At 38.2% G+C, this 63158-nt stretch overlaps 1 protein-coding gene across 1 annotated transcript; it reads right to left on the bottom strand.

The window, feature by feature from the left end:
* Positions 1-42806: 42806 nt before the first annotated feature.
* Positions 42807-43849, bottom strand: LOC141651411 (protein FAR-RED IMPAIRED RESPONSE 1-like). Its single transcript, XM_074459126.1, has 2 exons — positions 43477-43849; positions 42807-43168 (listed from the first exon to the last, which is right to left on the bottom strand). Exons 1-2 carry the CDS (start codon positions 43847-43849, stop codon positions 42807-42809), a joined length of 735 nt encoding a protein of 244 aa, XP_074315227.1.
* Positions 43850-63158: the final 19309 nt, after the last annotated feature.

Raw genomic sequence — 63158 nt, 5'->3', positions numbered from 1 at the left:
AAGAGAAAATCGAAATTGAGGCGCTGTTTGGTAAACAGCATATTGGCCAAATTTTAGCATATTCAAGGCTTTTAGCATGTTTGACCAATCAATATGCTAATTTTAGTGTTTGGTAAACAGCATATTGAAACAACATATTTGGGGTCAATATCTTTGTTTTACAATATGTCTTTACCCCAAAGATATTGGTTAGATATTGTAAAATAGGAAATTTTTCTCCATTTTACAAAGAAAACTAACAATCTACTAATCGTAATCTGCCAATTACCAAACACTCAAATCAATTCTGCTAATTATAATATGCTAGTCAAACCTTCTGATAAAATCTGCCATTTATAATCTGCTTTTGCAATCTGCTTATGCTGAAATTAATCCGCTGTTTACCAAACAGGGCCTGAATGTGTACTTATGAATAGTTTAGAAAATGGAAATAGGTAGAGTGGAGTTGAATGGAGGAAGTATTATTTTAGTAGCAATAATAGTTTAGATCACATGCAATATATGCACGCTATTTATAAAATTTTACTTTTTAGTGTACTCTGTATTGTTTATAGATTTTAAATTGATAATTTACTTATATTTTATGTTTCTCATCATTTTATTTTTATTTGAACAATAAAAATTAAAATTGTAAAAAGTCATGAAATGAGTATTTTAATGAAAGTTTTCTTTTTACCTTGAAATTAATGATGTTATTTTTAGAATATTTTTACTATTAACATTTTTTTGTGCAACTTCTTATCATTAAAAGTCAGTGAATTTTCATCATACAATTATTTTTTTTTTTAAAAAGTGTACAATTTTTTTTTATCATATAATAATGGAGATAAATTTATGTAGATTGTGAAATGATATAAAATGTTTTAAATATTACATTTATTAAAAGATTGTGTCATTAATCACCTACCATACCTATAATATATGCTAAAAATACTACGCTTTATTTTAGGAAATATGGTTTAGGTGGAAAAAATGAGAGTTTCACCTATTATTTTAGTAAATATGGGATGTTTGAGGGTAGACATGTAAAAATTAGTACAAACTTAATAAGTATATTCAAAATTACATAAACTCCAAAGCTTTAGGATCACAAGTTCACAACTTTCAAGTTGATAAAAAATTAACCCAAACTTGATCGGGATTTAAATCGACCAATCCTAAAACTGCACATTTTAAAATTGTGTAATTTAAATAACCCGTAATCACTTATAATAATGAATAAATTTAGTATTCTCTTCTCTAAGATAAACTAGTTTTGAAACCTATGAAAAATCACGGGTCCTAACAAATTTCCTTTTCTTGTTAATAATACTTGTATATAACAGATTTTGATTTGGATACATTACAGACGATAAAATAGGATGGAAATTATGAGATTGAACATAATAACACGGTAATATAAACAATAATAATAATATGAGATTAGTGGGGAATAGAGGCACTGTATTTGTCGTTAAAATGTGGGTCTTTGTAAGAGATACAAAAAAAAAATCTAATCTAGTAACTCTTCTTCTCCTCCTCTATTAACAACCTAGTAAATTAATGGGATTTAGGCATTTAATAAAGAGTTTTTTTTAATGTATATGCTGAACGGATGACGTTGCTCATGCTCTGATAATTCATGATTTATGTTAACTCGTAAATTTAGTAATGATTTGCATTCTCAATTCATCATACTCGAATTAAATAGTCTAATTACATATATATAGACATAAGTTGTTTATATAGAAATCAATGATTAATACTTATACATGGGTTATGTATTATGTAACTTCAAGATATTGGTGCTCCGAAGATTGATGACTTTCTTAACCACCAATTTACCAAAGGCGGTCTAGTTTTTCCCCTTCAATAGGTAAAAGAAAAATAGCCTAACAAAGTGAATGAAGTAAGACTAATATAGTAATTGAATACAATGAATACGTGTGTCTTCATTTCAAATTTAATTATCATTTAATGGTTTTTGTTTTCTCTTGTAAGAATTATCTGTCAATGTTGTGTCGATACTATCACTACAACTAAAAGGCCAAGAATAACTAATAGGCTAAAACCCTTAGCATAATTATTGGAACAAAAATAGATAGGCTAATATCAATTAAAATGATCAAGGGCATAAAAATCCATCCTTAATAGGGTGATTACTCCATTCAAGAGCTTCATATTTGATCATCCATATGGACACATCCTCCAACATCAAATATCGCATTAACTGATATTGAACTAATATATGAAATAAAAAAATGATAATTCTTAAATTGTATTTTGTACTCACCGATTGTCATGTAGTAATAATTAAAATAGAAAATCTCCCAAAAAAAGAAATTCCAAAAAACAACCTCTTAAAAAATCCACATACTTGTCGATTGTCATTTGCACGTATTGATCTCCAAGTGTGCCATGCTCCTAAAAATTCAGTCAATTTGTACAAATTAGTATTATGCCAAAATCAATTGTACACGAAATACAAGATTGCATAAGATATACCAAGTATATGTGAAACATTATCAATTGTGTTTTGTATTAATAATTAAAATAGAAAATCTCCCAAAAAAAGAAATTCCTAGAAAAAAAATGATAAACATCATGCTACCTCTTAAAAAATCCACATACTTGTCGATTGTCATTTGCACGTATTGATATCCAAGTATGTCATGCTCCTGAAAATTCAATCAATTGTACAAATTAGTATTATGCTAAAATCAATTGTACACGAAATATAAAATTGCATAGATATACCGAGTATATTTAAAATATTATTAAATGAGTTTGACCAATATAGTAAAATCTTATAATGGAAAAGAGAACATGAGAAAACCAAATGAACTGTAGGCTGATAAAAATTTATAATAAAAATGCATGTCTATTGTTGTGCTCATGGAATAACCATTATCATCTCAAGAAAAAAAAAAAGTAGTAATTAAGAAGTCATAATATCATCAAAAGTTTCAAGGTAAACTAAAAATAATATGAATCATTATAAAGAAACTTGAGAAATGAGATATGGAGAAAGAAGATGAAAAGTATGGTTAAATGCTTGTGGTGAATTGAATAAAGTATTGAAGTGGAAGAAGATAAAAAGTTTATTGTCTTCTTTAATTTTTTCTAATATTGTAATTGTAAGAATAAATTTTAGGGGAGATAAAATAAAATAATTATGATATAATGGGACTTGTAATATGGCTTCTTGAAATCATGTGGTTATATCACATGTCATTTAAAAATGTACTCAATGTTAGCCTTTTATATTATTATTATTATTATTATATAGATTTTAAAGAAATAAATAAATGTATACTTTAATTTTACAAGTTGTGTTAATATGAAAAATTTTAACCGATTCACTAATATTTATGTTCACTTCCAAAAATTTCAATTAAAATGTGAAATATAATTGTAAATTATGAAACTTTTATGTGAATTTTGGTAAGTTACATCTTTTTTTTTTTTTAGTTTTTTAGCTCATCAAATCTTTAATATATACATTTAATTTAAGAATATTAATGATGTCTTTTGATTTTCTTTATTTGTATGTTACACAATATGTAATGACATATTTGTAAGCACTTTTAGTAATCATTTTTTTTAAGAATTATATGAAATAACCAATAATCTAATAATAATTGATAAATAATAATTAAATAATCAATAAAAATGAATAGAAATTAATGGGGTATAAAATATCATGTGGACTTAAATTAAATGTTAATGCCATGTGGAATTAAATTAAATGCTTTAATATAGCCTTTTAACTATATTGTACTCAATGTTAGGTTTTTATACTATTATTATTATATAGATTTTAAAGAAATAAATAAATGTATACTTTAATTTTACGAGTTGTATTAATATGAAAAATTTTAACCGATTCACTAATATCTATGTTCTCTTCCAAAAATTTCAATTAAAATGTGAAAATAATTGTAAATTATGAAACTTTTATGTGAATTTTGGTAAGTTACATCTTTTTTTAGTTTTTTTTAGCTCATCAAATCATTAATATATACATTTAATTTAAGAATATTAATGATGTATTTTGATTTTCTTTATTTGTATGTTACACAATATGGAATGACATATTTGTAAGCACTTTTAGTAATCATTCTTATTTTTTTAAGAATTATATCAAATAACCAATAATCTAATAATAATTAATAATTAATAATTAAATAATCAATAAAAATGAATAGAAATTAATGGGCTATAAAATATCATGTGGAATTAAATTAAATGCTAATGCCATGTGGAATTAAATTAAATGCTTTAATCTAGCCTTTTAACTATACTAGTTGTTCCACCGCGCCCGATCGGTGCCCCAATTTGGTGAAATGCTAGACGAAATTGAGTCGAGATTAAGCGCGTATTGATTGTAAACAATTAATGTACGACCGACTTAGGCACGAGCCTCTTGAAAATAAACATGCTTTGAATTAATAGAATACTTGTAATTAAATCAAACAGTGTAAAAGTACAAGGCAAAACGACATTGCTAATAATGTGTAATAAAAGTGCAAATTCATGCCACACGTTTCACATTATAGTGTTGGGAATGTAACACACAAGTAGTCACGATGAATCATAGGGAAAAGCAAAACGCTTAAGTGTAACAACCCGGATCATAAAACAAAGGAAAAACTTATATAAAGTAAATATCAGAGTACGATACTGATAAAAGGGTCAAGGTGGCGGAAACACCTGACCAATCCGGTTCGCTACTAAAACCAAAACAACTAATATATTATTCAAAGGTTCTTAAAACATCAAAACAAACTCCTAATTTATTATTCATCTCGCCGCACAGCACTTCCCCAACAAGATATCGTCCAAACAACAAACATCTGAACAACCTGAGAATGGGGGTCGACAATCAGTCGGGAGTAACTAGATGCTCTCCCAGTCATGTTTACAACAATTGAATATAACTAACAATCATTAACAATTGAAATGCAGAACTAGTAAACATATGAGACTATCTATACTCATGAAAACCCACTGTAAACTTATCATTAAACGAAAACATATTTAGACAATCCTTTCAAGATGATATCTCCAATGAAAACACATATTACGAGACACAAACGTTACCCATCAACAATAGCAACATAAGGCATAAAGCTAGCAACAAAGCGTAGCGAATAGGGTGAACACCACACGTCATACCAATTAGAGTATGTAATCAATACTTCCACACAATACGCATAGGGTATAAAACGAACACCGGCTCGAGCGTATAACTGACACTCTAACCTGTCATAGCATATAACTGATACTCTGACTGACGGATCGTATAACTGACTCCCCGTCGGTGTGAAGTATATAACTGATACTCCACGGTACTAAGTATAGCGTATCACCACTGCCTATGTGCCTAAGACCTGACCAGACCTCTCGATGCAATAACTGTACACCGAACGACACTCGGGACCCAGAACGTATAATCGACGAATTAATCTGCCACCCCGAACATAGACCAAATAAATCCCATAATGGGTGGCGTTAGTTCATTCCGTTTGGTATATAACTGATACCGCACGTCATCTATACCACTAGCCAACAAATAAATGCACAGTATAACTGACTGTATCAACATGCGTGAACAACATCACGACTCAACTCATGGGATAGTATAACTGACTACCCTATTTATCATATGAATAAGAGCAACCAAAGACATAAGCAAACACAAGGACATAACACGTTGAGCACGATACAACATATGAAACAAATATAAGTAACCAATGTTATAGTAACTTCAGCTATAACTTTAACAATGACCATTCAATGTTATAGTAACCCTAACCACAACATGGATTCTGGATGCGAGGTTATAGTAACCTCGACTATAACTTCAACGTATACGACTTGAAGTTATACTTACCTCAACTATAACCTTGACACGAAACTCAAAGTTATAATAGTTCCAACCATAACCTTGAGCCATAAATCTCAGGGTATGTTAGTTCCAGCTATAACCTTAACTCATACTTCAATGTTATAGTAGCTCCAGCCATAACTAGAGTAACTAACCAAAGTTGTACTAACTTTAGCCATAACACATGAATCATCATCAAGGTTATACTAGCTTTAGCTATAACTTTGGAGAGAACTCTTGGCCGCCTATCATGCCGCCACTAGGGTTTGATTCGGAAACCCTAATTACGCTCATGACACCCATAATAAACATATAAGCAACATACGACATATAATTAATGAATTAAAACATATACAAACATGAGAAAACATATTTAACATGATAATAAACAATCAAACATGTACTAATCATGCAAAACATTCATTAAATCATATTAATTACATCAATTGGCATAAACACAATTAAAAGAAAACACCTAGTTACCTTATTAAGCAAATAAACCCTAGAGATTGTCTTCAACGATATAAACGTCTTCTCCAGGTGCAACTTCCACGCCTTTATTAAAATCATCCACGTGCCAAAGATAACGAAACTAATAAATATACTAACTATATATATAAAAACTATAAAAACTATAAAACTATGCGAAAACATAAAACTTACGAAGAAGATAGATAAATCCAAGAAGTAGGATCGATCTAAGCACGAGAGATGATGAAGGGAGGAGGAAGGAGGCACACGAAAACCCTAAAATAGGGTAGGGCGTGCGGCACCAAGAGAGGAAGGAGGAGGGGAGAAATTAGGTTTAGGGTTTTGTGAGAATTATGAGAAAAGAAAAGTAAGGGTTTGGTTTCCCCTTATATTTATAGAGAAGCTCATGGGTTTATTCTAGGTTTAGGCCCAAAACTCACCCATCTACACCAAAAACACGTGAGACCCAAAGAAGGAGCGGGTCTTCATCGTTTTGCGAGCCCAACGAGCCCAAAAGACAAGAGACGGATATTTTCCCGGAAAATAAAATATGAAAAATGGGAAAATAAAATTATAGAATTATATTACGGAAATTAGGGGGTGTTACAATCCAACCCCCTAAAAAGAAGTTTCGTCCTCGAAACTTGATAAGAGAACTACCTCACTCGAAAAGATGTGGATGCTTCTCTCGCATAGACGCTTCGGTTTCCCAAGTCTCTTGCTCAAACTTCTGACTCCTCCATAGAACCCGAACTAAAGGTACAACCTTATTCCTTAACCTCTTCTCCTGACGTTCCAAAATGCGAACATGACGTTCCTCATAAGTCAGGTTAGGCTCAACCTCGATAACATTAGCCAGAAGAACATGGGAAGGATCACTACGATAACGACGCAACTGCGACACATGGAAAACATCGTGAACCTTCGACAGATTCGGAGGTAAAGCCAACCTATAGGCTACCTCGCCAACTCTCTCGAGCACCTCATACGGTCCAATGTACTTAGGACTAAGCTTGACCTTAAGCCCAAATATCTTAACACCTTTCATTGGCGAAACCTTAAGAAAAACTTTATCGCCAACCTCAAACTCGATCGGCCTACGCCGCAAGTCTGCATACGTCTTCTGTCGATCCTGGGCTGCCTTAAGCTTCTCGCGGATCAACCTCACTTGCTCAATCGATTCTTGAACCAACTCTGGGCTAAGAACGACAGCCTCACTTGAATCGTCCCAACACAAAGGACTACGACACTTCCTTCCATAAAGTGCCTCAAACGGAGCCATCTGAATACTAGCTTGGTAACTGTTGTTGTAGGAGAACTCCACAAGCGGTAAACTCTTCTCCCAACTAACTTGGAACTCTAAAGCACAAGCTCGCAACATATCCTCAAGCGTCTGGATCGTACGCTCAGTCTGACCATCAGTTGCAGCATGAAAAGCCGTACTCATCTTAAGCTCACTACCCAAAGCCAACTGAAGCTTCTTCCAAAACTGAGAACAAAACCTCGGATCACGGTCAGAGATGATATCCTTAGGAACTCCATGAAGACGAATGATCTTACGCTGATAAGCATTCGCTAGTTCCTCGAGACTCCAAGTCTCCTTTATTGGAATGAAATGCGCGACCTTAGTCAAACGATCAACCACGACCCAAATCGCATTCATTCCCCTCGGCGACCTCGGCAAACCCATAACAAAGTCCATCGAAATCGAATCCCATTTCCATGTGGGAATCTCCAAAGGTTGCAGTAGATCACCAGGTCTCTGATGTTCGAACTTAACCTTCTGACAAACCAAGCAACGACTTACAAACTCGGCGATCTCTTTCTTCATACCCGGCCACCAAAACCTTAGCTTCAGATCCTTATACATCTTATCACCACCAGGATGAACCGAATAGGGAGTACTATGAGCCTCCTTGAGAATCTTATATTTTAAGACCACACAGCTAGGCACACACCAACGATCATGGAATCGTAGACCATCATCAGGTCCAACGTAGAAGTCTTTGGCACGTCCTTCGCTTATGGCGACTTGAACTCCTTCTAAGTATTCATCCTCTCTTTGCTTAACTCGGATCTCATGAAGGATCTCGGGTTCAACAACCATCGCACTCAAATCTAAAGTACCAGGAAGAACTACCTCAAGGCTCATCTTCTAGAACTCTCGACTCAAGTCATCAGGTAACACCAACACAGATCTCATACCATGGCACACCTTGCGACTCAAAGCATCGGCAACCACGTTTGCCTTACCCTCATGGTACTGCAGCTTAATCTTGTAGTCGTTAAGCAACTCTAACCAACCTCTCTGCCTCATGTTAAGATCTCTCTGAGTGAAGATATACTTCAAGCTCTTATGATCCGTATAAAAGTGGCAAGAGACTCTATACAAGTAGTGTCGCCACAACTTAAGTGCAAACACCACTGCTTCTAACTCAAGATCGTGAGTCGGGTAGTTCATCTCGTGAACTTTCAACTGTCGGGAAGCATAAGCCACAACTTTACCCTTCTGCATCAAGACACAGCCCAACCCAAACTTTGACGCATCGCAGAAAACATCGAACTCAACGCCTTCTTCTGGTAGAGTCAACACAGGAGCGGTAGTCAACCTTTTCTTCAACTCCTGGAAGGCAGCTTCACAAGCCTCAGTCCAAATAAACTTGGATTCCTTCTTCATTAACTGAGTCATCGGTCTTGCGATCTTAGAGAAATCATGTAGAAACCGACGATAATACCCAGCTAGACCAAGGAAACTCCGAACCTCGTTCACGTTCTTCGGACTTTCCCACTCAACCACAGCTCGGATCTTCGATGGATCAACCATAACTCCATCGCCGGATATCACATGACCCAAGAAGGTAACTTCCTTTAACCAAAACTCGCACTTTGAGAATTTAGCATACCACTTCTACTTACGCAGAGTCTCCAAGATAACACGAAGGTGACTCTCGTGTTCAGCCTCGTCTCTCGAGTAAATCAGTATGTCGTCTATGAACACCATGACACACTTATCCAAATACTCGCTGAAAGTGCGGTTCATCTGATCCATGAAAACGGCAGGTGCATTCGTCAAACCAAACGGCATTACCACGAACTCATAATGGCCATACCTTGAACGAAACGCAGTCTTAGGAATATCCTCATTCCTAACTGGAATCTGATGGTAACCAGACCTCAGGTCGATCTTCGAGAACACACTCGCACCACGGAGCTGATCAAACAAATCCTCAATCCTCGGCAAAGGATACTTATTCTTGATAGTAACCTTGTTTAGCTCACGGTAGTCAATGCACAACCGCATACTACCATCCTTCGTCTTGACGAACAAAACAGGAGCACCCCACGGCGAAGCACTCGGTCGGATAAAAACCTTATCGATCATCTCCTCAAGTTGCTTTTTAAGTTCCTGTAACTCAGCTGGTGCCATAAGATAAAGAGCTTTCAAAATGGGGCCAGTTCCAGGTAGCAACTCAATTGAGAACTCTACATCTCGCTCAGGGGAAATACCAGGTAGATCCTCAGGAAAGACATCGGGAAACTCCCTAACCACAGGGATATCCTCTAACTTAGGCTCAACTGAAACACCATGAACACTGCACATATAGATCTGATGACCCTTTCTACCCATGTTAACCATCTTCATAGCAGAAACCTACTTGACCGTAGGTGTAACCCTAACACCCTGATAAGAAACCCTCGAACCTGTAGTACTCTTAAGAACAATCTTCTAATCACGACAAAGGAACCTAGCGTCATAGCGAGATAACCAATCCATACCCAAAATCACATCAAACTCTCCGAGTTTGAATTGGACGAGATCGGCAGGAAGGATCGCCCCTGCAATACTGACAGGTACGTCCTTGAAAATAACGGAGCAAGAAACAATCTCACCCGTAGGAGGGGATATAGAGGTATGAACGGATGAAGGAGAAGAGAGTCCAGCACGGACGGAAAAGGATTCAGATACGAAAGATATCGATGCACCCGTATCAAAAAGAAAAAAAGCAGATAAAGAGTGAACGAGAAAGGTACCCGTAACCACATCTAGATTAGCATCTGCCTCAACACGACTCATAACGAACACTCGACCAGTCTTCGGAGCATCAGCCTTAGGAACATCAAACTTTGGCTTCTGGGGGCAATCGATAGCCTTGTGTCCCGGAGCTTTGCAGGTGAAACATGTGACCGGATTACCAGTGTCACAATACTTACCTGGATGGTAAGCCTTTCCACACTTGAAGCAAACCATATCCTTCTTAGCTTGACTCTGATCACGCGGAGCATACGGACGAGCTTCGAACTTCTGCTTCTTTTGAGAGGAACTAGGCGCGACATAAGGCCTCTTTATGAACTTACTCTTTGCACTCTCCTCAGCCTCGGTAGCAAGAACTGAATCATAAATGCTAAGAGCACGATCGTAAGCTTGCTGGAAAGAAGTTGAAGGAATACCAGACATAGCAGTCCGGAATTTAGGAGCTAGATTCTTCTCATAGCGACGAGTCCTCGAAACCTCGTCCATAGCTACAGAAGTAACGAAACGTGACAGCTTCACGAACTTGTTGGTGTACTCCTCAACAGTCATGGAACCTTGCTGTAGACGAAGGAACTCCTGCTCCTTCTGCCAGCGCATCTCTTCAGGATAAAACCTCTTCTTCAGCGCTTCAGAGAAAACAGCCCAACCATAACCTGGTTGAACTTCCAGACCAGCTCTTGCAAGAGCCCACCAGTTGTCGGCCTCATCCTTCAGATAATAGGTGGCGATATCCACCATCTGATCCTCAGGACATCCAGTAGGAAAGAACAACTTCTCGATCTCTCAAATCCAGGCCTCCAAAGCAGTAGGATCATTCGCACCATCATAAGTCGAAGGACGGTGACGAGCAAAGCGATCAAACACAGTCGGTTGCGAATGGTTGTTGTTGTTGTTATTGTTGTTGTTGTTGAGGTGATTAGTGAAACCCTCGGCCATAGATGCCAAAGCGGCCTCAAGTATCCTGATGCGATCTGCATCAGACTCACCATTTCCGTTGCGCACCATCTGCAAGAATGAAATCTCGTTATAAGTGGTAGAACCTAAGTACCACTCCAAACAACTACTCATACACTTTTCAAACATAAGAAAACCAACAAATCCTATTGGTTTCTACCCCATTTACTCTCACTCATTAACTAGGTCATTTATTTTAGTCATCAACTAAGCGAGAGTTGGGAGCGTGTTCACTCTGATACCAACTGTAACAACCCGAATCATAAAACAAAGGAAAAACTTATATAAAGTAAATATCAGAGTACGATACTGATAAAAGGGTCAAGGTGGCGGAAACACCTGACCAATCCGGTTCGCTACTAAAACCAAACAACTAATACATTATTCAAAGGTTCTTAAAACATCAAAACAAACTCCTAATTTATTATTCATCTCGCCGCACAGCACTTCCCCAGCAAGATATCGTCCAAACAGCAAACATCTGAACAACCTGAGAATGGGGGTCGACAATCAGTCGGGAGTAACTAGATGCTCTCCCAGTCATGTTTACAACAATTGAATATAACCAACAATCATTAACAATTGAAATGCAGAACTAGTAAGCATGTGAGACTATCTATACTCATGAAAACCCACTGTAAACTTATCATTAAACGAAAACATATTTAGACAATCCTTTCAAGATGATATCTCCAATGAAAACACATATTACGAGACATAAATGTTACCCATCAACAATTGCAACATAAGGCATAAAGCTAGCAACAAAGCGTAGCGAATAGGGTGAACACCACACGTCACACCAATTAGAGTATGTAACCAATACTTCCACACAATACGCATAGGGTATAAAACGAACACCGGCTCGAGCGTATAACTGACACTTTAACCTGTCATAGCATATAACTGATACTCTGACTGACGGATCGTATAACTGACTCCCCGTCGATATGAAGTATATAACTGATACTCCACGGTACTATGTATAGCGTATCACCACTGCCTATGTGCCTAAGACCTGGCCAGACCTCTCGATGCAATAACTGTACACCGAACGACACTCGGGACCCAGAACGTATAATCGACTTTAATCTGGCCACCCCCGAACATAGACCAAATAAATCCTATAATGGGTGGCGTTAGTTCATTCCGTTTGGTATATAACTGATACCGCACGTCATCTATACCACTAGCCAACAAACAAATGCATAGTATAACTGACTGTATCAACATGCGTGAACAACATCACGACTGAACTCATGGGATAGTATAACTGACTACCCTACTTATCATATGAATAAGAGAAACCAAAGACATAAGCAAACACAAGGACATAACACGTTGAGCACGATACAACATATGAAACAAATATAAGTAACCAATGTTATAGTAACTTCAGCTATAACTTTAACAATGACCATTCAATGTTATAGTAACCCTAACCACAACATGGACTCTGGATGCGAGGTTATAGTAACCTCGACTATAACTTCAACGTATACGACTTGAAGTTATACTTACCTCAACTATAACCTTGACACGAAACTCAAAGTTATACTAGTTCCAACCATAACCTTGAGCCATAAATCTCAGGGTATGTTAGTTCCAGCTATAACCTTAACTCGTACTTCAATGTTATAGTAGCTCCAGCCATAACTAGAGTAACTACCTAAAGTTGTACTAACTTTAGCCATAACACATGAATCATCATCAAGGTTATACTAGCTTTAGCTATAACTTTGGAGAGAACTCTTGGCCGCCTATCATGCCGCCACTAGGGTTTGATTCGGAAACCCTAATTACGCTCATGACACCCATAATAAACATATAAGCAATATACGACATATAATTAATAAATTGAAACATATACAAACATGAGAAAATATATTTAACATGATAATAAACAATCAAACATGTACTAATCATGCAAAACATTCATTAAATTATATTAATTACATCAATTGGCATAAACACAATTAAAAGAAAACACCTAGTTACCTTATTAAGCAAATAAACCCTAGGGATTGTCTTCAACGATATAAACGTCTTCTCCAGGTGCAACTTCCACGCCTTTATTAAAATCATCCACGTGCCAAAGATAACGAAACTAATAAATATACTAACTATATATATAAAAACTATAAAAACTATAAAACTATGCGAAAACATAAAACTTACGAAGAAGATAGATAAATCCAAGAAGTAGGATCGATCTAAGCACGAGAGATGATGAAGGGAGGAGGAAGGAGGCACACGAAAACCCTAAAAGAGGGTAGGGCGTGCGGCACCAAGAGAGGAAGGAGGAGGGGAGAAATTAGGTTTAGGGTTTTGTGAGAATTATGAGAAAAGAAAAGCAAGGGTTTGGTTTCCCCTTATATTTATAGAGAAGCTCATGGATTTATTCTAGGTTTAGGCCCAAAACTCACCCATCTACACCAAAAACACGTGAGACCCAAAGAAGGAGCGGGTCTTCATCGTTTTGTGAGCCCAAAGAGCCCAAAAGACAAGAGACGGATATTTTCCCGGAAAATAAAATATGAAAAATGGGAAAATAAAATTATAGAATTATATTACGGAAATTAGGGGTGTTACATTAAGTATTTAGACAGATACGAGCACACACTTAAGAACTGAAACTCTCATCTGTAAATATATCCTAGGAAAAGTTGTTACTAAAACGAGCAGGACTACATACAAAGCTTGTAACATTTTGTTGATATAGGCCATGATCATATACGTGCTTTCTTGAAAGGGGCTCCCTTGCTTTCTCTTCACAAGCTTCGTATGAAAAATGTTATGACGAACTTTGAGAAGAATGACAAGAACTTGCTTGCCTGGTACCCAAGACACGCAGGTTATTTTTACTATAAATGGAACTCATACAAATCAGGAGTTGCTTGAGAACCTAAAGTTCTCATTAAAAGGGAATTGTACTCACTGCATATTCTTTTTACGCTCACCAATTTATAATATATCATTATGTATAGTATGGTAGCTCAAATTCATTCACCCTACAAAAAAAACAAGTTACACCAAAACGAACCTATTATAGGTGGAATGTAACTTCACCACAAGTTTGAGGTGATGTTTAAAAGCACTACCAAGTTCAAATTTATCTGCCAACTCCTGTGATATGCTTCCCTTCCCTGACAACAATAAAGACGGCAAAATATATAAGATTTACATATGGTAAATGGTACTCCGTGAGATGATGTTAATAGGGTACTGAAAATACTTCTTGGAGTATTTTACATTGGCCAGAACCTAACAATATAAGTCAACGGGGAAAGCGTAGTACTATGTTGGTCGGAGTCTTCAATATTACCCCGCGTACTCGTGTTGGACACTACTCGGACACGAGTAGGACACTCGGACATTTCATTTTAAACCAAAAACATGATTTTTTTTTAATAAAATAGATGAATCCGACACTTAGACACGTACCCGTGTCAGATACTTGTGACCGAGTACGAGCAAATATAGGTGTGGTATGCCTTGTTTACAATTCTCTAGCGATTAATATTAATTATTAGAGTCCATATTTTTCTTTATCCAATTGGATCAAAACATAAAATACCACATATATAAATGCTGAACATAGTAAACAACGTTAGGGATTAGACTTCCTCGACTTACCAGTTACTTGTTTTGGTGGACTCCTCATAATCTGTCTTCAAAACCCATTAAAGCGACTGTCACTGTTACATATGCAAGACATATTAATGCATATTACGAAGCGCACAACAATGCAGCTTGATTCCTAGTGAAATAAAATTCCAATTCTACTCTTGATCTTTGGATCACCTCTCTGAAGTTCGATAGCCATAGCCAGCGAAATTTACCTGTCGAATTAAAGCGTCTTATAGCATTGAGACCTGGAGGATTTGTTATATCAGAAATATTTTGGGACAAGTAATTATGAATTACTAAGTCGATTTAGTATATGACGTATTTTTTATTAATGCGTTGATTTTTAATATGTTAAAAATACATAGCAATTTTACATGACATGTGACATGTGACAAATTGACAAATTGACAAAGATAAAATGGAATCCATTTTATCTCTATATGGACCGAAATTAGGGGTGATATTAGGAAAATATTATGTTGATTAAGTAAGTGGTAAACATAATCATTTCTTCCTAAACCTAGCCATGCAAACCTAGTGCCTCTTGTGAAGAGCACCTTGCTCATGCATTGGGCATCAATACTCCCCCTCCTACCCGGTTTTGAGAAGGAAAACCATGGGTTTTTCCTTCTAATTTTTACCTAATATACACTACCAAAAACATTAGTGTATTATTCATTCACACACATCTAAAATAAGAATTTTAGAGAGATAAAAATCCTTCCTTTTCTCTCTTCTCTTAGCCGAATATTAAGAGAACCAAATAAATATTTTGGATCATTTTTATTCAAAATTAATATTGTTCTAGTAATAATAATATTAATTTTATTAAGAAGTTACCTTGGGTATTATTCCTTGGGAGGGATTCTCTACTTGAATCCTTGTTCATCCATTTTAGGAAGCTCAAGAACAAGTGAGTAGGAGAACTCACTTGTGCCCAAATAATCCGAAATCTTCAATGTAAGATGATGGTTTCTTTCTTTCTCTTTTATTGTTTGCATGCATAAGATCATCTTTTAATTTTATGACTAATGACACGTCTGTCGCGTACCTGTCAAAAATAAAACCTAACGGTCTCAACTAAAATGTAGTAGAGGCAGTCGAGTATCGAATCCACAGGGAGGTAATGCAACTACAGCTATCTATTTCTAATCCTATGGTAACAATTGGTGTTGATTGAATTTTTGGTTTCTAAACTACGGAGTTGAAAGGAAAGAGAAATAAAGCGAGGGGAAAAAGCGGAAAGTGAATTAAAACTATCAAGAAGAGGGGGACATGTCGGGATTCGGTTCACTACGGTAGTTCAACAACTTAGCAAAGAAATGACTCGGACGAACTAATGCGAGACGGATATTAGAAGGTCCTTTCGGTCCACTTCCCACCCTAAAATACCACTAACTTAACTTTCGTCCTCATTAGGGTAGTCTACTGTTTATAGCAGGCCTATTTAGTCCAATCTTTCGATCCAGGATTAATTGTAGCCAATTTAATGGGTGACATAGAAGCGTGCACTCAACTAGGTCGGAATTACGCTTAAATTGCTATAGTGACAGAGTCTCTTAATCAATTCGTCCAGGTCATTCGCTACGTCGTCATTTTCCTACCGCAGATCCCCTAATCCCAACATGGAAGGGTTTAGCTACTCATATTCTTAATAACACTAACAGCAGACAATTTCCCAGCAGATGACATAATGAACTAATAACAGAATTCAATAACGGAAATTAGGGCAAGAAAGAATGATAACATAAACAAGAATTAAAAGCAACAAGAAGGTTAATTATTATTAAGGGAAGAGAGGAGATTACAATCTAAGCGATTCCGGCGTAAAGAACAACCGAGTCCGAGAGAAATAATCCCACAATGAAAGTAACAAAGAGAGAAAGTTCAAAGCAACGTAGCAAAAGTTCTCTTGTGAAAACTTAGAGAGTAAAAAAGTGAATAATAGATAATAAGATCTATTAACCTAATTCACTTAGGTTTAAATAGAAAGTAAAACTGAAAACTTGCGAAATAAAACATCCACGGACTAAGTAAAAGCCCACGCCTGTGAAAACCTCTCGATCGAGTAGATTAGACCACTCGATCGACCATCATCTCAGCAGAAGTCCCTCGATCGACCAGCAGGGTACTCGATCGAGGACTTGATCTTGTACAGCCTACTCGATCGACCAAGGAGTAGCTCGATCGAGCCTCGGGGAGCCTAGGAACCACTCGATCGAGCGAAGAAACAACTCGATCGAGCACTCATCTTCAATTCACTCACGTCTTCACCCAAGTGCTTCGTAATGCGTGCAACGACACTTCCAAGTGCGATATCTCACTGCAGGACAATCCGTCTCCTCTAAATGCATGCAGAAAGGACGAAAAGGAGTATGGTTCCGCTACTTCCGCGATCATTCCTACAAAAAGGACCAAATACACCAAAGTAGCCAATTCGGGGCAAAATACTATAAAAACAGTATAGAAATGCATAGAAATACGTGCTGAAATAGGCCAAAAAGACTATACATTAGGCACGTATCAAATCTCCCCAAACCAAACCTTTACTCGCCCTCGAGTAAACTCAAAACTAAACTAATGGAACGGAAATGATAACTCAGAGCTAGCTCAACTTGTCTACTTGAACCAATTTAATGCAACAGAAATCAACAGTTAAAGCTAGGCAGTCAATACGCAAACGAATTATAAGCTGTTCATAAATAAAGCTGACCTATCGACCTTGCAAGACCAACAAAACTGGACTCTCACGTGGTCACTCTTCTCTCATGAAGTAAAGGGCAAATGTTATATGTAGAAGAGAGAAGAAAAGACAGTCACTCACCTAACTGCGACCTACACAGCATGCATGCAACAAAAATGAAAGACAATTCAAGTACTAATGCACACACTCCAATCAATAATGTCCGTCACAGCTGAGGGTATGCAAATAATATGGGAATAGTGAGGTTCAGGTGAGAAAAGGCAAAACAAGTTATGGAAATGTGGAGATAAAAGCGTCAAGCTAGTTCCTAACAGGACCATAATAAACCATCCGGATCTCAAACTGACTGAAAAACTAAGTACTAGTGCCCTTCACTTGGCACAAAACTCACTAGACTCAAAGCGCAATCTCCTCAAAAAATATAGAATAAGAGTGGAGGAGTCAGACGGTCACAAAGTTCCCCTTTTTAAACACATCGTCTGAAGCAACTAACTGAAACAACCAACCCTCTTGTCGATTGTACATCTTCAAACATCTTCTCAACTCTGACAAGAGGGGACAACTTTTTTCACAATCTCTATTTCTTTCTTTTGCATATCAACTTTTTTTTTTTTTTTTTTTTTTTTTCACGTTTTCCTTCCTTTTTTTTTTTTTCAATACTTCTTTTTTTTTCTTTCCTCCTTCCCTAATACAAACACCAACTCCAAACAAGATGACAGACCAAACTGCAACGGAAGACATACCACAAAAGACACACTAACTAGCTTGACTAGGCAGGCTTAGTTTGGAAAGTAGCTAATGGGTCAAAAAGGCAAGTTTTGGCTAAAGTGGAGCTAAATGGGTGAAGATATAAAGAAAGGGGAATTTGCAAGACCCTCCCTGCATGTGACACCAACCACAAACCCGAATATGTGCATTTGACGAGAAATTGAATGTCATAAATGTGCAAATGAGACAAACATGCTATGCAAGGAGTACTACTCTCAAAATTCCTAACGAACTGGTCATGAATGTCACCAGTTATGGCTCTAAAACTCAGAATTTTTAAGTAGTTTGCCAGTTTATAGGTCAAGTCTAAACAGTCAGCTATTATTTGAACAGAAATTCGTAGATTATGCGTATGACAAGGCTAAAAACCATCAATAAGGTGCAAGGCTCAAGTAATTTGACAAGTTAAAGTGCAATTTCATCACGGGAATCTACCGTTCCGACTCAACCTAAATGCAAAAATAGACGTGAAATTTTTTGAATTTTTGGAATTTTCTATTTTTTTGGATTTTTGATTTTTGTGAAAATGAACAACAAATGCAAACTGAAAAATTAAACGTGAATGCAAAACAAATGCAGATGCAGACTCAAAAGGATGCAATACCCTCCCCAAACCAAAACAGACAACGCCCTCGTTGTCCTCCAGCATACACCAGCAGAAAAATGGGGGATGGGAGTATACAACCAATAAAAGAAAAATAAAGGAGACGAAATAAAAAGAGTAAGAGAACATACAAAACACGAACTTCCCCAAACCAGCCAGAAAACTGGGGAAGTGAGTAGACCAGTAGCTACTCGTCGTCGGCACCGCCGTCTCTCGTACTCGACTCAACAAAACGGTCTCCCAAACCAAGAACAAACAAGGGGGAGACTCGGTCGTCATCTCCAGCCGATCCTCCGGACCGGATACGAACAGAGGGTCACTCTCCTCCTCTCTCGCAGCTCTCGTGCCGCCCGTCGGCCCAGAATCCGCACCTCTCGTGCTACCGCCTCTCCTCCGGCTCCTCCTCTGAGTCGAAGGTAGTGGAGGGTACCCGTCCGCCGGGTATCGGTAGAAGGAGGGATGCGGCCACCCTCTGGAATCGGTCGGCCGGCTCGGATATGGAACTCGTGAGAGCGGGAATACGCCAAAGCCATATCCCGTCTCATCTCGCAATGTACCCGCACATATCCGAAAGCACGGCATCACGACGCCCTTGGTCCATGACCTCGGGCGCCTCTAAGACAGGAGGGCGGACAAAATTGGCCGGAAAGGCCGGATCAGAAGGAGGTGGAGTGAGTGAAGGTGGAGGTGTGAGAGTCTCGTGTGGGTCCGGGGCTGAGTCCGAGACGGGTCCGAGTCCGAGCGCAGTCCGAGAGCTAGAAGATGCTCCGGCCTCCCGCTTCCTCTTCCTAGAAGAAGAAGGAGGGGTAAGTGTAAGGTGGTAGGTGGGTGTAGGTGGCCTCGCTCCCTCGGCGCAGTAGGGAGAGGGAGCGGTAAAAGTGGCGGAAGGGTAGAGCACGGCAAGGTAACAGACGTGGAACCACAAATCTTCCACGTCCTCGCGCTCCCCTTCGCCTTTGGGAACCAGGCGAAGTCGGTCATGGCTCCCAGGTCAAGGTAAGCCTCCCTATCGGGTGCAGTAAGTGAAGGGTCAGTGGGGTAAAGGTGGCGGGCAATCCTAGTCACTAGCCCGCCACGACAACAATGGGTCTTGACCGAGTCCCAATTCCGTTCCAATGCTTTGAGCTACTAGATAGGCAACGTTTAGAACAAACGGGGTACCGGAGTCAATGTTGAGGTACCCCGCGAGAATCGCTAGCTCAGTGTTGGTCACGTTATTGGGCTCAGGTTGCCCAAAGATGGTCTCTCCTATCAGACGCAAGTAATAACGGGGCGCAGGTAAGTGAACATGAGCTCCCTTCCGTGAGGGGAAGGGAGTGTGAGTAAGCGCAGCCCAAAGTGGCTGAAGGAGGTCTCGAGGTGGGACGGTGGGACCGTCACTAACTAGGCCTAAAACCTGCCCAAACTTGGCCAAAGTCCAGTGGTGTGACTCGTTGCGGAGTCGAAAGTGAATGCAAGAGCTGGAGCGGTCAGCATCATAAGAGTCGGTGTCAAAGGAATAGGAGCTAAAGAACTCGTACGTAGGGGTACGAATAGTAGCTTCCTGCATGGTGATTAGACCCGACATACCCATCCCGTTCAACAAACTACAGACCTCCTCATATATGCCTAAGGTCTCTAGGTCAGTCCGTGCAAGGAAACGGGTGGAGGAGAGGGGGCAACGAAGTAAAACGGCTAACCGAGTCCGGTGAGCCGCGGAAGTAAAACGTACCGTGGGCATCCGCGGTAAAGGTGTGAGGTCGCCCTCTCCTGTAGCTGTAGCTGTAGCTGTAGCCCCTGATGGGCTGGAGGTGATGGCTAACTGGCTAGCCTGCTGATGCGGCCTGGGTGGCGCCATACCAGGAGACGGAAAACGAGGGATGAATCCTCGTTCCAGCATGGACAAAGGTCTGGTAGAGGCGGAGACAAGAATGAACTATGGTGGTAACCGGGCGAAGTAGTGGTGACAACGGGACCACCGACTCGCTCGCGGACGGGCTGGAGGACGTACTAGTAGAAGGCAAAGAACTAGCATCCATCCTGCAAATGTAAAAGGGCATGATAAGAGAAGATGCTGCTAACCGTGGGTAAAACAACCGTTAACCAACATGTGACAGCAAATAATGGCCCTATCAGTCGAAACAAATCGACTTACAGCAAGTAAAACCCAATAATTCCTAAAAAAATTCGAAAGCAGCATGTGAGTGGTGATAAAGTGACAAGATAGTGACTGCGAAAGGAGACTAAGAGGCATGAAAGCCGCATATGAAAGCATGTGGAACTCCTAGCAGACGAAAAAACACTCACAGCGCAAGATTCCCAATGATTCACAGCATGTAAAGGCGATAGGGGATTTGTAAAAAAGAAGCTTAACAACGAAGAAGTAGGAAAGAACTAAAGTTAAGCAAGCAAGGCAACAGAAAAGACCGTCTGACAGTCGACAAATTTCGACTTACAGGAACCCTAATCGCGGAATCTCGCGCAAAATTCGAATTAAACATGTAGAAACAGTGAGGAATAGGGATAAGATCATCAACAAGCGAATTAAGGGCGTATAAACACAATTAAATCGAAACAAAATCGACTAGGCATGGATTTCGAACCCTAATTCAAATTCACCTCATGAAATTCGAAATAAATGAAGAGAAATTGCAAAGAGTGTGAAAGAAAACTTACTTGTTGATGATTATCCTACAATAAGCAATTAAACTTCAAATAACAAGCAACAAAGGCGGATTTTGATCGAGAAACCGCAAACCCTAATTCCCTTTAAAAACCGCGAAAACAAGCACAAAAGAGGGGGAAAATAAGGGGCTATTGAAGATTAATTAGCTATGAAGGGATTGTAGGTGGCGGATTTGGAGATTTTGGGCAATAAAATTGGGGATTTGGGGAGAAATCAATCGCTCATTAAGGAGGGGGTTAGACGAAATTAGGGGTGAAATGAAAGTGAATTAGGAAAATAAGAGTTTTAAGAAAGAAAACTCCCGTGTACTGTTCATTTCACTCGATCGAGTGGTTTTAATCACTCGATCGAGGACTTTTGCTGTCCCCTTTGCTCGATCGAGTAAGAGCCCTCTCGATCGACCTGTTCCTCTTTGGCTTTTCTCGATCGAGTAACCATACGGCTCGATCGACCCTTTTTCCACTCGATCGAGTACAAAGAGTACTCGATCGAGGACTTCCTCGTGTAGACTCTTTGAATTACGTCCCTTCTTCCTCGAATTGCGTGAATCTTCCCCAAACCTGCATAAAACACGTCCAACACATCCCAAAATACCAGATACGCAGCAAACACAGTCTATAGTCTTAGTCTATGCTAAAAATTGTCTAACTAGTTGTCCTAATTAAAAACGTAATAAAGAAATTCAAAAGAAATTCAAACAAATATCTATTACAATTTGTTACACGGGCATTTCCCGTTTAATTCCCATCGACTTTCACCCCTTCGTGGGCTTCGACGAGGACGTCACTTCAGCGATCTCGACCGTCCTCTTTGATTTCCATGAGCTTGAATTACTGTTTGCAAGAGGAGGAGGAACATAGTTCCAATCTATGTAGGTTCGAACCGTCTTCGTTCTCGCCCTCTGTCATCTTCTTTGGCATCCTTGGCCCCGATTTGATTGATAATGGTTGCACCCCGTCCCTCGACAACTCCTTTCTTGCTTTCATCTGTACTGCAGTAGGAAAACAGACGAATTTTCCTCCTTTTTGCTCTCGGTATGAGGCGGAGCGTTAGCAATAACGGAATATTCTCCAAATTTTCATCCGGAGTGTCAATAATAGGGTCAACAGAAGAGAGGGCATTGCAAGGCCGAGCTTGCATGGGAGCCCTCCGAACTTGGGCCGATGGAAAGTCGGCTCCTCGTCCCCTACCTGAAAGGTCAAAGTCTTCCCCCCGACGTCTATTACTGCACGGGCGGTGGACAAAAATGGTCTCCCTAAAATGATAGGGGTGTGCACATCTTCGGGGATAGACGACAAAATCAACGGAATAAAGAACTTCCCGATCCGAACAGTACGTCTTCTGCACACCCTAGTGGCCGTGATAAACTACGGTCGGCCATATCCGGACATCATGTTGGTGCAACTCAGCTTTGTCACACCAAGTCTCTTAGCTAGAGACAAAGGTAAAACACTTACGCTAGCGCCTAAATCGCATAGCGCATTATCAATCAATTGCATACCGATGTGACAAGGGATCGAAAAACTACCCGGTCGATTGCTTAGGAGGTAGCTTATTTTGAGATAGGGTTGACCCCACCTCCGTCAAAGCTACGGTCTCATTATCATTAATAGTCCTCTTACGTGCTAAAATCTCTTTCATAAATTTTAAATAAGAGGGTACCTTGGTCAGCAATTCAGTGAACGGCACGGAAACTTCCAAACTCTTTAAAAGTTCAACAAATTTGCCAAACTGTTGATTAATCTTGGTATTCTGCAGCCGCCTCGGGAAGGGAACCGTAATTGGTATTTCGAGCCCCTTGTTTCTCGCTTCCAAAGTGTCTTCCGGAGCAAGTTCGGTATCCTTTGGACGCTTCTTACCTCTCGAACGAGGCCTTTCTGGTAATTCCTCGCTTAAACGAGCACTAGCAGGCTCTCGAATAAGCTTCCCGTCATCAATATCACTCGATCGAGCAATGTGCTCGCCGATCGAGCGATTTCTTCATCAGCGTCGATCGATCGAGCAAACTTACCACTCGATCGACCAACCTCATCTTCTGCTTCACTCGATCGAGCAGGAACTCTACTCGATCGACCAGATTCTTCACCATTTCCACTCGATCGAGCATCAGACTTCAGTCGATCGAGTAACTCATTTGTCGTGAGTCCTTTTCTCTTAACAGAACACTGTTCATCATCGCGATGACTTCCTCGGTCCCGATTTACTGTATTCTTGGTCCCTCATAAGAAAGACCGCTTCTCAACTCTATCAGATGCACCGTCTCATTTGGGTTCTTGTCATTTTGAGTCGGTAAATGACCGGGCTTCCTTGAAGATTGATTTTCAAATGAGTTGGGCAACTTGAGTCTCAAGTGCCTTGAATGCCGTGTCCTTCATTTGTAATTGCTTTGCAATGGACTGCATCATGGACTTTAACTCACCTATCTCACTCACCCCACTAGATGACGAAGCACCTTGGTTAGGAGGGTTGAAAGACGGAGGCTTCGATAGCCTTGTTGCTTCCTCGGTGTGGAGGAATATAGGGTCATTGCGGGCGATTTGGAGGGGCGGTGGGGTTGAGTACGTTATGGTTACTCCACCTCAAATTGGGGTGGATATTCGGCTCGTAATGAGTGTTGTTTTGCCTGTAATGTTGAAAGGCAAGACATTGCTCATAAGGACTAGGACAATAATCGAGAGACATGTCCATCTACCCCACACCTCGTATGCACGAAAGGGCCGTCTGTCATAGCATTAACCTGGTACATCCCTCCCTTGAGAGCTCCCCCTAATTCATACTTGTCAAACCTCGCGGTAAGGGCTTCTAATGCGGCTCATCAAGAGGATTCAGCGGCTCTCCTTTGGTTTCCTCTTGAATTCCCATATTCAACCCTATGAGTGGCTAAATCATCTATGATTTTCCATCCCTTGGTCGCCCCAAGTTGTCGAAAATCGACCATTGGCTGCTGCATCTAAGATAGCCCTCTGATCATCATATAAACCATTGTAAAAATGGTTGCACAAACTCCATTTTTCGAAACCATGATGTGGTATGGTCCGCACTAGTTTCTTAAAACGAAGCCATGCCTCGTGGAAGTTCTCGTCAGGCCCTTGTTTGAAACTTGTTATCTGAGCTCTAATGGCGATGGTTCTCGAAGCAGAGAAGTACTTCTTGTAAAACGCCAATGCTAGCGAATTCCAATCATTATGTTGTGGGCGCTCGGTCTAAATCCTTGTACCACTCCCCTTGCGATCGCGGAGTGAGAAGATGAACATGGTTTCTTTTATCCGATCACCACACGCCGGTAGGTGGGGGTATGGAGCAGCGACGATAATCAATGAAGGTCTCCATATCTTTGCCGCATCTTCGATTCTGCAGCTCCCCGAACCGATTTTTCTCGACCATATTGATGTATGGAGGCTTTGGCTCGAACTTCCTAGCATCTCCCGGTAATTCGAACCCTTTATAGAGATTGTCAGCCGTGGGCTCGGAGTGACTAGCAATGGTTGCTTCCTCAGCCATTTCGGGAAAATCTGGGAAAGTAATAGATTCAACTGATGAATTGGAAACTGGAGAAGACGGTGGATTGTCTTCGAAAAGCTCGTTCTCGTAAAAGCTACCACGAGAACTAGGCTCTTCCTCTCGCTGTTGTTCTTGAAATAGTCTCCTTTTTACGTGCAGAGATCTCTCAATCTCGGGATCAAAAGGTACTAGTGGACCACCTTGCGACCTGCGCATAAGAAGAAACTACCGACAAGATATAAGAATAGTCTAAGGAACGATGTTCCTTAAACTAAAAGAAGAATTAAAAATAAAACAAACTAGTAAATTGAACAATTGCCTCCCGGCAACGGCGCCAAAATTTGACACGTCGTCGCGCACTGTCAAAAATAAAACCTAACGGTCTCAACTAAAATGTAGTAGAGGCAGTCGAGTATCGAATCCACAGGGAGGTAATGCAACTACAGCTATCTATTTCTAATCCTATGGTAACAATTGGTGTTGATTGAATTTTTGGTTTCTAAACTACGGAGTTGAAAGGAAAGAGAAATAAAGCGAGAGGGCGAAGAAAGAAAGTGAATTAAAACTATCAATAAGAGGGGGACATGTCGGGAATTCGGTTCACTACGGTAGTTCAACAACTTAGCGAAGAAATGACTCGAGACGAACTAATGCGAGACGGATATTAGAAGGTCCTTTCGGTCCACTTCCCACCCTAAAATACCACTAACTTAACTTTCGTCCTCATTAGGGTAGTCTACTGTTTATAGCAGGCCTATTTAGTCCAATCTTTCGATCCAGGATTAATTGTAGCCAGTTTAATGGGTGACATAGAAGCGTGCACTCAACTAGGTCGGGAATTACAGTTAAATTGCTATAGTGACAGAGTCTCTTAATCAATTCGTCCAGGTCATTCGCTACGTCGTCATTTTCCTACCGCAGATCCCCTAATCCCAACATGGAAGGGTTTAGCTACTCATATTCTTAATAACACTAACAGCAGACAATTTCCCAGCAGATGACATAATGAACTAATAACAGAATTCAATAACGGAAATTAGGGCAAGAAAGAATGATAACATAAACAAGAATTAAAAGCAACAAGAAGGTTAATTATTATTAAGGGAAGAGAGGAGATTACAATCTAAGCGATTCCGGCGTAAAGAACAACCGAGTCCGAGAGAAATAATCCCACAATGAAAGTAACAGTAGAGAAAGTTCAAAGCAACGTAGCAAAAGTTCTACTGTGAAAACTTAGAGAGTAAAAAAGTGAATAATAGATAATAAGATCTATTAACCTAATTCACTTAGGTTTAAATAGAAAGTAAAACTGAAAACTTGCGAAATAAAACATCCACGGACTAAGTAAAAGCCCACGCCTGTGAAAACCTCTCGATCGAGTAGATTAGACCACTCGATCGACCATCATCTCAGCAGAAGTCCCTCGATCGACCAGCAGGGTACTCGATCGAGGACTTGATCTTGTACAGCCTACTCGATCGACCAAGGAGTAGCTCGATCGAGCCTCAGGGAGCCTAGGAACCACTCGATCGAGCAGCAAACAACTCGATCGAGCACTTGTATCTTCAATTCAGCTCACGTCTTCACCCAAGTGCTTCGTAATGCGTGCAACGACACTTCCAAGTGCAGTATCTCACTCTGGGACAATCCCGTCTCCTCTAAATGCATGCAGAAAGGACGAAAAGGAGTATGGTTCCGCTACTTCCGCGATAATTCCTACAAAAAGGACCAAATACACCAAAGTAGCCAATTCGGGGCAAAATACTATAAAAACAGTATAGAAATGCATAGAAATACGTGCTGAAATAGGCCAAAAAGACTATACATTAGGCACGTATCAACTAAATTAAGATTAAAACATATATGAATATGTTAAGTAAAGAGATATAGATTTCTAACAATAAGAGGGAATCGTGAATTGGTAAGGGCGTATTCATAGCGAATCTGGTAACCATGCACATCACAGTCTCATAAGTTCATCTTAATTCTTCCCTCATGTAGAATGACATTTCAACCACTTGAATATGATATGTCTCTATCTTATAAGCACTTTCTATCCTAGTTGTTTCATCTTGAGTTTTAATCACCATGTCAACCACAGAAAGAACAAACGATATTTAGTAAAATCTCGTATCTCATTGTCAAAGGCTACAAATCCAAGTTAGGGGTTAATTTCATCTTCTTAAGTTTAATATGTATAGTCTTTCAATTAGACAACTCAATGTTTTAAACTTTTATTGTCCCACCGTCCCAAGCTATGCTAAATCAAAGATAGACCAATAAGTTTTACATTAGTAAAAAGTAAAAAAAATAAAGATGAATGTATGACCTATATCTTGCGGAGGTATGTCTGAGATTTGTCAAAAACAGCATCAACTCTATCTTCCCTCATAATTATTGTCTGCTACCTAAAAAAGTCCCAAATTATTGCATGCAATCAATTTAAACCCAAAACTAAACCCTGACTTAATTAATTAAATTCACAATTAGTCATCCACCTCAATAGTTAACATCTAATAATATCAGCACCAATAGGTCAACTAAACATACGAACCTCACTAATGGCGAAGTTCCTCGTTGGCGTCTGGCAACCTTCCTCATTTCGTTTGCATAGATCTCTAGATATCCTCCATGCAATATACTCTTTTACCGATGAACTGTATAAAAATTAAAATAATCTAAGTTAATTGCAAAACTGAAATAGTACCAAATGGATTAACATAAGTCACATGACAATAACCATAATCAACGGCTGACAAACTATTATTCTGGATAGGGACCTCAATCATTTTACGTATAATAATTAGTACTCTGTATGAAGCGAAGCTGCTATCAGGAGTTTCATAAAAAACCTTTATATAAAATTTGGTCTTTTCTTTCACAAGATCTTAACAAAAGAGAATGAGAAGTTAGGATCTTAACTATTATTCCCTTGTTTGGCTGACAAAATGAGAATCAATTCCTACATGAGAACTGATTTTGCTTTATTACCTTTATTTTCCGGCCCCATTAAGAGTAAGTCAGCACTGATAGATAATGTTTAGCTAGAGATGAACACTGAAAAATGACACCCACATTTACAGTTATACTCCACTTAGGAGTCATTTGAAAAAAAAGAAGAATATAATACAACTGAGAACACTAAACTACTAAAGCAAGGAAAAAACCAACCCGAAGTCCTGAAAAATTAACATTACCTCCGCCCTCCTAAATATTAACTTCATAGTCCTGGACCTCGGTATCCTTGGCATCTTGTGGGTCACACTACTCCCGAATCTATTGAGAAGGACAGTTATAGTACCAATTCCCACAAATAAGTTAACAACATTCAAATATTCCTTCCAATCAAAATCACAAGATCTCAACAAAGTAAACAACAACTGAGCTTACCGTCAGTTGACGCCAAAAGCCAGTATTATTGAACCATTCCATAATGGTAAAGCTGCATCCTGAAAAAATTATCCCTTACATTGATCAATTTATAACCAAACCAGTATTATTGAACCAGTATACAACAATAAGTAAATTAACTGGTGTTTATCTCGAAGGAGGACTACATTTGTAGTGCGTAAGAAGAACAATGACATTATCCAAATGCTTCGAGGGGTCCTGCAAATGGCGAGGTACGAGTGACATATGTACTCACCCTTACTCATGTTTTAGCAACACAATTAAGATGTCCCCGGACAAACTACGATGAGAAAGCATCCAAAACTGCGCTAATGACGGCTATATAAAATTAATAGAACTGCGTCGAATAAAGCATAAACTAAACCCTCTAGCACACAATGTGCATAAACCAATATCTGGAAATGAAATTCAAGTAATTGTAGCCGTCATTGGCCGTCATAATATGCATAAACCTGCAACAACAGACCATGGAGACTCGTACCCCTCTTGGTGCAGGAATCTCCTTCACTGGAGGAAATGGATACTCGTAGTCATAGCCAAATAATTACGAAAGGGCCCCAATCCTCCGCATAAGAGCAATACAAAACACTAACATTTCACCTCACTTTAGGATGAACTGTAATTGACTTCATTTTAATTATAGGGAATAAAGTTCATTCCAATTATAGGGAATAAACCCGAATCATAACATGGTAATAGAGCCCGTGGTTCCACACAATCTTGGCACTTATGGTGTGGATTAACTGGTAATACGTTAAAAAGAAAACTCACATTTGGCACTTGGAAGTCGGGGTAGCTAGCCTTGTGGCCACTAATCAGTTTGACCTCTAGTAAATAATAAACTTGGCTGGATATGTTTGGTCATTAAACACTAATCCATTGTCAGTAGTCATTGTATTTATTTATTATACATAATGGTTGCATAAGGCCGATAAATGAGTCCACATTCAAACATGATATTCGTCATGATGTGAAAGGTAAGTGTTTCTCCCATACAAGCAAGAATAAATTACGGGTACATCACACATATGAAGTCAATCTAAACTGATCAAAACGAAAATCAGGCAACATCTCTTCTTTCCTATCGCCTTTCCCTCTCTATCCCTCCCTCCAACCATCTCCATCTCCCTCACTCCTTCTCAAGCCAAATGAAACCAAACAGAGACATAAACACGCAACAGAATGGATAACTGTCATGTACCTTTAGAATTGTTCAGTGTCTATGAACTGCAAAGTGAACTGAAAATCAGAGAGACAAATCTTGTTATTACACCATGAATGTATAGAATGACAGAAAAATCGTTTAAAGAGTTTGAACATACAGAACTGGTTCAATGTCCTAAAATTAACTTTTTTGGTCAATTTTGAACACATATAAGGAACCAATACTCACACTACCTTATTAGCAACTACATGTAATCTTAACGTAATATTCAATTTCTCAACTTTTAGGGAGATAGAACCTTAAACATCTATTTACTAAGTTAACAATACCCTGTGAAATTGAACAAAACAAGCTTGATCAAAATAGAAAAACAATGATGGTCAAAAATCTCAACTTACTCAAATGAATCACAAACGGGTCTGTGAACATGCACGAAAGGGAAAGAGCTGAAATGAACACCTAATTTGATGATTGATGATAAATTGTTTCTTGAGAGGAAAATGGGGGAATGGAGAAAAAATGAGTGGGGCTGAGTAAAAGTGGGGAGAGTTTTATGTAGTCTACATACTCCGTATAATTTGTGATTGCTGAGAGTTGAGAGCAAGTTAAGAAGCATGTGAGGAGCACATGGGTCACTATTCAAATGAACAGTCAATCCTATTCTCTCAGACCGTAACAGTTCAATCTAAATGTGTTGTCTTTATTTCCTTGTGTATGTCTGTAAGCTAAACTAAAGATATCTTCTATAGAAAGTTATACCGACCAATATCAATAAAATAGCACGTTGCAATAGTCGGTTTGAAAATAAAATTTCTAGATACAGCTAACACCGTATTCCCTTTGAATATGCAAACGATTAACTTTGCCGAAACAAAGTCCGAAAAAAGGAACATGCATATGGGCATTTATGCTGTAATAAACCAGGAGACGAGGTTAACTTACCAGGTAAGTGTAGGATACTATCCTCATGTTGGCGCTCTAACCATAGTTATGACCGAATGTCGGCTGCTCCTAGAAAACACATTCCCACGTCCGCCAACGTATGTCTGTCTATCTCCATTTTTTTATTAAAGTCTGAAAACATACATAAAGCAAGGTAAGGGGTTGCAAAGCCCAGGCAAAAAGAAATGAGGTATACAACATGAAACCCATACATTCAAGAATGGCAAAATGAACCGGTAATTACACTTAAATTACCAACGTAAAATGGGGAGGAGGGGGAATACGAGAGCACGCAAACTAAATGTTACTCTTGCCAAATTCCTATCACACGATACAAAAGGTAGCAACTCCATGGCACAATCAGACACGTATGAGTCATAACCAAAAGAAAGAGGCTTATATTCCTCATAAGTCCCAAGTGTACCCCATCCCCGTGGATGAATGTCGTTCCACATTCAACGCAGATTCATATACCCCCCCCCCTCCTGAGAGTATATAGCAATTAGTAAACAAATGTTCAGGTCCTTATAAACTTTCACATTAAACAGCAACGTGCATAGAAAGTGAACATCGCAAAAACGCAGACAACGAAGTCGGTAAGATGGTAGCAATTCATATCGTGATGAAAAGGATGATGGAACAAACAAACCACGTGATCAACTTTGATAAAAATTAAAGTAAGAAGTAAGAAGAAGGAGTCTATAAGTAATAAGAAGACAAACAAAAATAATCCAATAGTAAATTAGCAAAAGTAAATAAAAGGAACGATGACATCCGTCGAGAACGACAAAGGTTATTTTGATGCACGGCGGGCTGCTAATTGAAGATGGCGGTTGGGAGAAGGTCGGTGGGAATTGTATCACATTCAACCATTAAAAACACAGTATATTACAAAGCAAGGAAAAATACAATAAACCACAAAAATTAACAATGATAAGTTATTCCTTTATCTTTCGGAAGCCTGCAGGATTAATCCCATTATTTTCCAAGGCAGCAAGCTCTTGCTCAACCTTTTCAAGAGCTTTGCTCAGGGGATTGCATATCTTCATTCGCTAACACGAATCACAAAAACTACCAACAAATTTTAATACAAAACAAATTAAGAGATCAGCCGTGAAGGTTCAAAAGAAAGGTAAAAATAAGAAAACAAAATAGTGATCGATAGGGAACTAACTTGTGAGCTGTGACGGATCCACCAAGAACCACACTAAATCTGCAAAAAGAAAAACAATCGCCATCCACAAATTAAAAGTAAGACAACTTCAATCAAACCCAAGTAAAGAAAGTGTGCATAAAGCATATACCAACCCCGGTCACCAAAAACGGAATAAAAGTATGATCATAATAATATAAGTGATCAGAAAAGTAACAAAAACTTAACAAACTTGGCCTAAGAAAATGACATAAGCAACATGCAAAACTACGATGATATATTATAAGACAAAATCGAGATAAGAAACAACAATCCCTGTAAATTCACACACTACGCAACATGCAAAACCCAGATGACATAAATTGAATACACTAATACATAAATAGTAAGATTCTACTACCCGATCAACCTAAACAAACAACTGAAAATAAGCGAGTATATACCCAAAAAAATCAAAGCACCAAAATACGCATAATTAAAAATGCCCCAATTATCGCATGAAAAAAAGTCCCAAATCAAATAACCCCAGAAATTTAAATTTCTCCCAATTATCGCATGCAATCAATTTAGAGACAACACAATCAAATTATTAAATAACTAACCTTGTCGGGTTGATTTCTTTTACAGATGTCCACGAAATAATACAACCGGAAACAAATCTGAAAATTAAAAATAAATAGATGTAAAATGAGTAGGATGAAATTAATTAGCATATTTTGTCACTTCGATTTTGTTAGCTTCTAACAATCAATTGAAGTCTTAAATCGTGTAAACCAAGTTGATTAAACCCTAGTTAAACAAAAGCAACATAAAAACTAAGAACTAAAACTCATTTATTAACTTACATAAAGATAAAATCCGAAGACTTTGAGAAAATCTGGCAAAGGGGCGATGGAAGAAGGAGAAGGAAGCGCTTAAGACGAAAATCTCCAACATCCGTCCTCAACCATCTCTGCAAACCAAACCCAACTAAAAGGGTCATCACTTTCAGAAATCACCCGCTAACACTGCTTGTCTCCGATCAGATCAAAGGCATACAAATATGAAAATGGAAGTAACCACCAAAAACACAAACACCCAAAACAGAGAAGAGAAAAGAGAGTAAAGATGATGAAATGGAGAACCCAGTAGTTGAGACGAAGTTGCCAAAAGCAGAGATGAGTAATACACGGAAAATGAGAGAATTTGGTGAGAGGATGAAGAATGGAAATGGAGCGATATGAGGATGAAATGGAACGAAAAGAATGATAATAAAAGGGGGGCAAAATGGGGAGAAATGCACAAAGTTACTGTTCTGGCTACAGTAACTTGTGTTTGAGTTTTTGAAAGAGTAAAAGTTACTGTGCTGGGAACAGTAACATGGCTTTGGGTTTTTTTAAAGAGTATGGATATATATATATATATATATATATATATATATATATATATATATATATATATATATATATATATATATATATATATATAGTAATAAGATCAACTAAGTCCATGTCTTACATGTGAGTCCATGAGTTCCATTGCCTACCCTTAGATCATGTGTTTGAATGGCTTAGATTAAAAGTAAAAAGCAACTAATAATATTATTCTAATGGCTAAAACAATTACCTCTCTCATCCTACCTCTCATAGGTTATTAGCATGCATGCAGGTTGTCAATCAAACATCATACACGTCCCACTGGCTTCCCCCCATTTCTCATTTCTCTCAATTATTCAAAATTAAATTTTCCCCAAAATATTTCCCCCAAATTAAACCCCAATAATTTCAACCGCCTAAGAACGAAACTGCTCTCAAAATCTCCCAATTTTATCGCTTTTTTGTTACCTTATTATCAGTTTCTTCTCCATTTTCTTCACTCACTTGCAACCTGCCATTTTCGTCCATTCAGATTACTTTGTGTAGGTTATCAAGGTAATTTTTTTTTGGTTTTTAGAGTTTTATGATTTTTTCTCTTAATTTATTTAGACGTTTTTTTTAATTTATTGGGCATTGTTATGTAATTGCCATTCGCCATTGTTGTTGTACTGTTCTATTTGATCACTGTATTTGCTTACTTCATTTTGATTACCCAGTTATTTTTAGCACATTTAGGACATTTTCTTATCTATTTTAGCACATACATTTTGATTACCCAGTGTGTTATGTTGTACTATTCCATTGAAGCACATGCATTTAGATTTTTAACCTTTCGTGTTAATTGAGATTATCCAGACATGTTAGGTCTTTTTGATTGTTATGTTCATATTCATTCAGATTGCCCAGAGTTTTTTGAAAAAACCCACTTTTGTTGCTTACAATTACTCTTTTTCTGTTAAAATTACAGTTTTGTCGCTCAAAATCTCATTTTTGTCAAAACTACATTTTTGAAGATTAAAATTACACTTTTAACCGTTAAAATTACACTTTTAACCGTTAAAATTACCCTTTTGTTAGAATTACACTTTTGTCTGCTAAAATAACACTTTATGCTGCTACAATTACACTTTTTTTTTTTTGCAAAAATTACACTGTTGCCTGTTAAAATAACACTTTATTTTGTTAGAATTACACTTTTGTCTTCTAAAATTACACTTTTTTTTTGTTAAAATTATACTTTTGTCTGTTAAAATAACACTTTAAGCTGCTACAATTACACTTTTTTTGTTAAAATTGTACTTTTGTCTGTTAAAATTACACTTTATATTGTTAGAATTACACTTTTGTCTGCTAAAATAACACTTAATGCTGCTACAATTACACTTTTTTTTTTTGTTAAAATTACATTGTTGCCTGTTAAAATAACACTTTATTTTGTTAGAATTACACCTTTGTCTGCTAAAATTACACTTTAAGCTGCTACAATTACACTTTTTTTTGTTAAAATTTTACTTTTGTCTGTTAAAATTACACTTTATATTGTTAGAATTACACTTGTGTCTGCTAAAATTACACTTTATGCTTCTACAATTACACTTTTTTTTGTTAGAATTTTACTTTTGTCTGCTACAATTAATTTTTTGTAATGTTAACAGATGTCAGATGGAAATGAGGCTAAATCAGGCAACACCAAAAAAGCAAAGGTGTCTGTCAAGTTGAAGAAGCAGCTTGTTGAGCAGGTTGGAAAACTTAAAATTACTGTTATTTGTATTTTGTGTTATGTAAGGTCTATATGTCACATTGTTAATTAATTCTGGTTTCTTCAGCAGATGTCAGATCACGTTGAGGCTAAACCAGCCAAGAACAAAATAGCAAAGGTGTCACGTCAAGTGCCTGCCGGCGACTTGTTGAGCTCGTTGAAAAGCTTAATGATGCCCAGCGAGACGCGGTACGGAGGATCGGTTTCGGTGGTATTTTGGAGCTTAAGCTCAAAACATATCCAATGGGTCATGTTAAAGATTTTCTCAAAGCATTCAGCGACGAATCGTATATTTTTCGGGCAGCTAAAGATAAGGAGTTCATGGTCACCAAGCATGACGTGTATGACTGTTTTATATTACCACTTGGTCCTAAAACAGTTGATCTAGTACCTACGGGCCGCCAAAAGGATTCTCAAGCGCCGGAGAACAAGCAATTGAAAGATAAATGGCGGAAAGCGTACAACATAAAAGGGGTTAACGAAGGCATTAATTTAGGAATTGTCTTCCAAGATATCTTAAGAAAAAAATACAAAAAAGGAGGTCCTCAATTCTGCAGGCTGTTTGTTCTGCTCGCCATGTCATCATTCCTAACTCCAACTTCATACAACGGGATTGACTTCAAGCTTTTGAGAGCCGTTGAAGATGTGAACGCTATTACGCAGTACGATTGGTGTAGTTATGTCCTGGAAAATTTGGTGAAGGCCGCGACAGCTACTGGTGAAAATAAACAAACCCTGCTCGGTTGTATCCCCTTCTTAATGATTACGTACTTTTAACGTTTCGATTTCCGTGGTACGAGTTGTCGCCACAACCTCCCTCTCATTAAGCACTGGGACCGGCAGACGCTTTCTGAAAGATTACATGGTGAGCTTGACAAGAACCGTTTGGGTCGGCAAACTTGGTCCTTGGTCAAGTATCCTCGGTGCCTTCAAAAGGAAGTGTTAAGCATTGACGGGGTGCCTAATGATAGCAAAGTGTTGGCCATTGGCAATGTGGTTAGTGATGCGGCATTACAAGTGACTTCAAATTCAGACAGGAAGAAGTTCATCGAGATTGAACTCCCATCTGGTGTTGATGATGACGAGGAGTTGAAAGCTCGTGCTGTAGATGTAAGTGTTATTGGTTCATTTGTCAAAGCTAATTTACATGTTTTAAAGTTACTCTTTCTTTCACTACAATTACACTACAATTGTAACTGCGATATTAATCAGTAGTTGCTTAAATTACAAGGTTGTCAGTTAAAATTACACTTTTATCAGATAGAAGTACACTTATTAATGTTAAAATTACAATTTTGACTGTTAAATTTATACTTTTGTTTGTTAAAATTACACTTTTGTCCGTTAAAATTATACTTTTTAAAGTTAAAATTATACTTTTGTATGTTACAATTACACTTTTGTCCGTTAAAATTATACTTTTTAAAGTTAAAATTATACTTTTGTATGTTACAATTACACTTTTGTCCGTTAAAATTATACTTTTGGCCGTTAGAATTACACTTGTCAAAGTTAAAATTATACTTTTGAATGAACACTTTTAACTGAACACTTGTCAAATTATCTTTTTTTTGAGTGTAGGATGTGCATGAGCTTTACTTGAAGATGCAAAGGAATGCTACTGTCTTCTATTCATGGTATGCAGATGCAGCCATGACGCTCAAAAGGTTAACAGGAGGTCTCAACTATTCTAGTGACCCTGTCGCTACACAATGCACACAATCATTCTTTCAAAGCCAAAGGATGAAGGATTATGCTGTGGAAATGCAGGAGATAGCTGAACGAATAAATGATTCCGTGAAATCGGCGCTGTCTTTGCACAAAGTCCAGTGTTCGAGATCGAGAATAAGGAGGTAGATGATGAGGGATACGAGTAGCAGGGTGGTGATGATGACGAAGAGGAGGACAATGGTGATGAGGATGAGGGAGATGACGAGGATGGTGATGATGTGGCTGATGAGGAGGATGCTGATGATATGGAGGATGATGGATACGATAATGAGAAAGAGGTGACTATAGATGTTGGTACAGACCTCGAAGACGGGGTAGCCGCCTCAATTGATTGTGATGAACTAGCCAGTGATAAAGCACGGGAGGTGTCTACAAAACAGATAATGGAGGCGGTGCAATTTTACAACACGGCTGAATTTAAGGACGTTGCTAACAGAGAGGATGACAGTAACGACACCAACGTGGACATTGGTAATACTCGGGAAATTTCCGTTATTTACAAAAGGAGGAAGGTAGTGGAGAAGGAGGTGGTCGTTGACGAACCACCTAAATTTGACCGAGAAATTCTTGAAGAGTATTATTCAAAAGAAGAGGTTGATGATGCTGAGAAGAAGTTCTATGCGAAGGCTGCTGCTGCAAAGGAACAAGAGCAGACTATGGAAATGGAGGTGCCTGTTGCTGGGGAACCTCAGATAGCTGATAAGAAAAATGAGGAGGATGGGCCCACCGACGCTGATCCAACTATCACTCAGTTCCTATTTTCGACTGCGGAGATTATTAAAGCAGAGCGCCGAGCTGAAATGCCGGCCAGAGAAGCCCAAGGAATTGGAGAAGTACCAGAATTGTTGAAAGTGGCCCGTGATGCTACGGGAACGGTTGTGCATGTGAGTGAAGTTGTGAATGCCGAGACGGACAATGATGATGACCAGATTGGGAAGGGTAATGCTGATCTTGGTCTCCAATGTGCAAGTACAACAGTGGTTACTGCAACATTAGACGATGTTGTACAAGTGGAGACTAAATCTTTGGAATTTAGTGGGCCTGATGCTGGGGAGTCTGAGAAGGCGGAAAATGCGTTGGTGGAAGCTCAGAACAAAGAATTTGCCCCCCTGTCACTCAGTTCCTTTTCTCGACTGCTGAGATATATGAAGCAGAGCGCGCAGCCGAACAGGCCTCAGTAGAAACTCAATATTATGAAGAGGGGCCCGGAAACGGCGGATGCGCCACGACTGATGAGCGGTCGTTAAAAGGTAACGAGCTGCGGAATATGTATATGCATTGCAGTAAAGGAATTTATGGACGTAGAATGGACAAGTACCGTCTATTCTAGTGCGGACGTAAACGCGCTTACTCGGGAGGACCCAACATCTCGTGCATGCTTTGAAAAACGACCAGGGTGGAAGAATGGTGAGCCAAATTTGGATGCAAGTCCTCAGACAGTGGTGGAGAAGGTGGTGGATGGGGCTGCATTGAAGGATCACGGAGGTAATCCATTGACCTTTAGAGTTTAGAAGTGCCATGGATGAAGTTATATTTTTTTTCACTAAAATTACTACTTTGACAGTTAAAATTACACTTTTTATAGTTAAAGTGACACTTTATTGAAATAACAATTTATTTTGTTAGAATTACACTTTTGTCTGCTAAAATTACACTTTTTTTAGTTACAATTATACGTTTGTCTGTTAAAATAACACTTTATTTTGTTAGAATTATACTTTTGTCTACTAAAATTACACTTTAAGCTGCTACAGTTACACTTACTTTCTGATGATGAAATTACACTATTTTTATTACAGATGCGGCAGTGGAAGATGATGCCGTGAAGTCTTTGGAAGGGACTATCGACCATGGAGAGGTAATAGCTGATGTAGTACCAGAGGCAGAGAATGCTGACATTCCTATCCCGGTACCGTACGTCCCCCACAGTGATCTGAGCTACCATCTACTTCACTCGAGCGAGCCCTTACCGTGCATGAATCACGTCATTGAGAACCTTGGGTGTTCTATTGATTGTGGGGCACCTGCTCCCGAATTGTGCTTTGCGACGAGAAACCTAACATTCAGTCAGGAGCTCCTAGTGCCAATGTTTAGTGATAGGAAATACTTGATTGACTATGCGTTCAATCAGTCAGACGCGTTTTCCCAGTTGTAAGTGTATTATTTTTTACAAGGGGCCCTTAACATTCCTAATTATATATATATATATATATATATATATATATATATATATATATATATATATATATATATATATATTTGTTGACTAAGTAAATGTTTTTGTTGTAGTGAACGATTAGTCCAATTTAGCGAGTTTTATTTCATTACCCGGAAGACATTGGAACTTTGAACCCTCGCGAGCAAATCATGACAAGTGTTATTGATGGTTGGTGCTTGCTACTCAACCACATCATGAAACCTTCGGACATATCCCGTTGTTTCTTTGGCCTAAGTCACACTGTAAGTTAAAATTATACATTTGTCCGTTAAAATTACACTTTTTAAAGTTAAAATGTTACTTTTGTATGTTAAAATTACACATTTGTCCGTTAAAATGATACTTTTGGCCGTTAGAATTACACTTTTTATTGTTTAAATTATACTTTTAACATTACCCTTCTGTGTTAACATGCGATAATCGTCATTGTGTTACAATTACACTTTTTTTGGTTAAAGTTTCACTTTATTTTTATAAAATAACTCTTTTAATTATCTGATCACGCATTTAACACTTTTTAAATTAAAGGACCCCGCAAGGTATATTTGGAAGGCTCAAAAGCTTGGGAAAGTATTGAACAAAGACGAAGACATTTTTGGTGGCTGGGATACCTGGGCTGAAACCTGTCGTGCACCATTCCAGCTTGACACGGACATGGTATGTAACAAAACATGTAATCTTTCTGCCTGTGTTATCTGGTGACGGTGATTATTACAGCTGCGTGTGCATCAACTTTCTAACCGAGCAGATTGACTACCTTGACAACCGCACATACGATGACCCATTAGAAACGCTCCCTTACGGAGGGATAGCATGTATTTCGGCAAGTGTCCGATATCCAAAAGTCAACCAATTTATATGGGTCATACTACGTTAACACACTGATGCGTACTCATGTTCAGGCAAATATAATGGGGAAGTATTTGGTGTCTAAAGGGCTGCCTAAGGGGGCAAAGGCCAGCGGGTTTAAGATTGTGAACATTGAGTTCAGTTGGCAAGGTCAAGGGTATTCGAGAAATGACTGTGGTGTTTTCATGATGCTACATATGATGTTTTACCGCGGAAACCCTTTTCAATGTGACCTCGGGAAAGAGGATGCTATGAGTTTATACCGTGCTGAGATCGCTACAACACTCGTCCTCTGTGACATTAACAGTATCAGAGAAGACATCTTGATACGGGTTGGTTATTTCAAAGAAACTGTTGGACATCCGTTGACAAGAAAGTTGAACGTTGGTAAGAGGAAAACAGATGGTGACATAGGACCACAACCCACAAAACGTGCCCGCGTAACTGAATCTGAAGAGCCCGTTATGAAGGCAACACCTGTTACCATGCACATTCCGTCTGGTAAAGCTCTCTCCTCTGTTAAGAGCCAGCCTCGTGGAAAGGGGGACGGGTTGGGCTGCTCTCTCGACGTTGGTAGAGGTGGTTTCAGTGTAAATGTGGTTTCGAAGATGCTCCGGAACAACCAAGCGTTAATCAAGGATATTAAACAAAGGAGAAATCATGATGCCGACTATTGCTTGTTAGATGACTACAATTTTGATGAACGGTCGGTTAATCTGAATTAATAATGGCTCATACTCACATTAATTTTCACATTTAGACTATTTTAATTAACGAGTTCTTTAATATTATGGAGTGCAGTGAACAGCTGGTCTGGTAGACCCGACACGCAACGCTTCGGAGAGCTGACATTATGTCCTTGGTGCCTGAAAACCTTATGTCGTTGAATGTCATCGAGTGCTGGTCGATATTGATGAACCATTTGGAAAAGGAGGAATATGGCGACCAAGCAAGGATGTCATTCTTTGGTATACGTCACATGGTACTTCCATTAACCATTACATAATATTTATATCCACTTCTATTACACCTTTGTTAGTTAGAATGACACTTTTCTAAATTGCAGTTATATTATGTGAATGTTTCACTTTAGTTCTTTTAATCAACAAAAGTGTCATTTTAACCGTCTGAAGTGTAATTTTAAGGAAGAATAGTGTAATTTTAGCTGACAAAGTAACCACATTAATCATGTTCACTATTGCCTTTAAAAGGATATACTGTTGGGATTGCTTGGAACGTTTGAACAACCAGGCACACAGTCAGACAACAACTATGACAAGCTGTACCAGCTCTGGGACACCTTCATCGTCGACAGTGAGCAAACCGTCAACTTGAAAACAGACTTGCTATTTGTCTCGTTCTGCATTGACGACCATTTCGCATGCGTATGTATCAATCACAAATCAAGTTCAGTCGACTTGCTGGACGGGCAAAGGCATTCTGATTTGCAAAAGTCGCAGTTTGGAAAAGCAGCGCGTTTAATTGTAAGTTATCGTCCATCCCTTTCTTCCAAATGCTATCTATTTTTTTTCAATCAGTTTTTTGAGGTAATTATGTACATATGCGGGCTAGCGCAGTGAGTGATTATTTAGAATCACGGGATAAGGAAAAGAAGAACACTAGAGCACGGGAGATTCCTAATTATGCGTTACGCCAGATACCTTTCAGCGGGATGTCACCTACTCTCAACCAACCAGAATCGGGTCTGTTCACCATAATGGCAATGCTCTTATACGAGGGTCTTCCTTTTTAGCATGAAGACCTCAAGAAGAAGAAATCAAGGCGCTATTTGGTGATCCAGCTTATAGCTACCCTCGTTCTAGCAGACATGAACATCTTGCGTGAAGGTGTGCTCGAGAAAGCCAAAGCTTTTGTTAGCACGAAGGACAAACTGTGGAAGGTATTATAACAGAAGCGTAGATTGCCCCGTGCCAATGTGAAAAAATAACAACCTTAATCTAGTAGTTAAGTTTTTGTGGGAATATTGCCTTGCCTATGTAAACATTTATTTCATACTTGGTATCATTATCAGATGTTAGCAACCTTAATCTAGACAGTTAGTTTTTGTGTAAACAATGTTAGCAGATGCTTATTGTTAGCTTTCAACATTCTATAAGACAAGGTGTTTTATGAAAATATATTTATGTAGTTAATAGATGGTGCAATAATATTTATGTTGTTTTACCAAACTATGTTATAAGGCTTTACTATAGATGAAGTGTAACTTTAATCACATAATCTGTAATTATAATGAGTTTAAGTGTAATTCTGATCATAACAATCCTACCCTAAGCAGATATGAGGCCATTGTAATTTTATTTCCTAGGTATCTGTAATTCTAAGAACATAAATTGTCATAATAGTCAAGAGTGAAAAATTGAACGTTCTGATGTTGCACACTATAACTGTTTCGTCCAATTGAAAATACTTCAACAAAATACATTGTAATACCAATGGCGACCAGTTGCCTTCCTGGCAGTTTGATGTCTAAACACAATACGAAACATCATGTTGTACCTCGTATTTTGCATAGACATCCCCAAAAAATGTGCTGCTTATTAGGTATTATATTGATTATTCTAAGATGTCTTCTTCTTCTTCTTCTTCTTCTTCTTCTTCTTCTTCTTCTTCTTCTTCTTCTTCTTCTTCTTCTTCTTCTTCTTCTTCTTCTTCTTCTTCTTCTTCTTCTTCTTCTTCTTCTTCTTCTTCTTCTTCTTCTTCTTCTTCTTCTTCTTCTTCTTCTTCTTCTTCTTCTTCTTCTTCTTCTTCTTCTTCTTCTTCTTCCGACGAGGGCTCTGACGATTGCGACAACGGTGGGTGCTCTGCGAAAGGATTAGGGCAGTTCCTTTTGTCATGGTTAGCTAATCGCTTGCAATTTTTACACATACATTTTGGCTTCCTTGCCAAAGCAACGGCTTTTGCCTTCATCGACAACATTCTCTTTCCGCTTCCCTTGTTTTTGGATTTCTTGGGCGGCAAAATGGTTATTTCCTGACTAGGAGAACAACCAAGAATTTTCTCCAACTATTGTTGTTTATTCAATGGTGATCCTAATGGTGAAAGTTTCTCCTTAAACTGTCTAATTAGACTAGAAAAGTTGTCGACATCATTCTTTAATTTGCCCATGAGCATACCAACTGTCTGATGAATCTCTGACCACATTACTGACATCGCAATCTGTTTTCCATCTATTATATCAACATCCTCACTTGCTTCACCATTACAATCGAACATTTTAGACAACATTGCATCTTTACACCATCTTTTAACAACACATTGTTCTGGAATAATCTTCACTCCGTTTGATGAGTAAATCCATATGACATGCCGGCAAAGAATGCCTTTCCTCTCAAGCATTCTGCAGCTACAAGTGGCTTTCAATGTATCTAGTTCAACAATATAGAGTAATATGTTAGTTAAATCAGTCAGAAGAAAGTGTGACTGTAATACACAAAAGTGTAATTCTAACCGGCATAAGTGTAATTCTAACCGGCATAGCAAAGGATGTGATAGACCTTACATAACACAAAATATAAATGTAATTTTAAAAGGCAAAAGTGTAATTTTAGCTGCATAAAGTGTAATTTTAAGACAAGTGTAATTTTAACAACCCAAAGTGTAATTTTAATCAACAAAAGTGTAATTTTAACGAATAAAAGTATAATTTTAACAAACAAATGCTACAGAATGATACATGGGTAGTATGTGACCTCATAATTTCTATCCTTGTTTGCATCTCTTACAGTGGTCACCTCTAAAGAGTCACACTCAGTAAATCCTCTGCTTTTACAAGTACCGATTGAGTACTTGACCTCTTCTTGAAATTCCTCGAATACTCTATGACTGTACACTTGCGCCCCGTGCACTTCGATAGCTAGATGCGTTGATATTATAGGGAAAGTGTGTCTGTTACAATTGTCAATCTTTTTCTGTGTGTGTCTTTGCTGGTCCATCGCGCTGTCAAAACGCATCGAAAACTCAACTAATGTTCCTGACTTACTCTCAAATTTCTTAAAAAAGCTATTTTCGCTCTCTGATCTTTGGGTTGTCCTCATAACACCCCCCATATCTAGGTCCCTACAATGAGCCATAACCTACTACTTCCTTTTAGCGTACATTTCTTGGAACGAGTCAATGTTATTAACATTGTGTTCTCTGCCAATTTCTTCCCATTTTGCATCGAGCTCTGCCGCTTCAATGTATTCATCCCATATTATGGCATTCAATTTCTTTACAAAGACCGAATAATCATCTCATGTCACTCCATACTTGTTTGGCACCTTGTTCATGATATGCCACATACAATATCGGTGGCGCGCTGTTTTGAACACCAATGGCACCGCTTTAAGAATACCAGGATCCTGATCGGTGATAATATAATTAGGCTCTTTCCCACCCATCGCAGCCAAAAAACGGGTGAAAACCCATTTAAACGAGTCTGCATCTTCATGAGCAACCAGCGCTCCACAGAAAGTGACCGATCGTTTATGGTGATCAACCCCGGTGAAAGGTGTGAAGGCCATGTCATACTTATTGGTGGAATACATCGGATCGAACGACACTGCATCCCCAAAAACTGAGTAGTTCCTTCTAGCGATTCCGTCGGCCCATATAGCTTTACTAAGGCTACCGTCAGAATCAACATCATAGTCAAAGAAGAACCCTGGCCTATTAACAGCCAATTCCTTAAAGTGGTCCACGAACATCTGACCGTCCCGTTCATGAATGTAGCATTTCACATCTCTGTGAAAGTTCTTAAATTATTTAAACTAGCTCCGATGTTTTCAAACCCATTAACATGTTCCTTCAAAATTTTGTAAGTCTTCGTTGCTCCTATCTTCAGCTGTTGATTATTGACAATCTTTTAGATGTATGTATTTTAATCAACAAAAACGTAATTTAAACAGATACAAAAGTATAATTTCAAAAAACAAAAGTGTGGTTTTAACAAGAAAAAGTGTAATTGTAGCAGCATAAAGTGTAATTTTAGCAGACAAAAGTGTAATTTTAATCAACAAAACTGTAATTTTGACAAACTAAATTGTAATTTTGACGGATATATGTATAATTGTAACAAACAAAAGTGTAATTTTAACAGACAAATGTAGAATTCTAATGACTCAAACAAAGTGTAATTCTAACCAAGAAAACTGTAAGTTCAGGAAGGCGAAGGCTAACTTCAGCAAACCTGGAATACTCACCCTTGAATTATAAAGGATTATCATTTTGTGATAGTCTGTTATGTTGTATGCCAACTTTTAAAACTCTCTATCTCTGGCTAATACGAGTTCATGGTTGTGGCCACTGTGGAATCTGTCAATTATTAATTCCCCATTTCTCATGAATAGCCTAATCCTCGCTTTGCACCCAACGCGCCTGACTTTGTGTCTCCTACCTGAGTCCTGGCAGCCACTACACTCCAATTGTCCCTTATGTTTGAACCCCTCCCGGTTGCAAACCAACAGTTTAGATTTTATTTCCCCGCCACGCCATCTCTTAGTCGTGTACTTATGCACATCAAAACCACAAGCAACAACATAAATTCTATAAAATGTCACTGCTTCCTCTATTTCCAGAAATTCCTGACCAACATAGGGGGTGAACTTAGCTTCAACGTCCCTGCAAAATTCTTCCTCGTTCGGCTTTCGTTTTCCATTGTGCTCAATATTATCTGTCAATAGTGTCATTATTATCAATTATTTTCATAACAACTTAAAGTAACCCATATATTTGTTAAAATTATAGCTTCGTTAGAATTACACTTTTGGTTGTTATCATTACACTTTTGTCTGTTAGAATTATACTTTTTACTATTACAATTACAGTTTAAAAACTTACAGCTTTTCTGTTACAATAACCCTTTGGTTGTTAAAATTACACTTTTATCTGTTACAATTATACTTGTTACTATTAGAATTACAGTTTAAAAACTTACAGCTTTTGTCTGTTACAATAACACTTTTACTTGTCAAAATTACACGTTTCTCTGTTACAATTATACTTTTTCCTATTAGAATTACCGTTTACAAATTTAGAACTTTTGTCTGTTATAATAACACTTTTAGTTGTTAAAATAACACTTTTATCTGTTATAATTATAATTTTTACAATTACAATTACAGATACAAATATTACACTTTTGAATTTCAAATTTACAATTACAGTTAAAAGAATTGTACTTTGTACGACTACAATTACAATTATACTTTCTACCATAATAATTACAATAATACTTTTGTTGCTTAAAATCACACCATTTGTAGTTAAAATTACATTTATGACCATTATAATTACAGTTTTGTTAATCCTGAAATTACTCTTTCATCCGTCAGTATTACACTTTTGAATGTTACAGTTACACTTTATTCGTCTTTTTACTGTCACGTTGCAGATACTATATTGACTCTTACAAATAAGAAACTGAAATATGAAGCAACTCATAACAAATGTGACATTATCTACCAGATAAATAACTCCAACGTCGAGAAGTTTAACTTCAACTTCACAGAGTTGATGTTGAACTCTATAATGCTGGAGTTCATGTTGAAAGAGTGGATTTACAGATTTAAAATAATAAAAAACAAGCTTCAAAAATAACCTAAAATACACTTCCTTCTCATATTTAAGCTACTGTTGATATTTAACCTAATGTTTTGATAAAAAAAGAAATATAACCTAACTTTGAATGAAGAAAATAAATAAACAATCCAAAAATTACCATCGACAAATGGAATCATTTGCAAATCCGTCATTTTTTACGTTGGACGGTGGTCTTGTTGTTTGTTTGTGAGAATGGAAGATGATAAAGGAAGATGATAAAAGAAGAATGTATGATTTTTATTTTCAGAAGTTTTATTTGCCTTAAATTATCGCCAGTAAGGATGAATATCCATGATGAGTTTTTTTCAAATTGTGTTTTGGTGGAGTTTGTTTAGAATTGTGTTGAGGAAGGTTGTTGAATGATTATGCATGTGTTTCTGTGTGCACAGTGGGTAATAGACAATAGTACTGACACACACACCCTCTCTCCTCCTCAACCTACTTCCTTTTTTTCACGCCTATATTGGCTTTAAAGTAGGCAAATCTCCACTCTCCATTTACCTAATTCAAGGGCCCTAATAAAGATTTAGGGAATCAAAAGATATTAAGGACTTAGGAGAACTTTACACTATATATATATATATATAGATTTGGGATCCGGTGAGAACCACCTACATAATGAGAACCTTGAGAACTCCACCTTAATGATTTTTTTTCTAAAAAATAACGACATATTTGGATTCGGCATAGAATTTTATGTCTAGATAACATATTTCTTGGTCCAAAAAGTATAAATTATTGACCGGAATCGAGACGAGAAACATTTTATTAATTTTGATGCACCTAATACTCATTTTTCATGTATCTAACAATTTTCACGCACCTAGAACTCGTTTTCGTGCACTTAGAGCCTGATATTTTCATGCACCTATTAATCATTTTCATGCATGTAACAATTTTCATGCACCTAGTATTGATTTCCGTGCATCTATATCCATTTTAGTATACCTAGTTGTATTTTTGTACATTAAGTTTATATTTGTTAATAAAATCAAATTTTTTTGTTTATCTATACTAAAAATGTGTTAGAATATGCTAAACTAAGGGTAAATGATGCATCAAAACTTTCGGAACAAGATTTGATGATGATTTACTAAGAGTTCTCACGGTTCTCATTATGTTAGTGGTTCTCACCGGATCCTGACCCTATATATATATATATATATAGAATCAGGATCCATAATAGCCCTAGATTAATGTTGATCGATGGTCCATATTTAGCCGCATATTGCTTTTGCTTCCTTCCACAGTTCCACATATACACAGTCTCTATCTTTTCCTCTAACTCAACATTACTCTCACATATTTCACTCTCACCTCCGAATGACGCCGATGCCGACACCGACACCAAACCCCAGCAACCACCGTCGTCTACCATATTCACCTGACGTCACTCTCTTCTACCGGAGTTCGAAAAATCTCCAATTATCTTCCTCTTTCGTTGAAGCGTTCACAGGAGCCTAGCAGCCACCAACAGATATCGCCGCAAATAGTGGCGCGACTTCGCCGTCAGTGCAGCATCGCCAGTCGCCACCAAGCAACGCCGTCATCGATGCTCTTTAACTATTTTATATTATTTTTAAATGTTTGTGATTTTAATCAGATCTACTAAAAACAAAGGTATAATTTCGAAAAACTAATTGTTATAAGGGACAAATTGGAAAGTTAGAGTAAAAAAACGTCTTTGATGGCGGAAAAAGGCGCGATTAACGTCGACGATCCCGTATTATACATTTTCAGTCATTAGGAATTCAATTTGATTCGAAATCTCTCAAAAATGTGTTCAATGTTATTAGTTTTTTGAAATTTTACTTCCTTTTTCGTAGATCTACGATTTAAATCACACAATTAAGGCGCATTTCAAGTTTATTAATGTCGTCGTCGGAGGCGTTGTTGGCTGAAGTTGAAGTGGAACTTCAATCAAGTATATGGAGGTATTAGAATGTAAGGGTGGTTCGTGGAAGGCTGTTAGATCTAGGTTCTGTCACCACCACCATCCAAGTTTATCCAGTTGCGAGAAAACCGTCTGAAATTTTCCTAGAAAAAGACAAGGATTGTGGTGGTGGTGCCAGATTCGTGGTGGTGTGGAAAGACCGCTCTTTTTGACATTTGTTCCGATGTTGCGTTCGTTGTGGTGGCAACGGTGGTGGGGGCAGCGGTATTGGTGACTGTCGGGGTTGTTGGTGGGGACGGTGTTGGTTGTGGGGTTAGTTCAGGGATAGTGGTGGTGGTGCTGGTTGTGGTCGTGGTAGTGTTGGGTGGGGCTTGTGGTGGTTATGGCGGCAGGTTAAGTTGTGGTGTCACTGGTGTGGTGGTGGGTTTGGTGGATACACAAAATACCAGGCCGAATACGTAGGATATTACTATCGGATACGTACAGTATTACTACCAGATACACATGATAATGTTGGTGGTGGTGGTGGTGGTGGGGTGGGGGGGGGGGGGGGCAGTGGTGATGGCGGCAGCAGTGGTGGATACATAAAATACCACCCTAGATACACACGGTATTGCTACCGGATACATGCGTATCCGGTTGTAGTACCATGTGTATCCGGTAGTAATACAATGTGTATCCAGAAATATGAACTAGTGTATCTAAAAGTATTATACTGTATTGTGTATCCGGAAGTATGAAATAGTGTATGTGTATCCGGAAATATGAAATAGTGTATCTAAATGTATTATACTGTGTATCTGAGAAGTATGAACTAGTGTATCTAAAAGTAGTATACCGTGTATCTGAGAAGTATTGTGTATCTGAGAAGTATTATACTGTATATCTGAGAAGTATTATACTGTGTATTTGAGTAGTTCGTACGGTTCGCACCGTAACTCAGTTCGGGTTCAGGTACGAACTACCTTAACGTACGAACCGTACGAACTAGCCAAGTTATAATTTTTTTAATTTTTTTTAATTTTTTTTTTTCAGTTACACTCTTTATTCAGATACATCTTATAACATAGGTAGATACACTTTTCTCACACTAAAATTCTATATACACTTTTATACTATTTATGAATACATTTTATATTATTTTGCTGATACACATGACGTTAAAGCCAGATACACATCGTATCAACCCCAGACACACATGTCATCAAAGTCAGATACACATCTTATCATACATCTATAAGAAACGTATTTCCAGATACACTAGCTAGTACCTCCGGATACACATGGTACTAATACGAGATACACATGTATCCAGTATTAATACCAACTGTATACCGTATCAATACAATGTGTATCTGGGGTGGTATTTTGTGTATCCACTTCCATCACCGTCACCATAGCCCCCACCACAACCACTGTCACCGCCACCACTGCCGCCCTTGCCCCCAACTAACACGACAACACTGCCACTCACCACCACCTCAACTAGCACTGTCGACACCACTCAGCACGACCACACATGTATCCGGCAATTGTACCATATGTATCCGGTACTAATATCTTGTGTATCCACCGGTACCCCCACCAATACCCCACCATTGACGTCACCACTACCGCCACTCTCACCGGTACCCCCACCCCCCACCACTGTCGTCACCACCACGACCACCAGCATTACTCACCAGTACACTCAAAAAACGCCGATGACACCACTGCCCCACCACCATCGCTGCCACCGTCACCACGATTACCATACGTATCCGATAGTAATACCGTACGTATCCGAACTAGTATATTGTGTATCCACCAAACCCACTGCCACTCTAGGGACACCACAACCCATCACTCGCCGCCGACATCAATGACAACCCCTGGACGGTGCCGGCCACCACTACTCCTATACACGAACACCACAATCCAAAAACACAAACACCCAGTCCAGATACACAAGTTCTAGACCCCTCCAATCACATCGGTGACATCATTAATAACCCCTCGACGACGGCGATGACATCAGCATCCACCGCCTGGACAAACAAAATTAGACCACGATTAACCACCATTGCTCACCGTCACTAGCAGAAACCAATATATAAGACGACTTGCATTAACCCAACCTCTGTTATCACCACGAACCGTAGCCGACAACCACATCACTCCCAGCGTAGTCCGTAGACCTCTCATTTAACTGACTGAGCACCGATGTCGCCCCCTCACACTATTTTTTTCAAGTTTTAGATCTAAAATTTCTAGATCTACACATCTCCGAACAAACCTAACGACGCCGGTGAGAGAATGGTTGTTGTTGTCGCCTATGTCACGTCACATGACTCTTCTCCCACCTCTCCTTTCATTTCTCAGATTGTGAACCACCGTGTTGATTGTCGGCTTCTCAAAACTCGCCGGACTTGACCAATTCGAACTATGGAACTGATTGTCGGAAAAGATGGAGAGAAAGATGCTCGGGAAGGCGGGCATCACACATCACCAAAGCCCACAACTGAGTCATCTCCGGCGAAAACCTTTCTTGTTTATTATAGATTTGGTAAAATGAGGTTGTCAGCGTTTTCTGGTTGTGATTTCTGGTCCGACGTCGGCGAAACGGAGGTCTGTGTGTCGGGGCATGAGGGAAAGTAGTTGGGAGTAATTATTGTCAGGAAGGTGTAATGTGTATACAGTATAGAGTGAAACTTAGGTGAGTGAGAGAGTTTCAGCGCGTGATTATGTGTGTTTTGGTTTTTAAGTAAGTTCGTACGGTTCGTAACTTAATTTGGTGCGTATGGGATCCTGATTATATATATATATATATATATATATATATATATATATATAGAGAGAGAGAGAGAGAGAGAGAGAGAGAGAGAGAGAGAGAGAGAGAGAGAGAGAGAGAGAGAGAGAGAGAGTGAAGTTCTCCTAAGTCCCTTACATCAATTGAGTCCCTTAGTCCTTCTAAGGACCTTAGGATGAAGGGGATGGAGGGAGGAGATTGCATCTCAATGGAGGGCTAGAAATGCATCTAGCTAATCTTCCTCCCTAATCATTCTTAATCTCCTCCTCATTTCTAATTTCATTGTTATCATTCATTCATTCCTCTCTCATTCATTCATTCCAAAAACAAAACCAAACCTCTCATCCTCTCTTCCTCCCATCACCAAAAAAAAAAAACAAAAAAAAAACCAAAAAAAAAATTTCAAATTGAGAAATCCTCTTCCTTTTCCCTCTTCCTTCCTCCGGCGACCCCGCACCCGCCACCACCACCGTCCTTTTCCCTCTTCCTTCCTCCGGCGACCCCACCCACCGCAGCCCCTCCTTCCTCCGGCGCCGTTCCCTTCACCTTCCCCGCCACTGACCTCGCACCACCAAATCTCCCACACGGCCTCCACCCAAACCACCACACCACACGGCCACCACACCGCCACGGCCACGGCCACACCCCCACAACCCACGCTCGCTACACCACCACAGCCTTCACGGACAACCACCCCACATCTGTCCGGATCTGTTTTTTTTTCTCTTTTCGGATCTGTTTTTTATTTTTTGTTTTTTTTTACAGATTTCGTATTTTTTGTTTATTTTTGTTTTTGATTTCGATTTTTTGAGATTTCGTTTTCATTTTTTATTTCAAATCTTGTTTATTTCATTGTTATTATTAAAATCTCTTTTCATATTATTTCGGGTTTTTTCATTGTTATTATTAAAACCGTTTAGATCTTGTTGATTTCATTGTTTATTTCATTGTTATTATTAAAACCTCATCCACCATTAAAATCTTGTTTATTTCGGTTTTTTCTTTCTGATTTTTTTTTCGGTTTTTTAATTATTTTAGATCTAGTATGGTTGGTATTTATTTTGTTTTTTTTTATTTTTGTAATTACATATTATTTTGTGCTAAAATTATAGATCTTGTTAAAAAAAAATGCACAACCTTCAAACATTAAAGGTACACTTTTTTTTGTTAAAATTACACTTATCGTCATTTTAGTTACACTTTTTTCTGTTACAATTACACTTTTTTTTTGGTTAAAATTATACATTTTTTGGTTAAAATTACACTTATTTCTGTTATAGTTACACTTTTTCCTATTAAAATCACACTTTTTTCTATTACAATTACACTTATATCTGTTACAATTACACTTTTTTTTGTTACAATTAAACTTTTTCTGTTAAAATTACACTCAATTCTGTTACAATTACAGTTTTTCCAGTTAAAATTACACTTTTTCCTGTTAAAATTACACTTTTTTTTGTTACAATTACATTTTTTTTGTTAAAATTACACTTATCTCTACTAAAGTTACCTTCTCGATGACTAAAGTTACACTCTCAATGACTAAAGTTACACTCTTGGACTAAAGTTACACAAATTTAGACGGTCGTTACACAAATTTGGACAATTTGGACTAATTAATGGAGTTATTTGTAATTTACATAATTTGGACTAAAGTTATTGATACCGTCGTCGAGTATCAAAAATAAAATTTATAAATTCCTATTTACTACTAACAGAAGTTAGCGGTAAGCAGGGTCGATCCGCAGGGAGGCATAATGAGATTTATCTGTTTCAATTCAGTCTATAGAGGAAGGGGGGGTTTGAATTGGACTATATCTAAATGCAAATAAAATAAACTATAGCTAAAGTAATTAAATAAAAAGGTGTAGATAATAATAAAAAGGAAACTAAGACGATCGGTTCACTGCAGCTACGACGGCGGTAATCCTAAGTAAGTCTGATAAAATCACGTAAGATGGGCAAATAAGAAGTCCTCTCGGTCCAACTTAACAAGTAGCGCCTTTCAGCCTATGCTACTGGTCCCTAGGTCTCACTAATACTAGCTCTCGCCCTGAAAGGTGATTCCTAATGCCTAAATTTTACCTATCTTTCGATCTTAGTATAATTTAGTCGTCTCAATTATTAGTCTATTGCCCTTCCCTATCTCTCGATCTTATTGGGTCGGTCAATTCCTAAGCATTTAACAAATATCCTCTCGGTCGTTCATTAAATATTGTAGTTAAATCAATTGAAACAAATCTGATTCTTACGCGAAGCAGTCGATCGACCAGATAGTCCAGTCGATCGACCACGGGCTCAGTCGGTCGACTATTGACATCAGTCGATCGACCAAGACCCGCATCAGGTATACCTAGTCTATGTCGTCTACGCTGCAGATCCCCTCACATCTTAGCACGGGGTAATTAGCTACTCATATCTAAACTAATAACAATAACGAATTTAACGATAGCAATTAAAGAAGACAAAATCTAACTAATTAAACAACAAATTGCATAAAACGAATAAGGCTTGGGATTCTAAACTAGCAATTCTAACTACGAAGAAAAATAAAGCATAAAACAAACTGTAATTAAGAAGAGAAATACCGAAAACAGTAGCAAGAACAAAACCGAATGCAAGGAAAGATTTATTGAGAACTAAAACTAATCGAAAATTGAATTCTGAATTCCCTCTCGGGATATTCAGGTCTATCCGATCCCCTAAACTGAATGCCAAAGTCTTACTTAAATAGAATTCTCACGTAACAAGTTTTCCTAAACCTAATTACAATGGGCTTCTCGGGTTTCTTATTTTAAATTTTGCGTCAGAGACTTGTGCAGTCGCGGTGTGGTCGATCGACTATCGGGACCAGATCGATCGATCGCAGTCTTTATCAAGATAATGCGATCGACGAATTCTGCAGCGCGCAACGATCTTAAAACAGCTGCCAATTCTTCGTTACTTGGTCAAATCAGGCGTTCTACGCGGCGTTGGAAAGCTAAGAGGATAAGCTTTCACCTCAAATTGGAATTACTCGATTATCAGCTCTAGAACTCGAGATATTGCCATTTGAAGCAGGCTGCAATATCGTGAAATGCTTCTTCGCTTGTTTAAGCTTTGCAACTTGTACGCAACCATGCTTTTAGTATCTTTAGGCCTTGAAACGCGCACCAAGCTTATTCCTCGAGTCAATACCTCATGTCAAATCCTATGCTAAACACTCGGGAATGGATTCGGCTCATTTTCCGCTGAATTCTTCACATTTCTGCAATATTATACAAAAACACGAAAGTAGACGAAAATAGGGAAAATAGTAGCATAAACTACATAATTGAGCTCTGAAATACGTGTAAAATAGGGTGTAAAACATCATATAAATGACACGCATCAAACTTCCCCAAACCAAACCCCTCCTTGTCCCCAAGCAAGAACTAGACTCGATCCTAAACCCTAATGGAACGAGTTCAATCTCAGAGCGAAATACAAACCGAATAGCCTAAACCAATTTAATGCAACAACTAACAATCAATTAGCAATATGAATCATGCAAACGAGTTATGTAGTCGTTAAAAACTGCTGAACCGTCAACCTTGCAAGACCTTTAAAATAGGACTCTCACGGGTCACTCTTCTCTCATGAAGCAAAGGGTAAGCATATATGTGTAAGAGAAGAAGAGAAATAGCCGCTCACCTAGACTACGACCCACATAATCATGCATGAAACTAATATGATAGACAATTCTAACTACCGTACATACATTCCAACCAAACAAGGTCTGTCACACAAATAGGGCTTACAAAAATATGGTAAAGTGAGGTAATGGGTAAGAAAAGGCAAAACATTTATGGGAATGTGGAGGTATAGGTGATCAAGCTAGTACCTAAACAAAACCATATGACAACATCCATTTCCAACTCAATTATAGAATTAAGCACAATGCCCTTCATTTGGCACAAAACTCACCAAACCGAACTGAAAATACTCCTCAATAAATGTAAATAAAGCATAGGAGTGAAACCGTCTACGAACAACATCTTTTCCTTTCACGGTTTCTTTCTTTCATCATTGTTCTCTTTTTTCTTCCGAATTTTTTCAACCCTTTTTTTTTTGTTCTCTTTTCTTTCTTTTTCACGTTTTTTTTTTCATTTTTTTTTTCATTTTCCAACTCTTTTCTTTTCATCCTCCTTTCTTTTCTACCATCTCCAAATAACGCAATACAGACCAAACTTGGCACAATAAATTATATACCTCAAAAGCATACATTATACTAGCTTGACAAGGCAGGCTAAATTTGGATGTAGCTAAGGGTCAACAGGCAAATTTGGCTAATGTGGAGTTCAATGGGTAAAATGAAATAAAGGAGAAATTTTAAGCACCTCCCTGCAAGTGACACCAACCACTAACCCGAATGTATGCAGGCAAAAAGCAATTGAATTTCATAAATGTGCAAATTAATGATACATGGTATGCAAGGAGTAACTACTCACAATCCTACATGAAACCGGTCGCAAATGGCACCAGTTATATGAGCTCTAATCCTTAGAAATTATAAGTAGGTTGCCAAAATTCAGGTCAAGTCTATAATCCAGCAAATATTTTAACAAGAACTCGTAGGTATGCACATGTGATTCTACTAATAACATGTCAATTAAGCACGGTTTAGGCATAAACAGCTGCAAATGCAATGTCATCATTGAAATACTACCGTTCCGACTCGACCTATATGCTAAAATAAACGTGCAATTTTTTGAAGTTTTTTTGAAATTTTTTGAAATTTTTTTCAATTTTCTGTATATATATAGGAAATGAAATAAACAATGCAAACTGAATTGCAATAAACGTGAAACAGAAATGCAATAAAACATGTGAATGCAATGCAAAACCCTTCCCCAAACCAAATCACACAATGTCCTCATTATGCAAAATCATGTATAAAGAAGCAAAAGGAAATGGGATTTTGCGATAAATAACTAAATAAGACATGAAAAGGAACTCGGAAACTCACAAGACTTTAAGCGCAAAAGGAAACCTCCCCAAATCAGCGTGAGCTAGGAGGTTTCAGTAGCCAGCAGTGCTACCATATGTACCTGAAAAGACAGAATATACCGCGCATTATCCGAGAAAATAAAATTGAAATGGAAATTACGTGCAAAGAATTAAATTGAAGAAAGAAGTACAGCAGCTACAGTGGTCGATCGACCGATGGTCCTGGTCGATCGACCAGTTCACGATGATCGAGAGGGTGCTGTCTGCGAGGGCGATAGATCGACCGGCTAGGTCGATCGATCGATGACCTACCTGACAAACAGCTTTCTTTTCTTGAATTAACTAAATGAATTGAGTTAACTTGGTCTAATAACCTGTAAATGCACATAAAAACGCGCCCAAAATTGCGCTAAACCCAATTGTAACAGTCTAAAGACGGAAATTAAACTAAGCACACACTAAGAGTTTTTATTTATTTTTTTAAACAACTACGAATTTTATTCGCAAAACTAAACAAATCACATCCGGGTTGCCTCCCGGCTTGCGCTGGTTTCAGACCGGTCCCGCTCGACCTCTTTTTCTTCAGCAGCTTACTCTAATGGAGCCCATGTTGGAGCTTGTGTCCTCCACAAATTAGTGTGATAACATTTGTAAATCTCTTACAGGTTCACAAGGGTATACTTCGTATTTTAATCAGTTGATTAACAATTACCTAATAACGGTTGGCTTGCTAGAGAGTTTGACGTTATTATCATACAGATGGCGGTGATCAACTGGTCCCTAAAGGTCACACCTATAGGATGTGTTTGAGAGATGTGGTTATAGAAATATAATCACATTGATGCCTTATATGACTAAACAGTTAGTCAATGTGTTGATGAGACGATTATTTAATGAAGATTAAATAATTTTAGTTGAGACAATTAATCACAATTAAGTAAATTGAATATAATAAGTTATATTTAATTAAATGTATGTAATGTTAGCTTGGACGAATTAATCTGTTAATTCGTAATTAAATGTAATCGGTTATATTTAATATCAACAAGATGAATGTGTCATAGTGGTAATAGTAAGGGTACTCAAACCAAGAGGTCATGGGTTCGATCCTCACTAGATGACAATTTACACATTTTATAAATTTTTGGAATAACTGAAAAAATGAGAAATTAACTCTCTTAATTTCGGTAAATGGGCCGAGTAATTAGTAAAAAAAATTCTACCCTAATCATTCTCTCATACACGGTTAAAGGGAGAGATGGGAGTAAATTTTTTAAACCTAATTTTTTCTCACTCATTCTTGCCTCTCATCTCAACAAAACACAAAACCTAAAAATTAATCAGTTATTTTTGGGATCGATTCTAGCAACAAAATCAAAGGGCATTTCTCATATCGTCTTGGGTGCAACTGATAGGCGAATATCAACTTTGATATTGTTCTTAGGCCGAATTTGCTAGGACCGAAGGTTATTTCTTAATCCTTTATGCGTTTGTTTATGCAATTTAATTTTATGACTAGTAATCATCACTTTATAATTCGTTATAATCCTTAAATTGAAGGGATGCATACAGATAAATCCCACAAGCGGTATCAGAGCCAAGGCCACGAATTTATTTTGATGATTTTCATAAAATTGTTTGTAAACAATAATTAGGGTTTGCGAGAAAAAAAATATAATCGGCTGGATTTTTTTTTGAGCCGTGGAATTTTTTTTTTCCGTTTCCGTTACTGTTCACGGATGAACAGTATTATTAAAAAAAAAAAAAAAATTTCTTTTTTTTTCCTTTCGGTTTTTCCTGAAAAACCGATTAAAGTTTTTTGCGGCTGTTTTTGTTTATGCCGATTTGAAAAGCATCCGAGAAAAGTTAGAAATTTTTTTTTCTATTCTTTGTTCACGTGGTTACTTGTTCACAGAGAATGATTTTAAAAAAAAAATTTTTTGTCTTGTTTCGGTTTTTACAGATAAAACCGTGTACAATATATGAAACGGGCTGTTTTTTTTTTGGTTCTTGCTGTTATTGCCGAAAAAAAAAGGGCTTGTTTTATTTTTCCTTGTTTTAGCCGAGACTTATAAAAAAAAAGGATTTTTTTTATTTTGTTTTGTTTTGGCAAATTAATTATTGTGAAGCGGTTCATAATTAATAGATACCTAATTATTTTAAAGCAGTTTAAAATATTGATGGATTAAATTCATATTACAAGTTTAATATGAATTAAGTTTGAAATTAATGTGATTAATTGATGAATTGTCACTTAATTTGATAATTTAAATAGGTGGTTTGGATAAATTAATCAACATAATTAAGGAATTGTGTCATGTATGTTTAATTTATTTTTAGTTGATGCATTTTATTTTTGTTGAATGAATCGTTGAATGAATTTATTTACGTATTTTTTTTTTTTTTTTTTTTTTTTTTTGCAATCGGTTGTAATTTGTAATACTTAGTGTGGCCTTAGTCAAATTATGTTTTCGTAATGAAGGAAACATAATTTTTATGTAATTATGAGATCTCAAATCTCCTTTATTTTTCTTTAGTTTTTGGGTTTTGAAATTAGAATGTAATAAATAGGTTTATTATGTAAATTTATTTATTGTAATTTTCGAAGAAGACTAAAGATGGAGATTGGAGCTCACTCCCGCTACATGGATCAAGATGGAACATCAAGACAAGCTTCTCGGGTCCAAGGATGGATTCTAAACTTGTATTTAATGTTCATTTTGATAGGATAGGCCACACTAGGACTTTTATTGTTTTACGTTTTCATTCATATTGCTTTTCATTCACATGATAGTTTATGCATCATATTCCGCCTAAAACCAAACCACCTACTACTAAAATGCATGAAAATTGACACATATAGGTTGTATGTTAGTTTTCATAGACATACAGATGTCACATGCTTTTAAGCCATCACCTTAGTTTATTCATTCACGCATGCTAGATATTAGTTCACTTAAAATGAATTAAAACGAAGTTGATGGGATCTTCCTCTAAAACGAAAATTGAGACTAGTCTTTATAAGGGCAAACAACTATGAATCCCTTCTTCGTCGGTAGGCATAATATGACCCCTTCTACGTTGGGTAAGTAGTTTGTGTTGACTTAGTTTATCTCAACATTATAGTCCGAAGAGTTTCTCGTGATTATGATGGACTAAAGATAGAATTACAGAAATTTATCGACCAAGAATTCTAACGGTAGAATTAGCTGAAAGGTTAGCTTATCAATTTACAGATAATTGAGTCTTGGGATCATTTATATAATTCTTGAGGAAGGTCAATTGTATAAATGTTTTGAGTCTTCGCGTTATGACATTAGATCATTAGACTTAAATTAAAATCGATGCACATGCTTATTATTTATTCTTCTTTTCGCAGTGTAGAACACGTTTATTTTACTGTTACAACAAAATGTCTGGAAATAACGCAATCCAAATGCCTAGTGCCACACTTGGACGCGAGTCCTGGCTGAAAATATTCATGGACCAGATGAATCGGTTCACACGTCCGAAAACGACAGTCCAACTTTGCGGACGGGAGGCGGACTACGGAATCTTTTGCCATTGCTGACGGTTAGCTCAAGTACTTAACTGAGCCAATACCGGTCAACCCAGGCCCCAATGAAGGAGTCAACGAGTCACTCGCTTATAGTGACTTCGTTATGGAAGCGGGTGCGATAAAGAACGTACTCATCTTTGCACTGTAAACCAATTTGCAGAGACGCTTCATTGCTCAAGGTGCGAACAAGATTTTCACCATGCTCACTAACGAGTTCTCAAAAGCACCGAGAATCGTTACATATGAGCATACCTGTCGCTTCTTTGATGCGAAACTCCAGAAGGGCCAACCGGTTAGCCCACACATTCTTCACATGATTGAGAATGTCGAGAAGCTGGAGGTTCTTGATTGCAAAATCAGTGAGAGCATTGTCATTGACCGAATGCTTCATTCTCTTCATGATGGTTTTGCCCTTTTCGGGCGAACTACTACATGAATGACTTGAAAAAGAGTCCTCATGAGCTACACTCCCTTCTCGTGCAGGCCAGAAGGATATGCAATTGAGTGGGAGCATGAAGCGGGATGTTCTCATGATTTCCAACAAGGGTAAAGGTAAGGGCAAGGCTCATGGCGACCTAGTTGTAGGTAAGCTAAAGTTAAAAAAGCCAGGAAACGGTAAGAGTGGGCCTGGTGAGACTAGTGGCTCACGGGGCAAGGCAAACAAAAAAGGGCGGTGACATAGAGTGCCACCATTGTCACAAGATGGACATTGGAGGAGGAACTGTCCCGTCTACCGTGAGGACATTAAAGCGAGCCGCGTCGTTCTGTTGGTATGTCATCTTATATTCATATGATTGAGATTAACCATGCAAGTTTTAGAACTTGGGTACTTGATATTGGTTGTGGTTCTCATCTGTGTAATTATTTGCAGGACCTAAAGAACATCATACCTCTCGAAAAGGGTGATGTGGACTGCGAGTCGGGAATGGAGCACGAGTTGCTTGCGATCTCGAAGGAACATATGTAATCCAACTCCCTAGTGGTTTTGAGTTATTTTTATATAACTGTTATTATGTACCCAGTTTATCTAAGAACATTATTTCTATTTCCGTACTCGAGATAGACGGTTTTGCATTTTCAATAAAGGATAATAGCTGTATTTTCTTTTTAACGAAATGATTTATGGCAAAGCAGTTTCCATGAATGGAATTTACATCTTAGATAAAACCACGGAAGTATTACACGTGAATAATAAGAAATTAAAGGTTGGTGACAAAGATCAAACCTATCTATGGCATTGTCGAATGGGACACATAAATGAGAAACGTGTAAAGAAACTCGTCGATAATGGGACTATTCCCGCATTCGAATTTTCTACATATGGCACGTGTGAATCATGTCTCATAGGCAAAATGACTCGAATTTCCTTCAAAGGTGTTGGAATGCGCGCTAGTGACCTATTAGGACTCATACATACTGATGTTTGTGGACCTATGTCAATTACCGCTAGAGATGGCTATAGATAATTTATCACTTTCACGGATGATTTAAGTAGATACGGATATGTCTACTTAATGAAGCATAAAAGTGAGTCCTTTGAGAAATTCAAGGAATACCAGAACAGGGTTGAGAACCAACTGGGTAGAAAGGTTAAAGCACTCCGTTCAGATCGGGGTGGCGAATATCTTTCAAATGAGTTTGATCAACACCTTAAAGACTGTGGAATCGTTCTACAGTTAACTCCACCTGGAACACCTCAATTAAATGGTGTATCCGAACGGAGAAATCGAACCTTACTTGATATGGTTCGATCCATGATGAATCACACGGTAGTGCCTGATTCATTATGGGGTTTTGCTCTTTTGTCAGCTGCTCTTATACTTAACCGAAGTCCGATTAAAGCTGTCGACAAGACTCCATATGAAATGTGGAAGGGAACGGTCCCTAACTTGTCCTTTATTCGGGTTTGGGGCTGCGAGGCTTATGTCAAGTGGAGACACGAGGATAAGCTCGGCCCGCGATCGGTCAAGACATACTTTATAGGGTATCCAAAAGGAACATTTGGTCATTACTTCTATTCGCCTACCGAACATCGAGTTTTTGTTGCGGCTAGTGCGACGTTCTTAGAGAAAGAATTTATCGAGAACAAGACGAGTAATAGAACCTTCGAGTTGTCGGAGATTCCAGAACCAACAACCGAGGAACAGATGGAGGAAGTTGTTCCTCCAACTGATGATATGGTTAATATTCCTGAGGAACCTAGGAGGTCGGGTAGAGTCTCTCATCCTCCGGACAGATACATTGGTATGGTCGAGGAGAATGACATTTTACTCCTAGAGAGTAATGAACCCGCTACCTATAAAGGTGCTATGGCCTGTTCCGACTCAAAGCTATGACTCGAAGCCATGCAATCCGAGATGGACTCCATCTATGAGAATGACGTATGGGATCTAGTTGATTTACCTAATAAGGTAAAACCTCTACAGTGCAAATGGCTTTACAAAATAAAGCGTTCTGTAGACGCGCAACCAGATACCTATAAGGCACGACTAGTGGCAAAGGGTTTCACTCAAGTGCACGGATTGCATTATGATGAGATTTTTGCACCTGTAGTCATGCTACGTTCCATTCTGATAATCTTAGCGATTGCCGCTTTTCATGATTATGAAATTTGGCAAATGGATGTGAAAACCGCCTTCTTAAACGGTTATTTGGAGGAAGAGTTGTACATGGTGAAACCCGAAGGTTTCATAGATCCTGAACATCCTAAGAAAGTATTCAAGCTTAAGCGCTCCATTTATGGACTTAAGCAAGCTTCTCGGAGTTGGAATCATCGTTTCGACCAGGTGATAAAAGAGTATGGTTTCACTCGATCGGTCGAAGAACCATGCTTATATATCAAGTCGAGTGGGAGCAAGATTGTATTCTTGATATTGTATGTCGATGACATACTCCTGATTGGGAATGACATTCCTCTCCTATCTTCGGTTAAAGAATGGTTGAAGAACCATTTCCAGATGAAAGATCTGGGTGAGGCACAACGCATTTTGGGAATCCGTATCTACCGAGATAGATCACGACGGACGTTATCACTTAGCCAGGAGTCTTATTTGGATAAGATTCTTGAAAAGTTCAGCATGACCAACTCCAAGAAGGGGAACCTTCCAATGACGTCTGGGATGCAGTTGAGCAAGTCTCAGTCACCCACCACGCCTGAAGGGATTGAGCGCATGAGTCGTGTTGCTTATGCATCTGCAATAGGATCAATCATGTATGCCATGATATGCACACGTCCAGACGTGGCATATGCATTGAGTATGACGAGTCGGTACCAAAAGAATCCAGGTGAAACACATTGGATAGCTGTTAAAAATATCCTCAAGTACCTACGGAGGACTAAGGATAGGGTATTGACTTATGGAGGCGATTCTAAGCTATGCGCAATCGGTTACGCAGATGCTAGCTTCCAAACGGATCGAGATGATTCAAAATCTCAGTCCGGGTTCGTTCTTACTCTTAATAGTGCTGCGGTCAGCTGGAATAGTTCCAAACAGGAAGTTGTAGCAGATTCTACTATTGAGCCATTGAAATATGATAAGCATGGAGGGCACGTTATTTCCATGA

This window comes from Silene latifolia, chromosome 4 (assembly GCF_048544455.1).
Source record: "Silene latifolia isolate original U9 population chromosome 4, ASM4854445v1, whole genome shotgun sequence".
Lineage (NCBI taxonomy): Eukaryota > Viridiplantae > Streptophyta > Magnoliopsida > Caryophyllales > Caryophyllaceae > Silene > Silene latifolia.
This window is presented reverse-complemented; position numbering and strand designations above follow the sequence as displayed.

Bases quoted from the DNA above. Each gene is read 5' to 3' on its own strand.
- LOC141651411 (XM_074459126.1), bottom strand. From the start codon at position 43,849: ATGGGGGGTGTTATGAGGACAACCCAAAGATCAGAGAGCGAAAATAGC. The intron at 43,169-43,476 runs GTATCATTCTGT...TTGTTGAACTAG, and splicing joins TGAGGTCACATACTACCCAT to ATACATTGAAAGCCACTTGT.